The sequence below is a fragment of the Panthera tigris genome, chromosome C1 (assembly GCF_018350195.1).
Source record: "Panthera tigris isolate Pti1 chromosome C1, P.tigris_Pti1_mat1.1, whole genome shotgun sequence".
Lineage (NCBI taxonomy): Eukaryota > Metazoa > Chordata > Mammalia > Carnivora > Felidae > Panthera > Panthera tigris.
In genome coordinates, this window is record NC_056667.1 from 122,629,770 (window position 1) to 122,701,858 (window position 72,089).

Genomic DNA, 72,089 nt, shown 5'->3' on the forward strand with positions numbered 1-72,089 from the left:
AACTCAGGTGAGGCCCTTCCCAGGTATAGGCTCCAAGACTCATCAGGACCTTTGTTGAGGCGTTTTTCTCCACTTGGACTAGTACTTTTGTTCTCTGAGCCCTTCCCTCTCTCCTTCCTCTCAGTCCCTGGGTCCACAAAAAGGCAGGAGCCTTGGGTCCAGGCTTGTTGGAGTAAGCTATTCTCCCCATCTTTAGGGCTTCTACTTGCCCCTGGGCCCGTGTAGTTCCCTAGGGAAAACCTGAACACGGGGGAGCTGGTGCCTTTCTCTTTTGCCTCTTACCTGCGTTGTTGCCGTAAGTAAATGTGGCTGAACTGTTGCTGTCAGTTTGGCTGTTGCCCTAATGGACTACCTTGACAACTGTGGTTCAACAAGGAGCATTGCAAAGTCGCATGAAAAAGGATGTGGATCCTGGAGAGAGTGAAGAATTGGGCCAAATGTATCAAATATTATTCTTTCCTTATTAATTAGCTAGAATATTTCCTTTAAAAGATTTTTAAAATTTTTATTTAACAATTATTCATTTTTGTGAGATAGAGAGAGACAGAGCATGAGTGGGAGACGGGCAGAGAGTGAGGGAGACACAGAATCCGAAGCAGGCTCCAGGCTCTGAGCTGTCAGCACAGAGCCCAACACAAGGCTCAAACTCATGAACCGTGAGATCATGACCAGAGCTGAAGTTGGACGCTTAACTGACTGAGCCACCCAGGCGCCCCCCCCCGCCAAAATGTTTATTTACTTATTTTGAAAGAGAGAGGGCACACATGCTCACAGGGGGAGGGGCAGAGAGATCGGGAGAGAATCCCAAGCAGGCTCCCTGCTGTCAGCACAGAGCCCAACTCACAGCTCAAATCCACAGACTGTGAGATCATGACCTGAGCCGAAATCAGGAGTCAGATGCTTAGCTGGCTGAGTCACCCAAGCGCCCCCAGAATATTTCTATAAAAAGAAACTTACTAGTTTTTCAAAATAGTTGGTTGATACTTAGCATGTTCAAAAGCTAACAAATAAATCTTGTAAGATTTTTTAAAAATTAACTATGGATTTCAAACATTTGTTACTTCAAAATCTATTGCAATTATTAATCTGATTTTGCTTAAATGATTCCATCTTTTGCTAGTGAGAACTTTATGAAGTTACACCTGAACCTTTCTTATATGACCAAGTAGTCTTTGATAGCTTCATTGTTTCTGGTATGACAGGATGCTTCAGACTTCACATCAGGCATTCAACACTTAATTTTATAATATATAGACAGATCCAGGGATGGAGGGTCAACTTAATTTTTAATATATTTGAAGAGAGTTTATTTTCAGTTGGAAGATTAAGTAAGTTTGTGACCAGGACAAATTGTATATAAAATATGCTTTAAAAATTCAAAATTTTAAATGTGGTAGTGAGATTGTTTTCACCATGTTTCAGGAGAGTCAAGCCATGTCTGGTGAGGGCTAACTTCAGAGAGAATAAGGGGGACAATCATCATTGTGTCTTATGTCAGCTTCATCCTCCCTTCAGTACTGAATCGAGGGCCCAGAATGTGACATCTTGCTACCATTGCTAAAACCTAGTATTCATCTTTGGCTTTACCCAAACCTTTTAGATGGCACATACATCTCTCCTGTAGTCAAACGTATTTAATTCATCAAGTACTAACAAGTACTAACTGAGCTCTACCATTGTATAAAAGCAACCAACTGGGGCATGTGGGTGGCTAAGTCAGTTGAGCATCCGACTTCGGCTCAGGTAATGATCTTGCGGTCTGTGAGTTCGAGCCCCACGTCAGGCTCTATGCTGACAGCTCAGAGCCTGGAGCCTGCTTCAGATTCTGTGTCTCCCTCTCTCTCTGCCCCCTCCCCCGCTCATGCTCCGTCTTTCTCTCTGTCAAAAATAAATAAACATTAAAAAAAAAAAAACAACCAACTGGGCTCTGTAAAATACAGAAGAAATATATGAGAAAGGTGAAATATATTCCCTGCTTATACAGTCAGGCTGGAGAGACAAGATACAGGAAGAATTAGATTTTGATCCCAGGTAATATGTTATTATACGTTCAAACAAGTGACACTAATACTTATTGCTATGGGATTTCAGAGGACAGAGATTAATTAGCTTAGGATGGTCTGAGATGGATTTATGGAGGATTGTTCCTTGATCCAAATACTGAAAAATGAGTGTCATTTCCATGGGTTGAAGTAGAAAGGGAGTGGGGAACATGAGCAGTTTATAAAGATGAGAGTAAAAATGGCCTGCAGGACAGTGGGGGTGGCTGGCTGCTTTGCAGCAGAGGGCACAGGCTGGAAAGCTGAGTAGATACATTGCAATACATGGGCCAGAATCAATCTCCTGGCAATTTGAATGCTAGGCTGAAGAGCTCAGATTTCAGAAAAGCATTTGCCCTTCGTCTCAGCTGCCAAGGTCTTTTCTGTTAACCAATAGCTAGCATATTTATTTCAGAAAAAAATCCAAGTGTATGATTAAAGTAGGAAAAAACTATCAGAGTTTGAAGTGGTAATAGAGTTTGCAGAGTAGAGACTTAAGTGAATGGTAAGGAAAATAAGGTAGTAAACTCAAAGAGAAGAGTCTACTCACTTATGTAACAAATATTTATTGAATACAAACGTGCAAATCATGGGCTAGGCACTGAGAATGGAGAAGAGTACCATTCATTAAGAACTTATTAACGGTTTGAATAATTGAAGAAGAATCAACACCTTAATATAGATGACTTAATAATTTATTTCCTAACAGTAGAATTTCAGGCTGTGTACTAGTCCACAGAGGAGGTGTTTTTTGTCATACTTGCCTTTCCTGTCATCTCAGGTGATCCAACATGCTCACGCCTACACTACACCCATGTGTTATGCCACACTTGAAAAGTGAATTGAACTCCTCCAAACTGTTAATCTCATTCTCTACACTCTCGTATTCTTGGCTTTTAAGAGCTCCCAGGAGGACAAGGGAGCAGTAAAGCAAGGGTTCTGAAAAGTTGAAGACAACAACATTAAGCGTAAGCTAGCTGCTCTGGAGCGGGGACCTTATTTAGGAATATTTGTCAGAGAGCATTTATCATGCACTCATTCCATCAGTAAATATTAATTTAGCTCCTTTTATATTTTAGACACTGATCTAGATGCTGGGGATACAGTCGTGAACAAGACTGTAAACCTTCCTGTACCCATGGAGCTGATAATCTGGTGGAAAACAAACGAATAGTGGTAAGTGCTATGAAGAAAAGTATACAGCGAGGCAGGGTGATGAAGAGTGACGGGGGTGGGAGTGGGTGCAGTGATGGGAAGGCAGTAATTTTAGATTGGGTGGATTGGGGAGAAACCTCTCTGAGGAGATGACATGGAACACTTCAGGAATAGTGTTCCAGGAGAAAGAATGGCAGATACAAAGGCTCTAATGCAGGAAGGGCTAAGCATGGCGGAGGTACTGCAAGAAGGCAGTGTGGATGGAATCCTGTGAGCAGGGGGATACATGGCAGGAGAGGGAGGTAGGGGCCAGTGTATCTAGGGTCTTGTAGGTTCTGTAGGAATACTGGATTATTCAGTGTGATAAGAACTGTGGATGGTTTTGAGAATGGGAATGATATGACTTGATTTATATTTTTAGATGATCATTCTAAATACAGTCTGGAGAAAAAGACTGTATAGGGGAACCGTGGATGCAGGTCTGTAGATGCACTGTTGGTAATCGAGGTGAGAAGTGACAGCGGTTTGGACTAGGGTGTGGGGGGAGAGGTTGTGAAAAGTGCCCAGACTTTTGAAGGTGGAGCTGGCAGAACTTGTTGATGTACTTGGGTGTGAGAAAAAAGGTGAATAAAGGCTAACACTCCCCTACCCCAGGGTGAATGGTACGCCCATTTTCTGAGATGGTGAAAGGCCGGGGGAGGAGAAGGTTTGGCACTTATTATTTGCTGAACGATCCAGTAAATCCAACAATCAATGATGGTCCAGAGTGAGGTAAGATGATAAGTGCATGTAGTGGCCGGGAATCATTCTAGATCATCAGAGAATTTCAGGCATTGGGGTATAGAAGCCCTTGAAAAAAGAGAATTTACGAGTGCCGTGGCAGAAAGAAAATTAGCTAGTAGTTAGCACTGGACTGAAGCTCAGAACATTTTCAGGGTTTGAAATAAGGGATGGAAGAGAAAGAATTAGGCATTTCCCCCTAAGGCCTCTAACTTTTACGTTGACCGTGTTCCTCCATTGATCTACTATTTTAGACGCTCAAGAAAGTAAATTTTTTTCTTGATTGTGTAGGAATAAGCTGCCCCTTCAGCTGGAACAGGGAGCTAGAGTATCTCTCCATCCAAGTTTTACAGGCTTTCATCCAAATCTAGCATTGGCATATGTTGCCTAATAAGAAAAGCACAACACTTCCTGAATTGGCTTAACTCCATCTCACACATGAACCTTGCTGTAGCCACATAAGTAAACCATGCTTATAGCAGATGGCGGAGGTGTAGTTTCCATTTGAGCAAACTGTCTTTCACTCTTCTCAGCTGTATGCATTCAAGCAACTGCCAAGAGTAAGTTAATTTTCCTTATTTTATTTTGCACATATGTAATTTTAAAATTCTTTATTTTGAAAACTTTAAATTTCCAGAACATTGCCAAGAATTGTACAATGAACTCTCATATACTCTTCCTCTAGACTAATTGCTGGCATTATGCTATATTTGCCTTACCACCATCTCTTTAGATGTATATATTCATATAACTACACATACACGTGTATTATTATTACTGCTATTTGTGTTGTGGAACCACTTAGTGTAAGTTACAGATACCATAACCCTTTATCTTTTCCTGATGTATTTCCTGATATTCTCTTATATAACCACAGACAATGACCAGGTCCAGTAAATTTAACTTTGATACCCATTACCATCTAATGCACAGTCCATATTCAAATTGTACTTGATGTCCTAGTAATGGCCTTTATAGCTTTTTTTCTTCTGATTCATTGCACTGTATTTAGTTGTCACCTTATGACATATTTGATGTTCTTCTTTTCCTGTCTCTATAGTCATAACTTATGTTGTAAGTCTTTCCCTCTTTATTTAAGTCACTAAGCTATTAACCATTTAAGGGGAGGGGAGGACAAGGCTAGGGGAGGACAAAAAAGTAGAGAAGAAATTTCCCGTTATGTTATTTCTTGAGAAGACAATACTTCCATTCATGACATGACAAGACTATAGCTTCAAAGCTTCAAGTGTGAAATAAGGTATATGTAAGAGCTCAAGGAATTTAGAGAATAAGGGAGGAAAGAGAAAAAGGAAGGAGGAAAAGGAAGAAGGAGAGACAGAGAGGGAAAGAGAGGGAGAGGGAGAGAGGGGGAGAGAGAGAGAGAGAGAGGCAGAAGCACCATAGGGTCAGGGTTAGCCTTCAACTTAGAGAGCCCAACTCTCTGAGGTGGGCTGGGCATTTCTTTACTGGATACTAAAGTAGGAGTGTAACCTGCACCAAAGGTTTTAATTCATGTAATTCTACCTTGGTCCTTAGGTTGAGAGTCATTGTAACACAATCCGAAAACATCACGGTAAGCCAAACAAACTGTTCATCCTGTGCATTCTTCTGATGTTGGTTGGATCTATTTTGGTTTGCAGGTTTGAGACGTCTATATTGACCTCAAAACACATCATTCTACATATGTGTTCCCAGTAGGGGCAATCCTCCAGGGAAAATTTAGTTTACTGTTCAGTAAATCTGTGAGTAACGTATTTCCATTCATTACACCAAGGTATCTCAGCCTCAGCACTATTGACATTTTGGGATAGGACCATTGTTGGCACTACCGCCATTCTTTGTTAAGGGGATATCCTAAGTTTTAAAGGTGTTTAGTACCATTATTTGCCTCTACTCACTAGATACCAGTAGCACCTACCCCATTGTGATAACCATAACATATCTCCAGAGGTTGCCACATGTCCTTTGCAGGGTTAAAATCAGCCCACTGAGAACCACATTAGACGGAACTCCTCAGGGATGGGGCCATTTCTGATTAACTTATTATTGTGTGATAAGCACCATGTTTGCTACAGGATAAGTACGTGGTAAAGAGCAAGCTAGTGAATTAAAGTGCTATATTTGTGCTAATTTGCTCAGTATCCCTATTATGTTTGTACTCCGTTGTCTCCACTACAGACTTTCTCAGGGATTGAACAAGGAAGGGCTGGCTTGGCTCCATGTAATCTTTATGATGAAAATACATTTCAATTAATAATCAAAGTCCTCGTTGGCCCATCAAATGCAGATGAATAAATACAACCCAGTATGCAATTACTGATCTTCCTCAACTGATGATAGAGTTACGGGCTGATAAGCCCATCATAAATTGAGACTATTCTAAGTCGAAAATGCTTTTAATACACCTAGCCTACCAAACATCATAGCTTAGCCTTGCCTATCTTAAATGTGCTTAGAACACTTACCTTAGCCCACAGGAGGACAGTATCATCAAACACAAAGCCTATTTTATAATGAAGTGATGACTGTCTCATGGAACTGATTGACTATTGTACTGAAAGTGAAAATCCGAATGGCTACATGGATCCACGGCGGTTGTAAGTGTATTGCTTGTTTGCCCTCGTGACTGTAAGGCCGGCTGGGAGCTGCAGCCCGCTGCCCAGATCACAAGAGAGGATCCTATCGTGTATCACTAGCCTGGGAAAAGATCCAATTTCAAGTTTCAAAGTACAGTTCCAAGTGAATGCATATCACTTTCACATCACCATAAGAAAAATTAAAAATTGACATATGAAAAATCATTAAGTCCAACCATATTTAGCTGGGGACCATCTGTATATTCAGATCTATTCATTTCATTTATTAAAGGAAAAGATCATTGACAGTTTAAGGGGGGGGCAGGGAAGGTGGTGGGACAAAGACAGCTGACATCTCTCACTGAAAATTCCTGGGTGGAATATACAGAGGGGCGGGTTTTAATGCCCTTGGGGGAATGATCAACTTGGTCTGTTGGGAAAATTGAAGGGTCAATCATCTAAACTACAAGAGACTCCTTTTTAGCTGTAACAGATGCACAGTGTGCAAAAGAACCTTTTGTTTATTTTCATCAGACTGGAAAGGCACGGAGAGATGGGGTGTATGTTAAATCACCGCATTTAAAATACTACCTTAATCTGCGCAGGATGCTAGTAGAGGGGGAGGCTGGGTAGGTAGGGGGCAGGGGTACACAGGAACTCTATATACTTTCTGCTCAGTTTTGCAGTGAACCTAAAACTGCTTTAAAAAAAAAAGTCTATGGGGAAAAAAGAAATGTCTTAACATTTGCTAAGACATTAATGCTAAGTTTAGTGGACTCAAACTACATTTTTCAAATTTTCCTATTTCATGTGTCCTTCTCATACTTAATGACCTCAAAAATCATACGGTTTCAGTGATAACAGCTGCTCCAAGGAGACGATAATGATGCAAACTCCTGGCAGGGGGAGAAGCTGAAGTGAAGGTCATTCTAAGATGAGGCTTTTCTGACAGCTTCGGCTGCCTGGTTTTTTTCACCACCCGCACCTCCCTGATTTTCAAAGTACCTATTTTATACTAATTGAACTGCAGTTTAAAACCCTTGAAAGCACAACACAGAGGATTTTTGGAAGGCGAAGCAACACTTCAGGTATTTTAGATTTTGCAAGATTCAGCTTTTAACATCTGGCCTAACAATATCCACATAAATGATAGCTCACTACTTAAAAAAAGGAGAGAGATCGAAGATTTAAATGCATCTTCTAGGAGGCAAATTAAGGAGATTTTCAGCAGGATTTATACTCCCCCCACCTCCTGCAACACAGTGTTCTGGTTGCCACACCCTATCATTACATTAGTTGGTTCCCCTCCTTTTCCTGGCTTGGAGCAGCACTCTGCTTTGCCACCTGTTAATCCCATTTCATGCTTTGGAGTTGCCCACTTGACCACTGGTTTTATCTTTGATATTTTCTAGCAGCTGTCATAGATAGCACAGGATAGGATTTGACAACACTGTTCTGTATTTCTTGCTCAGTTCCGACGCTTCTACCTGCTCAGCCAGTTTTACCCACTCAACAGATATGCGAATATGCTCCAGGGACTCTCTGAGGCACTGAAATATGCACATTGTGCTGTTGGGAAGATATTTAATACTCTTGGTGGCGATACCACATCCAATTCATCGGCAAGTTCTGTTTCTAAAACCTATCTTAAGGTTGTCCAGTTGTCTACATTTTCATGCCTTCTCATCAAGCCTGAGACACCATTGTCTCAGGACTCCCACAGTGACCTTCTGATCTCTCCATTTCCTCTTAACCCACTCCCTATGTGTGCTTCCTATGGCAGCCAGAGCAATTTCTTTTTTTAACATCACCCAGAATGTTGTTGCTTCCTTGCTTAAAACTGATCAATGGCTTCCCATCACACTAAGAAGGGAATCTTAACTTTTTACTATGAGCCTCAGGACTCTGCACATGGGCTGCCACTTGCCACTCCCATCTCATGTTCGTGTTGAACACCTGGTCTTCTTTATTTTTTGTTTAATGTTTTGATTTTTTTAAAGTTTATTTATTTATGTTGAGAGAGAGAGAATGAGCAGGGTAGGGGCAGAGACAGGAAGGAGAGAGAGAATTCCAAGCAGTCTCCATGAACCATGGAGCCTCGAACCCATGAACCATGATATCAGGACGTGAGCTGAAACCAAGATCGGATGCTTGATTACACCTAGTCTTTCTTAAACCCACCTGCTGATTCCTCCATGGGGTTGCTCTCCCCACAGACTGCAGTTCTCCATTACTGGCTCAGTCTCAGTCTTTAGAACCAAAGTCATCTGCTTAGGGCCTTCCCTGACAGATCTATTGGAAATGAGCCTTTCCTACTTAGTAACATGTCTCCATGTTTACTTCCTTCTGAGCATTTATCACAATCCATATTTGCTTATCTATGTACCTCTCCCTTCTAGAAAATAAACTTCATAATATAAGGGCCCTATTTGTTTTGTTTATTGCTATATCTCTAGGTACCTTGAGGTTAAGGTCATTCTTAGATGGTCCAGTATCTTGAATAGAGGATGGAACACAGTTGGCACTCAATAAATATTTGTAGAGCCGATGGATATTTGCCCCATATTGTCTAGCAATGGTCATTCAAGAGAACATCAATAAATACTTTTTGATCAATTGCCCTATGAGGGCCTATGATAGAAAACAATACCTTGGCAGAATTATGTTTTGAGTTATAGTTCTACATTTTGTTCTCCAGAGTTACTAGGAATTATAACATCATAAACTTATGGTATAAAATATTTAGTGTAAGTGATATATATATTATATATTATACATATATATTATATATTATATGTATATGTATATATGTATATATAATAATAATATATAATATATACACATATACATTAGTACAAACATGTATTGCAACACTTTCTAAAGGATGTCCTATGCATAAAATGGCACACTTAAATATTTAAAAATTATAACATTATGAATAAACTTCACTTACTAACATGTATTTTTTGTGAGCTCCAGAAGCAAAACCAGGTCCTTGAAGTCTTGTCTGAAGCAAAGGTCCCAGAGCCATCTTAGGATTTCTCAGGGATGTAACTCGCCACAGAAGCAACTCCCCTTCAATAGAATCACTTCCTAGGAAACACCCTCTCACTTGGTTAGGGGTAACTTAGTGATGTGGTCATTTTCTGTGCCCCCCACACATTCCTGGGTACAAACCAGGAGAATGAAAGTGGTGATGGAGAACAGTGCTTTTAAGGAATGGGCTCAGTCATTTTAGGTCACTAAGTATAAAAGTCTCCCTGTTTAGACTTAGTATTAGTAAGTTGAATCTTTTTATGAATTAATCTCAAAGGGGAGAGGAACTCTTTCACGATTGCAAAACATAAGCCTGCCTCCATGTGACAGATGACTCTCAAAAGTCAAATGGGGCCTGGACAAATTGAACTCCTACTACATGAACTACCCAGCATGGACAACTTGTAGCAGGACACTATTTTTAGTACCTTTGGTTTATAACCTGAATTCACCCAGGCTTTAAGTGGGTACAAGTTCACAGTATCAGCTAGATCTCTCGTTTCACTGGCTTGAACTCTTATCCGTACACATACATAATGCTGGGCCTCATGCCCTGAAAGATCTCCTATACCCCTCTAGTGATTTCTGGAGTCTAGATGCTCCAAACATGTGCTCACACAAGAGCCTTCTCTCTCTTTTGGATGGTGCTTAATTCATGAGGATGAAACCATAATGAATGGGATTCATGCCTTACAAAAGCAGCTCCAGAGAGAGATTAGTGAGATCAGTGACCATGTGAGGGCAGTGAGACACAGTCCTGTCTATGAACTAGGAAAAGGGCCCTCACTTAAATGCAACCGTGCCTTCATTTTGAACTTCCCAGCCTCCAGAACTGTGAGAAATAAATTTCTGTTATTTATGAGTTACCCAGTTTGTGGTATTTCGTTATAGCAGCCTAGATGGACTAAGGTCGCCTCCCTTTGGGCCACAGTGAATAGTGCTGCTATGAACATGCGTGTACCTGTAAGTGAGCTTTCTCTTACCGGGTGAAACCACTACATTTGGGGCACCACAGAGGGCTTCTACCTCTCAGCATCATTGTTGCACTGCTATGCACCCTCAACAATGACTTTGATGGCATTAAGGTTGTGTGGTTCTCATTTTGTGTGTTGTGTTCTATTCTTTTAGAATGCCGCTTGTTTCTCAATTTCTTACAGAATTTTGAAAGGAAGAGCCCTTTCTCTGTTACTTCTTTCTGCTAGTGTTCAGTGAGGCTGATATGCTAGAAATGAGAATAATATAAGATTTTACTTAACATTGCTCCTTTTCTCTGAGGACCAAGACTTTCTTACAGGGCCACAGACTTGCTTCTGGCTTCTTTCTTTCTTAGGATGAGCCATTTTCAAGAAAAACCTTGGTCTTCATGTGCCTGCCAATGAGTCCCAGATAATTCCAAATGCCTCTTAGACTCCAGCTAGAGCTCCTATTACATATAGATAAAAGGATTCATGGTTAAACCTTCAATAATGGGTACATAATGGTTTGGGTTAACTTGACTATAGCAAATACATGTGGTTGTTTATTTAGATGTTTACTGGTTGTGGTTTTAAAATATGTCCACGAATTTGATACTTCCCTCTATCAAAGGTGGAGCCTAATTCTCACACCCTCTATCCTTTCCACCTCTCCAGTATATGGGCTGGACTTGGTGACCTGTTTCTAATGAGTAGAATATGGTGAAAGTGATGGAGTTGCTCTAGGAGCTAGGTCATAGAAGACACTGTGGTTTCTTCCTTGCTCTCCCTCATACTGCTTGCTCTGGAGGAAGCCAGCAAGCCACCATGTCATGAAGCCACTTAAGTAGTCTGTAGAGAGGTTCACTAAGGGAGGAACTGAGGCCTCCTGTCCTTAGCCATGGGAGTTTCCCATCTTAAAAGCAGAGCCTTCAGCCCTGTTCCAGCCTTCAGGTGATGGCAGCCCAGCCGCCATCTTGATTGCAGCCTCATGAAGAAACCTTGAGCCAGAACCACTAAGCCAAGCCACTCCCAAATTCCTGACCCACAGAAACTGAAAATTTGTTATAAAGCAATATATAATTAGTATATTTATTGAATGAGCTAGACTTTGCAGGATGCAAACAGGTAATAAGAGTATTCTTTCTCGCTTTTTTTACCTAATAAATATGCCTTCTCTGTTTTTTGCTGCTCAGGATGAAATAATAGGCATGTTGTTTAGCTTTTCTGGACATTTTTGGGTATTAAAGAGTCCATTTTTGTCTAATAATCTTGTAATTTGAGCTCGTATACAATTTAAGTTTCATCCCTCTGCCAACTCAGGGATACATTTCAGGCCTGAAAGCATGTGGTTGGGAGGGAAGTGTGGTTGGTTTATTTCCCATCTTTCTCTACTTCCTCTCCCCCACTCCATAGGCTGTGTCTGATGCCTCTGCAGGTAGGGGGTTGGGTAGAGGAATGAAGCCAGGTAAGGAACAGAAAAGGTCTTGACTGGTTTGGTGGCATTATGACATTTGTGACTTCTGGGAATGGCACAGTGGTACACTCATTTGCCTGTACCAACTTGCAAGAGCTAATTGTTCAATTATCAGGGATATTAGGTGGTTGTTAAACCTAGCCATCATTAAAAATTAAATTATTACATAAACTTACAATTGTTTTAAAATAAAAGATAATAAATTCTTATCACTTCCTACTTAACTGCATTTGACTGCAATCTATGTTCCTGAGTTTACTCATGTCTACTGCATCTGCAAGGTGGAAGTACTTTATTGTGTGCTTTTTTTTTTAACGTTTTTATTTATTTTTGAGACAGAGAGAGACAGAGCATGAATGGGGGAGGGGCAGAGAGAGAGGGAGACACAGAATCGGAAGCAGGCTCCAGGCTCTGAGCCATCAGCCCAGAGCCCGATGCGGGGCTCGAACTCACAGACCGTGAGATCGTGACCTGAGCTGAAGTCGGACGCTTAACCGACTGAGCCACCCAGGCGTCCCAAGGTGGAAGTACTTTATAATGGTGTTCTACCTTGCATCTTTTCCCAATGCCACGCAGATGTCATGTGGGTAGCCTGAAGTTGGCTGTGGTGGGAGTCTGGAGCCATGGAATTATACCTTGTAAATCAGAAATGCTACAAGTCTGGATCCTTTTCCTGAAGATCTAGTTGTTAAACCTTTACCAGAACATCTCTGCTATGGTATATTCTAAATGCAGATCTTCATTCTCCTGGAATGCCTCTGGTGGAAAATGTGTTTTCTATAGTTGCCTTTGCGTATGCTGTCTTATCTACTTGACCACTTAGAATTTTCCCCCCAAGTAGTTTTCTGTTAGGAATACCCCATTCCTCTAGGCAGCCCTAGTGTAGAGAGTTATCCAAATTGCTCCTTCCTATGGGGTTCCCTTCTGGCCCAGGAGGAACTCACCTTCTTTTGCCTCATCTGAAAGTACAGGCTGTTCCCATCAGAATTCCCTTTGCTCATCTTGCGGTCAGAGCTGTAAGCCTTCTGCAGGCTGCAGCTGCATCCTGTCACTCTCAGATTTGGACACCAGTCTTTGTGTTCCTTACTCTTGAGATAACATGTGCCACGACGTTTGAATGCTCTCTTGATGTGCCTGCCCCCTTGGTTGGCTTGAAGAGAAGCACACCTCCCAATTCCCTATGGGGATATTCAGATTACATGACAACTCTCTTCAAGTGAATATTTTCCCATATTTTGAATCCTTTCATGGATTCTTAGTCTGCATATACAGCTTGGATACAAATGGTGTGCTAATGGTACAACTGGAGTTGGACACCCCCTTTATAAGTCTCCCACAGACTGTTTTGAGACCTCACCTTAAAAAATGACTCTCTTTGCTACCTATTGTTTATTCTGTGTTTTGGGGCCTCTGCTCAAAGCAGAAGACAAGAATAGTCACATCTAACAACCTGTTACACATGTCTTAGCCTCAATCTGTTTTTCCTTTCAAGTCTTTTCAGTTGGGAGTTGAGGCAACGCAGGCTGTGCAAAGGCCACATGGGCTTCATAGGTTGCATGGGCTGAGAAAGGGTTCCAGGGACTATGAAGCTCAGTCTGAGTTGTTTACTTAGTGCCTAGCAGCAGATGGGAGCTCAGCTGTTGGTGCAAATGATAAGAGAGGAAAGATCCAACGCTGTGCTGGATGAGTGCTATCAGGTATCAAGTATCAGGAACAGAGCACAAGCCAAAGATGGGGGATACGAGAATAAGTTAGAAGCTGAGGTCAAGATCACATTGGGAAGTGGATATGGCTCTCAGAGAACTCATTACCATGCTCTAGCCGGCTGGCATGGGCCACTCAGCTGGCCGGGGCCTGGTCAGCTGGTTGAAGGCACAGGGTGGGCATGGGCAATGCCATTTTAAGTTCCTCGCGATTAGATGGCCTTTAGTTTCTTGTCTAGTACCTTGCCGATTATGTTTTCAACGGGAAGATACAAAAGGAAGTAATATTCAAGTAAGACCCTTTTCAAAATGAGCATCAATCTGGTGGCTAGCATAGAGTGCTAAAGGGATACTAGAGAAGCACATTTAGATTCAGTATTTCCTAGCTTAGCAAATACTTGCCCTAATAACATAGTCAGTTTTGCCTATAACATGAATTTCTTGAAGGCAGGCTCCTCATTGTATGCAATGTCCCCACAGTACTACCACACTGGTAAGTGTCAAGTGAGTAGTCAGTAATTTCTGATTTACTAAAAGTGTTTCTCTCTTATTTAAAATTCTTAGTTTCCATCATATATAAAATAAAAGTCCAAACTCTCTAACCTAGTTTCCAGAGCATGCTGCAACATCAGAACTCATCTGATCTGTCTCATTTCCCACTGTTTCTCTACATACATGCTGTGCTCTGCCCAATCAGTTTTATAACTTGCCTCTGGACACACCTTTTACTGTTGGTCACGTAGGGGACCAGAATATGCCACCCCAAAATATGCTACTTTGGCATAAGGATTATTTTGAGCTGGAGACAAAAGAGAATCAATAGATGTAGAAAGAAGTCTTCCCAAGCCTTCCCTTATCTGACTAAAAGGAGAAATTTGTGAAAAATGAGGACTGTCATTAATAGGAAGTTTCATGGCCATAAAGAAGGTGGAAGGTCAGTGTCAAAATGAACCAACACAAATTTTATTCTGTTAGTTTCTCTCGTATATTTACCTTCCATTGGTTTAGTGCTCTTGAAAGTTTAATAAAACTCTTTCTCTGTTGTTTTGTTATTTCTCTACAAATTATTGTTTTGTTAAGAGCCTATACTAGCCCAAGTTCTAACCACCCCTTTGAGTTACTCTTCATTGAGGTTTCTCCTGAATGATGAGTATTGTACATGTTAATAAACTATTTTTATTTGATCAGTCTGTCTTTTATCAGTCTAATTTTATACCGTCTTAGCAGGAGAACCTAGGAGGATAAAAGGAAAAATAATTTTTCCTCCCTTACACTCAGACTTTTACTCTCTTAGGAAAAAAAAATATCATTCTTCTCCCTGTTCCCTCATTAAATCCTACACATCACTAAAATGAAGCTCAGATTCTACCTGTTCCTAAACCCTTCTCTACTTAGATGTTTTAAGTGATCATGCCTTCAGAACTCTAGTCCATGCCCTCAAAGACATGGCAATGAATGATCATCAATCAAGCACTGACTTGGCATGCCTATTCTATGTACATTTGGAACTTTTAGTCAAATTTGTGTTGATATTTTGCTCATCTAACCTGCCTTTAAACCCTTTAAAATCTAAGACTTGGTTGTATTCAATAAACCCCAGTACCTGAGATACCTCAGAACCTCCCAAGTTTATGACTTTCCCTGAAGCATATGATTTACCCCATAAAATTCAGTAAGTGACACATTCAAAAGCAGTCTTTTCTATACCACAATTTGTTTAATTGCAAACCTCAATCCATTAAACTATGTCTTGGAAGCAAATAAAATCAAATATTTATTGAGCTATATGCCCAGCATGCTGGTAGCTACTTCAGAGAATAGAATGACACATAGACTTTTGTGAGATTGAAAATACAAAGGGACAAAGACCAGAGCATATATAAAAATAGAACTCTGACCCACAACCATTGCAGTAGTCAGTCCAGAAAGCCAACCACAATCTCTGCGACAGCTGGCCCAAAATGGCCAGGATTTGATCAGTAACTCCTAGTCATGTATAATTTTACTAGAGCTTGAATTGAATTGTAGTCTTTGAGGCTGGTGCACAGGAGAGTTAGCTAGTGGCTGCTCTGTACATACACAACTTTGTTTTCGTACTCATATTGTGACATATGTATTTTGTGGGAGAAATTACACTCTACATTTCTGGTGGGTTTTTTTGAAGGTGTCAGGCTTAATACCTGATGAATTCTAAGGGTCTACTTTTGTGAGATCTCAGTGAAGAGTGATCAACTTTGAAGAGTAAAAAAGGAAATTAATAAGTTAACCGTTTAGTCCTGTGAGACTAGAATAAAGGTGGTACCAACTGACAGAAATGTAGACTTGGGAAAATTAGGTATAAAGGTCAAGAGACTGCAGGAAGTTCAAGTTCATTCAACAAATATTACTGCCAACTCTGTCCTAGGTATTGTTCTAGATGATAGGATATATGGAGAATGATATTGACAAAAATCCTTGCTCTTGTGGAACTTATATATGAAAATGTAGACAGTTGGTATTTGGTGTGAGATTTTGAAGTTACTGAGGACTTATCCTTGAGTATATATTATCCAAGATATATACTTGGGGTCCAAAGAAAGCAATGCCTGAAATTAAGATGGTATCACAGCACAGAAATCACACTAGAATCTGTTGTCACAGAGCAATACAGTGGAATCTCCTTCAGAGGGAACTGGGAAAATACATTAATGGACGATTAACCTAGGGTTGGAGACTGCTTGAAGACAGCTGGTCTGGAATTAACCTTATCTTCACTATCACAAGAGTATCACAGCATTGTCCTTTAGCAGATGCTGTGGAAACAGGTGGTAATAATGGTAACCTGCATTTACATACATTTACAAAGTACTATCATTTGCATTATTTAATTAAGAAAAAACCAACTGCCTCCCTATGTTTACAGATGGAGAACTGAGGCCAAATTGAGAGTAGAATCATCCTCAAGATTAGCAAACAAATTGTGGTCAGATTAAGAATTAGAAGTTTTCATGATCCTTAGATACTCAGAGGTATTTATATTATTATTTTTTCGGTCTGTATATTATAAATGTAGCATATAATGAGCTTGACACCCTAAAGAATGTTAAAGAATAAAAAGGGTGCTGATTATATTACTTACTATATGCAACCACATTTCCCCTAAGTAGTAATTTTAAGAACATGGTTAAGATTTTTCCAACTCTCAATGACAGGTTTCTGAATAATTCATTAGAGGTGCTTGATACTGATCATTTATTAGAAACTGGTTGAGCAACACAAAAAATGTCCATTGATATTGTTTCATTAGTCATCTGAATATGTAATTTCAGTGAAACAAAAGATTTAAAAGAATTAAAAAATGTAGTATATTGTCACTACGGCAAGAAAGTTAAATTCTTCCTATTTCTTACTATTGCGCTTGAAGATGTTAAAAACGCACTGGTGGTGGATAACTCCAGTTAAATTACAGAACCCTTTAGTCTTGTTTTTCTTTTCTAAATACAAATTAGGACGTTGGTCAAGCATTTTTTATGGGATAGTCAAAAGATAGTTAAGAAAAAAATCTATACAGCTTACTATTTACATTTGTGGAGTTCCATGAGCCATGAATTGATCTAAGCCCTTCACATTTGTAAACTAATGTAATCCTGGCTTGCATATGTATGTGTGTGTGTGTGTGTGTGTGTATACACACAAGTGTGCAGATATACATAAACAGATGAGGCAGGTGCCATCATTTTCTCATCATATGAGAAAACTGAGAGCCAAGGAGGTGAAGTACTTTCCCCTAGGGACACAGCTTCTACCTCCGAGAACTGGGATCTAGTTTTACACACAAAAGGTTCCAGAAAGCAAAAGTTCTGCCAAGCAACTTTGCTTTTAGGTCCTCTCCAACTCTAGGAAACGGAGCTGCTAGCTTTGGTTCTAGGGCGGGGCCATGTGGAGCCTCGGCCACCTCCCTCGTCCTTTATTCTGCGCCAGCCACCCACGCCCGCTTCCCTCTTCTTCCACCACACCCTGCTTTACTTCTTCTATCTGCGCTCCTCCCCAGCGTCACGGACCGGTCTTCGAGCTCCGCGCCCTTGCAGCCCGTAGTACTCCGCTCCAAGCAGCCAAGTCACCTTAGAGACGCGCCCACGCGCGGTGGGCCGTCGCGCCGCCGTGACGTAACCTCAGCGCCGCCGCCATCGGGCTGGGGGGGCGGGGCGCAGGGGCAGGCTGGCCGGCTGGGGGCGTGGCCGGGGTCCAGCTTCGGGCCTCCGCGGCCATCGCTGCCTGCGCGGTCCCTTCCCCTCGCCCACTCCCGCCCTTCTGGGCCGAGTGGGGCTGGGTGGCGTCCGCAGCCTCGCCCCGAGGGACACCGCGGCTTCAGGTGCTGGGCCTCCAGCGCAGCGCAATGTCAGGCGCCGCGACAGCTCTGTGAGTCCGAGGCCGCGGCGCTGGGCGGCGGCGGGTCCGGGCCGAGGCCGCTCATGGTGCCGCCACGACACCATCGCGGGGCAGGAAGGCCAGGTAGGCAGGCAGGGGAGGGCCGCGAAATCAACCTGCGCCCAAACCGGCACCGAGTGTCCACGAACGGCCCCACCCCCAGCTGTTGGTGGCGGTCGGAGCGCCCTGGCCGAAATGGCACTGGTCTCCGAGGGGCGGCGTGAGGGGAAGGCTGACAGGGGCGTGTGAGCCTGGTGAGGACTCAGGCACTAGTGGGAGCTGCTCGAGCGCCGCCTCCGGGCTTTTTCTCACTCCCTGAGGAGGCGTCACCGGCTTAACTTTTGTTTTTTTTTTTCCCTCAAAGGAAGAGGATTCCCTTTAACAGCTGTTTCCTCACTCGTCTCGTGAATTTGTCTTTCGATCTAAAGAAACTAGATGCGGTGACAGGCAGGGGTGGGTGCGGGAGCGTGGAGTATCCTCCCCTTCTACCACGTGAGGCGTTTGGAAACGTGCCCTCAAGACTCAAAACAAATCACTTCCTCTCAAATAATCAAACTCCCCTGCCAAGAGACAGGGGACCGAGAAGACGCTCAGAAACAGGCGCGAGTCTAGACATTGCCCCCTGTGGTGGATTCCTCTGTAGGGAGAGGCGAATGGAGTTGTGTATTTACGAAACTTGGAGGAGCTATTTACCAGTCGTTAACTATTGTTAAATACTGCCGTTTGTTGAATACTGGCCTTTTTTTTTTTTTTTTCTGTACTGTGTACGTTTCTGAGTATAATTTGAAATATACAGTGAATACCATTAGAGGCTAGAGAATAGTGTCAATTGTATTTAACACACTTAGGTATTTTTCTTTTCATTTGTTCATTTTGAATTTTAAGAGTAAAAAAGATGTGATGAACCTTATTTTGAGTCGTTGATGTTTTCGTAATCATCATTTTATGGTTGTTTTTAGGTGCGCTGAGTTCTTTACCTCCTTTTAGACTCAGATCTGCCAAGTTTCCAGGCATTGCTGTTGAAGATCTCAGAAAGGCCTTCAAAGTAAGGTAAATCCAACTTTTAATTTACCGTGTGACCTTCAAACTGAACCTTAGCTAACCAGTGATGTTTATGTTTCTCTTACGCGAATTTCTCATTTTCTATGGTTATTTTTCGAAACCTTCTCTAATGGGATCTGTATTTTCTACAAAACAGACTGCAGATGGTGTGCGTATTTATCATGAACCGGATGAATTCCCAGAGCAGTGGTTTCACTCAGCGCAGGAGAATGGCTCTTGGGATTGTTATTCTCCTACTTGTTGATGTGATATGGGTCGCATCCTCAGAACTAACTTCGGTATGTAATTCTTGTGTAGGAATGATGTTGCATTCTAGTAATGCTGCTGTCAATCTGCAGTCTCTCTCTAATCATTTCTATCTCTCGAGCTTACTTTAAGCAGTATTTTGGGGGCGCCTGGGTGGCTCAGTCCTTTAAGCATCCAACTTCGTCTCGGGTCATGATCTCACGGTTTGGGAGTTCCAGCCCCGCTTCCGGCTCTGTGCTGACATTTTGGAGCCTGGAGCCTGCTTCAGATTCGGGGTCACCCTCTTTCTCTGCCCCTGCCCTGCTCATGCTCTGTCTCTCTCTCCTTCAAACATAAAATAAACATAAAAATATTTTTTTAAAAAAAGCAGTATTTTGAACGTTGAATTACTTATATTCTTTGATAAGTGAATTCGTGTCAATTCAAGTTGAAACAAAAGATACTCTTTTTTGTATCTTAGACTTTTCATCTGTCTTCTAGAGAGTTATTTAAAAAAAAAAGAGACTATGTGCATGTTTTCTTAATATTTGAATAGGTATCTGCTGTTTTCTTGTAAATTCAGGGTTTTTGCTGTTGTTTATAAATACTATTTTCTAGTGGATAAGTATCTAGGATGCAAAACCATTTGTCACCATTTAGTGGATAGTAAGAATGCTTTTGGACAAATGAGTGAAAGTGATCAGAGTTTTCATTATTGTGCATATGCATGAGCGCATGCACAGTTATACATTCGCCGATTCAAACATTGTAAAATACATGGTACACAGCGCATTCAGTTAAATTTTATTTTGCCTTTATCAGAGTACTCGTGATAGTAATGTGTTATTTTGAGTGCACAAAGTAGTTTTTCTTTCTAATTATATATGTAGTTATTTTTATTTGTTTAGTTAATCTCTATAAAAAGACATGCTTTTTATAAAGAAGCTTCACTTTCAGAAATTACTTTTCAACTTACATGTTGCAGTCTTAAGGCTAATATACAAAAGGAAACTAGCATTTATAAAATGAACTTAAATGTGAAAAAAAGCAGTTTGATATTGCTGGTCATCTCACATCATAGCTAAGTAAATAATTGATATTGACATTGTAGCCAATGAATAAATAAATTTTTAGCTGTTTTGGAAGTAGGCTCTGGAATACAACAGCTATTTATTTTTCACTCTTCTATAACTTTTTTTTTTTTTTAGATTAACATTCTGTAGTTTAACCACAAAGAAATCTCTTTAATGTTGACAGGGAAATAAGCCTATCTTTAAAAATTTATTTTAGTTTTAAATAAATGGTTTTATTTTTATTTATCTGGTAATAAAATTTAGGACAGAAGAGGACCTGATCAAATTATAATTTAAGCAATTCCAATCTGTTGATAAGAGAATATTTTATAATTTTGTTAGCCAAGAGCATATATGATGTGTCTAATTTTTCAGCCAAATATGCTCATTAAACTTGTGAGATATATTGTGTATTTCAACAAGAAAATCAATCTTTGTATTATAAAAACTTTCTAACATCTACAAAGTAGAGAGAATGGTATAATGGATCTTCATATACCTAACAACTATCAAATTTTGCCAGTCTTCTCTTATCAACCTCCCAGACATGTTTTCCTGGACTATTTTAAAGCACATTCTAGCCACTTATCCTTTCACCTATAAATTTTTTCATATTCACCTCAAACTGAAAGGTCCTAATTTTTAAAAATATGATCACTCTGCCATTAACATATCTAACAAAATTATAATTTCTTAAAATCATCTGGTTCCTGATCCATATTCAAATTGCTTTTAATTCACTTTTGTTCCTTAACTGTACTCTCCCACCCCTGCCTTTTTTAAAAATCATGCTATAAATTTGTCGGAAAAGCTGGATCATTTTTCCTATAGGATATATCACATTCTGGGTATCACAACAAGACTGCCATTAGCCTGGGTGACTCAGACAACAAACATTTATTTCTCACATCTGTGGCCTGGAGAGCTCAAGATCAAGGCACTGGCAGATGCAGTGTCTGGTGAGGATATGCTTCCTGGATCTTAGGTGGCAGTGTTCTCACTGTGTCCTCTCAAGGCAGAAAGGGCAGCATTCTGTGGTGTCTTTATAAGGCACTAATTCCATCCATGAGGGTTCTGTCCTTAGTTATCTCCAAAAGCCTCACCTCCAAATACCGTCACATTTAGGGGTTAGGATTTTAACATATGAACTTGGGGAAGACATACATACTCACTTCATAACACACATTCCAAATTTTGCTGATTGTTTCCTTGAGGTGTCATTTAACTTGCTCCTCCTTTTCTCTTACTTCCTGTAAAATGGTACTTAGGTTAAGTCTTGATTTGATTCAGGTTCAGTTTTTCGGGAAAAATACCTTGGTGGAACTGGGTACTTCCCATGATAACACATGAGTCACAAATGGCTGCAAGTCTTACTTTGGGTGATGCCAACTTTGGCACTATAAAATTTCTTACCAACCTTTAGGTAGTAGTCAGTTATCCATATGATTATTCTCTTGATGGACTATTTCATTTAGGGGTTGTAAAATGATGATTTTTCTAAGGGTCATTACTTCTGCATTTCTTAGCTGGAATTCTTTATGGAGAGCTTTCTGTAACTACTATGTGGTTATCCTGAAACATGGTTCATATAGGAAGGGTTGAATAAATCTTGATTCTTTTCTTTTGTTCATTTTAGAGTAATGTTGCTTAGCAACTTCCATTAGTAACCATAGAGTATCATTATACATTCATGGATTTTTGTATATTTACTGTGTTTCAGACAGTTGTAGTTACTCCGTTTTATGCTTAAACTGTCCTATCTTTGACCAGTGGGGGCCCCTTCAAATTGACTCTACTGTCCTTTCAGTATGATCCTATTAATCTTTAACATCCTATTTGTTTTCTGGTGCAAGATGCCCCAGGCTCATCTGGTACTTTTCCTGCTCCATACTTGGATTTGGTCATTTCTTTAAGAACCCATGGTTTCTTTTAGTGCAAGATAATACAGATTACCATCAGGATTCTATAGGTGCTTACTCCTCCTGGGTCATTTTTTCCAGGCCTTTCAGTATACATAACTAGGAATATTTTTTTAGGAAACAAGAAAATCATGAGTTCTAAGTTAAATGAAGGTGACAGGTTTTATATAATTTCCTAACAATATTAAACTTCATGCAATTTTATTCATACACTGTTCTGCTTTATTACCTTCCTTTATGCTGTTTCCTCTGGGCTATTATTCAGTCCCCCACACTCAGCTCAAGAATAGCTTCTCTTAGGAAACTTCCATAATCCTCAAAATGGTCTGTCTCCCTTTGGTAATTCCATGGTACCTGTATACCCCTATTGTGGTACTTAACACATTATGCTGTTCTTTTCATAAATATATGAAAAGAAAGGCTGTCTTATTTTTCCTTAGCCTTTAGCACAAGTACTCTTTCTTGCATAGTAGGTTTTTGATGAATGTTGAACAGAACATTTTTTTTGGAAGTTGTTGCTGTTTTGTTTGGGAATATTCTTTGTATATAAGCAAATACAATATTTAGAAATGAGTATAAAATATTTTCATAATCCTTTTTGATTTTCTGTTTCACTTGAACTTCTAGAGTTAAAAATCATGTAATAGGCTTATTTTATTAGAGATAAGTAATAAGGTTTAAAGTCATTTCATAGTTTCTGTAAATTTTTCCTCTACAGTATGTTTTTACTCAGTACAACAAGCCGTTCTTCAGCACCTTTGCAAAAACATCTATGTTTGTTCTATACCTTTTGGGCTTTATTATTTGGAAGCCATGGAGACAACAGTGTACAAGAGGATTTCGAGGAAAGCATGCTGCTTTTGTAAGTTTTAAATTTTAAGTGCTTGTTGGAGAGGGGATTTATTTTTTCAAAGTGTAAAGTTAGTAGTGTCTCAAAGGACTGTCAAATTTCAAGTTGTTAAAATGAATGAAGATAACATAAGAGAAACCGACTTTTGTCCAAAATTTTAAATTCTTCTTCTAATCAGCCTGGTATCAAAATATCTTATGAGAAATCAAAGGTGCATAATCACTTTCTTGCTGTTACCTCATAACATCCTTTGAGTTGTTAAAAATTATTGAGCTGGCCCAAATCAATTAATGTGGAGATGAAGATGAAAGTGAGGAGTAAGAAGAATATCTGGAGTCTTTGGTCATTTGCACACTGGTTGAATAGCATCTAATTAGTGGTAAAGTTGATTGTAGAAATGAAGTAATTCAAGGTTTTATTTATTGAAATGAGAATAGCATATTTAGACCATGTTTCAGATGTTTGGCTAACCAAATTATATTCTTTCATTGATAATCAGCACATAATGTGCTGATTCATAGAGTTGAGAGAAATAGCAGTTTATATAGTGATGTATCTTCCTTGTAGAAGTAAACACTGAATTTTTGAGAGTGAAGAATATTAAACTGCCTCTTACATTCTCTTCTTTTTCCCATCTTTCCTTTTCTCTTCTTTTAAAATTGTGATAGAATATGCATAACATCAGATTTACCATTTTAGCCCCTTTTCTCCCCCCCCTTTTTTATTGTAGTTAGATATAGATGGCATAAAATTTACAATTTTAACCATTTTTAAATGTATAGTGGCATAGAGACACTTTGGTGGCTCAGCTGGTTGAACGTCCCACTTTGGCTTAGGTCATGATCTCAGTTTGTGGATTCGAGCCCTGCATCAGGCTCATTGCTGTCAGCACGGAGTCTGCTTCAGATTCTCTGTTCCTGCTCTCTCTCTGCCCCTCCCCTCATTCTCTCTCTCTCTCTCTCTCTCCCCCAAAAATAAATTAAAAAATAAAAATAAATGTATAGTGTCATATAATGAACATTTTAAATGCTCGGTGGCATTAAATATATTCTCTTTGCTGTGCAGCCATCACCACTATCCATCTCCAGAACTTCTTCATTATCCCGAACAGAAACTCTATCCATTAAATAATAACTAACTCCCATTCCCCACTCTTTCCAAATACTTTCTTTCTCTTTTATTTTTTTGGTGTGTATTATTTTTTGTGCATTAGACTAGTATTATTTATTGTCTTTTCTAATGAACACGTTCTATTTTTTACTTTGCAAAGGTAATGTACATTATAGAAATGTGTATACATTGTAGTATTACATGTAGGAATATGTTATGTGTATATAATACATGCACATTATTGAAAATTTAGAAAATACAGAGGGACAAAAAGAAGAAAATAAGTAATTCCAACATTCACAGAATAACCCCAGAGTATTTTGGCATATATCCTGCCATTCTTTTTCATGTATTTTCATTTTATATTTTATAAATTGGAATTGTACCATTATGTCCTGTTTTACAACTGGCTTTCTGTTCTTAGTGGTATATCATGAACAATAATGTAGTATTCCTAGAACATTTTTTAATGTTTTTTTTTATAGTAGTGATGAATGTTTATTGTTGAAGACAAATTATGGTAATAAGAAGAACAAGAATAGTCTGTCCATAATCTCACCATTCTAACACCACTATATATATTTGATACTTTCTAGAGCTGTGTATTTATGTGCATATATTTAAAATTATAGTAGAAATAAGTTTAATATCATTGTCTAACCTGATTTTGCCTTTCATGTAACAATATATCATAAATACTTTTCCAGGCCAATAAATAAACATTTGTTATTATCTTTTCTATTTTATTTAACTGTTCCTTGATAATTAGGTTGTTTTCACTTTCTCTTTTGATGTAAATAAATAGGAATATTTTTTATACACATCTGTAGTTATTTACTTAGGATAAATTTTGCAAAGCCTAATTGCTGGATAAAAAACTAATGCCATTTTTCAGGCTTTTGCTTCTTACTACTAAATTACTGTCTGTATTTCATATCACTGTTAGCAATGCATGCGATTGAATCCTTACCAAACCCCAACATTTATTAATTTGACAGGTGAACAGTTATACTTTGTTTAATCTGCCTGCTTTTGGTAGCTTTTTCTTTTATTTGTTGTGTAATAGAATTCTTTTTGAGTTGTCTATACCTTGTTTATTTTTCTACATTGACTCCTTCTTATTGACTTATAAGAATTCTTTTAAGAGCCTGGGCTTTGGTGTTTGAATCTTGTTCTGTCATTTGCTTATTGCTGACCTTGAGCAAGTTATTTAACTTCTTCAGACTTTAAGCAGAGATAATAGGGTAGCTGTGGGTATGAATAAAAGTATGCTTCTGCAGCAGTAGCCCAGAGTTCTCCCAAGTGCAGTCCAGACCCTGAGATCCATTTAGGGGGTTCTTGGTGTTAATACTGTTATCAGTGTAACACTAAGATGTTTTTTGTCTTTTTCACTAACCCACTTGTCCTTTTCCTGCCAATCTGAAATGTTATAATAGTATTGTGAAAAGGTTGTAAGTTTTGTATTTAGACTGGCTTGAATTTTAATCCTGGCTCTGTCACTTAGATGAAATCTCTCAGCTTCAGTTTCTTCATCAGTAAAATGAAATTGATAATACCTACCTTGCATGATTGAATACTTGGCATTAGCTGCTATTTTTATTAATAATTATACTCTTAAAGGTCTGCTCTGGATTCTTGATTCTGTTCCTTTGAGCTGTGAATGACAGCAGCCTTACTTTATAACATGAGTTTAATCATATTTTATGTCCCATTATCTGTAGTTTGCAGATGCTGAAGGGTACTTTGCTGCTTGCACAACAGATACAACTATGAATAGTTCTTTGGTAAGTGCTTTTTTTCTCATCAGAAGTGGAATGGGTGGAATTGAGCCGTGACAGGAAGGACTGAAATAGCTTTATAGCACCACTATATTAAGATATAGATATATCTTAAAACTGGGTGCCTTCCATAAGAATTATAACTTAGTACTTTGTTTCCTGGGACCTAGAAGTAAGCAATTCCACCTTCTAAAGAGAGAGGGGAAGAGTATATTGGTTATGGAGTGAAAATACTAAGGGACAGTCCTTTGTCCTTTGTTTCTTGCTAACTTTGTCACTTTGTGTTCATTATTATTATTATCACTTAGAACCAAATATATTTGCTGGACACTGACAATATATAAGCAGATTATTTATTCCACAAATTTTTATACAAATTATAAGAGCACTTAATATTTGTTAAGCACTTGTTCTAGGCTCTAGAGATATAGCTTATGTTCTAGTGTGTGAGAGTGTGTGTTTTGGGAGGGGGAAAGAGATAATAAGTGAACCAGTAAAGTAATTAACATATTCACTTATTTTAAGCATTTATAATCTAGTTGGAGAGAAAGTATGTAGAAATCTGGGTTTTTGTAGATCATTGTTAAGGCCTTTCTGTAAAATGTATTGGTCCAAATGTGGCATTCTATCTTATAAAAATTTTAATGTTACTCTAAAGTTTAACACCAGTTTATAAAGTACTAGTGTGGTGACTTTATTATTGTTTGCCTTTTTGAACTGTAGTTGTATGCAGAATAGGCTACCAGATGTTCTAAAGAATTTATGAAGCTTAGAGAAAATGTCATTTCTTTTGTCTGGGATCTTTAATATCAGCAAGGTTAATATCAGTTGCCTCTATCAGCATAGAAGAAAGAGTTGAGGTGGCAGACTATTCTTATAACTACTCTTCTACTGATTTTTGCTGTTATCTGTGAGATGGATATGTCAACATTTTCTAGACCAAATGCTGTAATGAAAAGTTTAGTGAATGAAGAGACTATGTCTTTTTTAAGACCCTGTTGCCTCTTCATTTACTGAATATTTTTCATTGGCAGAGTTCTATGCCAAGAGCTAAAGGGAAATTAAATTAAAACATTTTCTGTTAATTTAAGAAACAGCCTAGTTAAAGAGTTGTGCCTTAAATATAGATCATTTAAAGAACATTTGTAAAAACAGAAGAATTCAGAACCATTTAAAAACATAGACCTTTAATGCATGGTTAGATAAACCTGGTAGTTCTGTTGTCTACCACTTGATTATTTTATATCTCGGCTTCTATAAAAGTATTTTTTTAATGTTTATTTATTTATTTTGTGAGTGAGAGGAGTGAGTGGGGTGGGGAGAGGCAGAGAGAGCTAGAGAGAAAGAATCCTGAGCAGGCTCAGCCTGGAGCCCAACTCTGAGTTTGATCCCACAACTGTGAGATTATGCCCTGAGCTGAAATCAAGAATCAGATGCTCAACCACCTGAGCCACCCAGGTGCGCCAAGTTTTTTTAAATACCATTTTATGAGGTTGTTATGAGGACTAATGGGAAATATATGATATTTACACATTATATACTTGATTATCTCTTTATTGTCTGCCTTCCCCTTTAACCTACATGATCATTGATGACAGAGACTTTGTCTTCTTTCACTTTTATAGCCCCGTGATCTATAACAGTTTCTGACATAGTAGAAATTTAGCATGTATTTGTTAAAAGAATACATGAAAAGGAATAGGAGATAATCTGTTAGCTTGAGAAAGGGGTCTGTTTTTATAACATTTAAAGGCTAAATATCGTAATGTACCAATGCTGTTCCAATATACTTTGGAAAATTCTCTGTAAATATGGTGGTGAACAGCTGTGTTTTGAGCGGTATATATGACTATATACTCTCATCTTAAATTTTAGACAATATATCAACTATTATATTTGCTGTTTATATTTGTTCCTGTTTTTCTTGCATTCTAGAGTGAACCTTTGTATGTTCCTGTGAAATTTCATGATATTCCAAGTGAAAAACCTGAGAACACAAACATTGATACTGAAAAAAGTAAGCAAAATTTAGAATTTTATAACTTAGAAATGGGAAGAAATTTTAGTTTCATTTAAACCATCCCCAAACTTAGTGATTTTGTGGGTTGACTAGGATCACCTGGCATTTCTTCTTTTCCATGTGGTGTTGGCTTGGCCTGTAGTCTTCCAGAAGTTTTGTCTAGAAGGTTTTATTAATTCAACTAGAAATAATTTAAAAATATCAGAAATCTGTATGGTTTTGTTATATATATATTTTCAAATGGACAGTGTCCTCTTCAGCCATGCCACTAAACACCCCTAATAGCAAATTATAAGAGTTTCTTGTATCTGTGAATGGTGCAAAGAATGTCAGCTTCAGTGTAAGACAGTGTTTATCCATAATACTCTCTTGCAAAGAGTGAACCTCTAGAGGAGTGTTCCGCATGCTTGACCAGGAAAATAGTTCTCGTAAATTGGGTATCTATGAGGAAAAATCCAAGAAAAGTTATACAATAAATACTAAAATAATAACCATACTATAATCCTGGCCAGGCAATATATGTACATAATTGCAGAACCCTTGTTTGAATATTTGGTCTCATTTTAAAGCCTTTAAAACATTTTTATAGATGAAAACCGTTTTCCTGTTAATTCTTTGAGTAGAGCTGCTCCAGGTAATAATATAACTGGTTTTCTTTGCTGTCCAAGTCTGATCATATATGGATTAAAGAATACACATTTATCAGTTAATTAAAATTTATGGGTTTTGTTGGATGTGAGGGGAGACATTTAATGATTTTGTATTATACTTTTCCTTTTAAGCTCCCAAAAAGTCTCGTGTAAGGTTCAGTAATATCATGGAGATTCGACAGCTTCCATCAAGCCATGCATTGGAAGCCAAGCTGTCTCGCATGTCACATCCTACTGTGAAAGAACAAGAATCCTTACTCAAAACTGTAGGGAAACTTACTGCAACTCAAGTAGCAAAAATTAGCTTTTTTTTTTGCTTTGTGGTAGGTCTTCTCTTTATTATATGTTTAGAACTTGAATTTTAAGACAGTGTACATACCAACAGAGTGCTATTTAAGTGTAATACTGTTAGTTTGCTTAATCGTGACTTTAAACTCAGCTATCTGGCATCATTGGGGAATTTGAGTATCAGAGTCAATAATTGCTTGCCATACCTCAGAGAATTCGGTAATTACTATAACATTATAGCTACTTCTGTATATATTTGGAATTTGACATTGCTTCAGGGTCAGAATAATTAATAGTTATTTTATACTATGATGTATACAAGGGCTAATAAATACCCAGATAAGAGTTTACTGTATGCATTGATTTTGTCAAAAAAGTGGTTTGGTGGTTGTATAATAAATTCATGTAAATGTGGTCAAATATTTTAGCAACTACTCATAGTAAACATTTCTACAGAATTTTTTGTAGTATTGTTGATAGCTTCTTTATTATATTAATATAGAAACTGAAAAATGTGCTTAAGATTTCATGATAGAACAATTGTGTAGCAAATACTCTTTTTGAATAAGCTGGGATTACTTGTCTGAGTTAGTGAAAACTCTGGAGTTTAGAATTTAATAATGAATTTCATTGCTCTTTGCTGTGTATGTCATTGGAAGCAGCCTAATCCAAGGTTCTTTAGTATGAGCCTATAAGATTTAAGTTTATATTGAACTTTTTTAAACACTAGATAATGCATGCTAATGTCAATATCATTAGCCTGATTATAAGATTTTTTTACTTCCCAGTTTTGCCTCATTGAATAGCCCACTTTTTTCTATCCTCTTCCTGGATAACATCTAGTTGAGTGTTACTTTGATTAATATATTCAGCAGTGCAAATCAGAAAATCTTTGTGAGTGATGATAATTACATATATACTAAAAAGCTCATACATTTGGATTATGCTGTTAATACGGATTTCCAAATGTTTGCTTATTTTAAAAGAATGTAAGGCAAGAGTAAGATTTATTAATTATATGTTACCTAATTTTCAAATGAGACTTGAGGTGGAGAATAATAAAAGTGTCTATATAGTAAAAGTTAAACCTGGGTGGCTCAGTTGGTTAAATGTCCAACTCTTGATTTTGCCTCAGGTCACTATCTCACACTTCATGAGACTGGGCCTCACACTGGGCTCTGTGCTGACATCATGGAGCCTGCTTGGGATTCTCTCTCTCTGCCTCTCTGCCCCTCCCTTGCTCATGGTCTCTCTCAGAATAAATATATAAACTTTAAAAAAAAAGAGGGAAAGATAAGAGCCAGATTAAATGGGTAGTGTGTGTGTGTGTGTGTGTGTGTGTGTGTGTGTGTGTGTGTGTGTGTGTGTCTGTTTGGGGGGGGAGCTGGTTGTGGAATAGGATGATTATATCAGGAACTTCAATTTAAAGGAAGAAAGCTACTTCAAATGAGCACACTGTTTATCCCTAGGCAAATTGGTAAAAGGAAAGGCAAATAGGAAAACCTCATGAATTACACAACTTATTGCCTATTAAAAAGAAATACTGTATTTCCCTTCTTTGGATAAAGCAATTTTCCAACTCACGACTCTGAGAGAATGTATTACATAGATTAAATACATTACATAGGTACTATTCCATGTAGCAGATTTATATACAGATAGATATGTGCATATAAAAAGCCTTTTAAAAATGGTGATGAAATATATGTGCTATACATTTGCTATTTTAACCTTTTTTTTTTATTTTAACCATTTTTAAGTGTATATAGCTTTAGTGGCATTAAGTACGTTCACATCGTTGTACAACCACCACCATCTATCAACAGAACATTTTTCATTGTGTAAAACTGAAATTCTATGTCCATTAAATAAGTCCCCTTTATTATCTTCCCCAGCCTCTGACAACCACCATTCTACTTTCTGTCACTATGAATTTGACCACTCTTAAATACCTTGTATGAATGGAATCATATACTGTTTTTCCTTTTATGACTGGTGGACTTTTTTAGATTTCCAAAATGAATGTCTTTTTATCTATCAGTCTACCTAGTTGGTAGCTACCTTGATCCATCCCCATAGGCATCATCTCGTTGAGTAGATTTCTCATCATGCTGTATTTATCTGTACATATTTTAATATTGGAGAATTTCCCCAAATTCAAATTTGATTTAGATAAACTTTAATAGAATGCTAGAAGTGTTTGGATAAAGCAAATTTTAAAGTTGATACTCAGTTTTACCCTCATTAAAAAAAAAACTTGAATACTAATTTTAATGAGCTATTGTTAATTTCTTAAGGGAAGTTGAATAGCAACGATCTTAGATCTAATTGTAAATGCCCTCTTTTTTGAGCTTGTGATTTTTCAATAGAAAGCAACTTTTAAAAGCTCTTATGATAAAATATTTAGGGGGAGAAAAAAAAAGGAGGGTCCTATAAACTGTGACAGATGTAAGCATGTCATTCAATTGGGTTCACTTTGTTTTCTTTGTCTTTAGTGGTTTCTGGCAAATTTGTCATATCAAGAAGCACTTTCGGACACACAGGTTGCTATAGTTAATATCTTGTCCTCAACCTCTGGTAAGAAATTTGTCTTCAAAATTTACATTATAACTTGAAACCTTTTTCTGTTATATGTGTATGTACATATACACACATTTTTATCTTACTACAAATTACATTCATTCTAATAATGCACATTAGTGTGTTGTAACTACATAAATGTTTGTAGTTTTATGCTGTGGCCTTGTACTGTTTACATTCCTTCGACTATGTTATGGCATTTTTTATATAACAACATATTAAAGTTTGATGGGCTGTTTTTTTTGTATTGTAGTTGTCATTCCTTTCACATATTCTTTCTGAAGATCTTTTTCTGGACCCTTTGGCTAAATGTAATTGCTTTTTTCAGAACCATAATTTACCCAATGAAAGATGTTTTATTTTAAAAATTGAATCACCTTCCAAATCTGGGAGAGAAAAAGTATTTTTGAAGCTGTAAAAATAACTTGAGCACACATGCTTGATTATGATGAGGTCATAATGTTACTCTGAATGCTCAATTTAACTCTTATTAGTTTAAAATAAGTAGGGTTATACTTAATCTGTATTGTTGAAATAAACATGATTTAGTTTAAAGGCTGCTTTCCACAGTATTAAAGCTGATGTATCTTTTTTCCCTGCAGGACTTTTTACCTTAATTCTTGCTGCAGTGTTTCCAAGTAACAGTGGAGATAGATTTACTCTTTCTAAACTACTAGCTGTAATTTTAAGGTAAGAATGTAACATAATAGCTAGTTAATTCTGCTTAAAAATATAATGTTTAAAATTTTTCTGTTAGTGACATAGGATAGTTTATATTATACTATGGCAAAGCAAGATGAGGATGAAAGAAGGGTTTATGTGGATATCATGCTATGCAGCCTTGGATCAGGTCCTTCTTTAGTTTTCTAAATGGTCCTGGGGAGAGTAACTGGAGGGAGGGACCCCAAAGCAGCTTTGGTTCCCATTCAAGTGAGGACAGACAGTATACTACTGTGTATTGTACTGATGTTTACATTTAACTTAATGTGGCACCTTAATCCTCATCACCTCCTAAGTTCCTGTTTCCTTCTCCTAAAACAAGTTCCTCTTTCTGTTTTGGTTTTGGGTTTTATATCTCCTACTTCTAATAATCAAACGTGCAGTCTTCTCTGATTATTTCATCCTCACATGATCTTTCAGTTTTCTGTATAAACCATCTGGCAGTTTTGAATTAGTGTGTAACATCAGTATTGTCAATAACTGTATTTAAATCTTTTATGTAACTTTGTGTATGTTTGTCTTGTCTTTTCTATGGGTTATAAACCTTTAAAGGCCAGAGCCTTGTTTGCTGCTTATTTGTGCCGCCTGCAGTGTAGCGTAGGGCTTTGCTTACTGACAGTACTCAACAAAGATGTATTGGTTTGATAAAGCTGTTGTCTTTATGAGAAAAAATCAGAAATCAGAGAAGAAAGTTGAATGATTTAATGAAGAGAGTAGTGTTTCTTAGCTGTCAGAGCTGGGTTTGAGTCAGAGCTTTGTTCTTTTTTCCTGTCAGTTTCCTTAAGCTCTCTGAGATAGTTTCCTAGGTGAGAACATGATGATCGTATTAGCCTCGTTTGAAAGTTTGGAGCCAGTGTATATAAAAAGCAATTATCACAGGGACTGAGGTACTTGGTAGTCACATACGTGGTAGCTCTTATTACGGTGTGTTTTTCTCTTTTAGCCATAACCATGGTAGTTTTCAGGGGTAGGCCGGTTGACCCAACTAATTTATTATTTAGAGGTTATGCCCACTAGAAGTTTATTATATTGCATGCATGATTAGCTAATGTTTTAGCTAAACCTATTCTTGTGTTAGGGGAATACAATATATTTGTATTGGGGAAGTAAATGAAGTTTAATTCGGTTGAATTTTTTGTCAATTTATAATTAATTTAATCGTTCAAATATTTAAGTATGGTTTTATTGTTAATTTAGGTTTTACCAATAGGCAGCATTTGTGCTACCGTTAGGTTTGTATGGGTATACTGTATGCATATCTTCAAAAACAAGTTTGGAAGAGGCTGAAAAGTTAGTTACTTCTTAACCAAAAGCAGTAGGTAGCATAGGAGGTAAGAATACTTACCTAGAAGCAGGCTACCGATAGATTCAGTCCTATCTGTGTGATTTTGGTCAAGTTACTTCATATGTTTGTGTGTGAGTTTTCTCATGTGTAAAATGGTAATGGTAACAACAGTAATACCTTTATTATAAAGTAATTTGTACATTTTGCAAGAATTAAATGATTTAAATACAAGTATAGCATTTACACTGTCCTGTTATCATTGTTAAGTATTATTAATTAAATCACTAAGTTCTTTGACAGTTTAAGTTTTGCTCAGTTTTGAGCATAGTCTTGATTACTTGTAAATAATTTTTATCTTCATTACTAGCCCTTTTAAGGAATGTATTATTTTGCTTATTAGTAATGCTCTTACTCTCACAGCATTGGAGGTGTTGTGCTGGTTAATTTGTCAGGGTCTGAAAAATCTGCTGGAAGAGATACAATAGGTAAGTAAGTACTTGACTCTGCATTCTTTCTGTTACAGTATACAAGACAGTTTGTACATATCAGTGTTTATGTCCTTGTGTGCATGTATGTGCATGTGCACACACACACACAGAGGGTGGGCACTAATGGGGCCTTTTTTTTTTTTAACGTTTTTTTGGAAATCATGTAAAAAAATTAAAAAATAGTTAATAGAATTCTCATATAGCCATCACTCAGATTCTCCGCTGTGTACATAGCTTCAGTATAGTTATAAAAATCAGGAATTAACATTGATTATAATTTAGTTAATTTGTATATCCTTTTCATATTTTACCATGTTTCCCATGAATGTTCTTTTTCTGGTCCAGCATCACTTGTTGCACTTAGTTGTCATGTCTCCTTAGTTTCCTTTAATCTAGAACTGTACCTCAGTCTTTTTTTTTTTTTTTCTTTTATAACCTTAACACTTTGAAAAGGATACTGTCCAGTTGTTTTGTGGTATGTTCCTCACTCTTGGTTTGTCTGATACTTCCTTATGGTTAAATTTATGTTGTGTATTTTTGATTAGAATGCCATGGAAGTGATATTGGAAGTGTCCTGATCGGTAAATCATATTAGAAGGCACATGGTGTTGTCCCATTAGTAGTGACTAATTTTAAGGTAGTGCCTGCCAGGATGCTCCAGTGTCAAGTTACTAACTTTTTTCTTTGCAACTAATAAGCATCTTGTAGGGAGATACTTTGAGACTACGCACATACCATGTTTCTATTATACTTGCACCCACTAATTTTGTGGTTCACTCATGATTCTTGCCTGAAACATTTAGTGCTATGGTGAACACTCAGTTTCGATCTATTGTTTAGACTGAACAAAAACAAAGATAGTAGAACCCAGTTTTATGGCTTCCTTCTGGATGCTTTGTTTAGATATTTGAAATTCATTGAATGGAACACTGCTTTCTAAACTATCCCTGGTTATTGCCCAGGCATAGTTCATGCCTTGAACTGCTTATGTCTTTCTCACCCTTGAACTGATAGCTATGCCTTGAACTATATCATTTCTCACCCAGAGCAGCTTTGTATATGTAAAACGATATATGTATTTGTTGTGTATGCGTGAGGTTTTATTGATAGACTTTTTTTGCTTTCTTAAAAAAGTTAAATTTTTAAAAAATAGATTCAATAAAACATTGGAATTTGGGATAATTAATTGAAGTATTAAATGTGGTCACTTGGCAGACAGCACATTAATTTAGCTGTTTTTAAAACTTAGTTAAATGTCTTTGAGAATGAGTTAATATTAAAGAGAATCAGCATTTATTATGCCCGTACTATACGCCATGTATTAGATATTTTAGAAAACATTAAAAAGTATGTTTGTACTTTTCAAGTTCTTGACTTTAATCATTACCTAGACTTACAAAATAAAAACACTAGAGAATAAAATAATATTACATTTAACCATGTAAATATTAAATTGTCTAAAATAGAAGACCAGGAGGATGGAAATTCAGTGGAGTAGGAGGAGGATGCTTTGTGGCAGACGTGGGACTTGAACAGGGCCTTGAAGATGGTAGTACAATATATACTAAAGATGATACATGACAGTGGGGAGGACTGTATAAGCAATGGCTTAACCATATTACACCAGACAGTGTCAGGTGTCAAACTGAAGTAGCATTTCAAAATTAAAAAAACAAATAGTTACTTCCATGGTTTTAACATTATGTGTGTTTGTATAGATCATTGGATGTTTGCACATGTGTTTGTTCACTCTTTAAACTGCTTCCTGAACTCCTGGAGGACATGGAGGGGGTGGGCTATACTTTATCTTTTCATATTTGTGTACTTCTTGAAATAGTATCTGACACCGTATTAGATTTTAAATAAGTGTGTGTTGAATGAATTAATGAAAAATGCGTGAACTCATTATGTTGATTTTTACAGGTTCCATTTGGTCTCTTGTTGGAGCCATGCTCTATGCTGTCTATATTGTTATGATTAAGAGAAAAGTAGACAGAGAAGATAAGTTGGATATTCCAATGTTCTTTGGTAAGAATATGTTTAACCTGTGAGGCTATTTACTCTGAATGATTAGCTTAGGGTTTTGTTTTAGAGGGAATAAGGAAGCCTTTCTCTTTTCCTCCATATGATTCTTTAAAACCATCAGATTTTAAGGCTCATGAAGTCCAGTCTCAGTGTTTTTCTCATACCTTGCCCTGCATAACTGTGTACCTCTGACAGAAGGCCAGTTTCCTCAGTGTGAAGTAAAGAAAGAAATTCTTCCTAATGCCTTTTTTGCATTCATGTTTCAGCCTTTGAATCAGATATTTTCCTCATTGATAGGAAAGAATTATGCTATTACAAGCATGTGAGAGAATACCTGTTGTATTACACATTTTACCATTTTTGACTTTTTAGAAGCAAAGAATACTATTCTAGTCTATGTACTTTTCATTAAAACTCATGGGACACTTAAAGGCTTTCCATCTGCTCTTTAAGATATAGGCTTTTTTATGACATAGATTTTTCAAATTACCAAAATGTAGTTTCTGGCATCAGTTCTTAATTTTTGTAAATAAAATACTGAATATGAGAACTTATAAGTTCTCATTTGCCTGATATCAGCTGAGTAAAATAGTTGTGTTATCTGTCAGATATCTGTAGATATCTTCTAAAAGATATCTGAATATCAGTAGATTAAAAAAAGCCTGGATGAAAGTTCAAAGTACAGCTTATGGGGAATTAGGAGACCAGGAATATGGTTGTTATAATTTCATTTATTTCATACTCATCTGAGAAATAAGGAGATTGGACAGATGAGTAGCTTTCAAAATGATTTACAGAGGATCCTGGGATGGGTGGGAGGAGGTGGAGTTGCATGTATGGTTCTGGTTCTTAGAGCCCTTTGTTGCTTCAGCTGGAACAGCTCTGTTTTCTTGGGCTTTTGCATTATAATTTGATTTGTAGAAAATATTTTTCTGGTAAGAAATGTTTGAATATCTTCACGTAAAGTTTAACAGAAACAAAACATTTGGAAAGCTACCAGACCAGGTGATCACTCAAGTTTAAGTATGGAATTCAATAAATATGCCTTAAATATGAAGGTAACTTTAATAATGTCTTATTTTAGGGTCATAGAAAATTCCACCTGGAATGGAATGAAATGCTAATATTTTCTGAGTGTGTGTTTTTTTTAAGATTGGCAATTTTCAGGAAAAATTGCTTAATTTATTCTTATTACATACAGACAAAAAAATCATATGTGATTTTTATATATCATATATGACATGATCTATAACACAATATTGATTTGATCTGGGCTTTATAATAGGCAGGACCAGAAAGAAGTTAGGATTGGATTGTGGAGGGTTCTTTAGGGATGGAGATGTGAGCAGAGCATAACAGGGAACAGTGAGTGGATCTGTGCGATTGTGCTGGAAAGCCCACTTTAGGGAAGAACAGGAGGGTATACAGGCCAGATTCTGGAGGGTGGAAGCAATTGGGACCTTTGTTTTTAGGTTCAGAGGTTGGTAATACATGTGGGATTCCATAGACTTGATAGTCCAGGGACGGCAAAGTAGATTCGGTTTTTGATGATGCCAAATTTCGGTGTTTTGATTACGACAACTTCTTAATGTTGTGTAAGCTTTTCAGATCATGAGTCCCTTCTGTATGTGTGTCATTTTGTTTGTTTTTATTTTTATCACTAGATGTCTTAAATTGGGTATTCTAAAAGCAGGATATGAGACAGGAATTTCTTATGGGTGATTATTGAGGGGATGCTCTGCAGGGAAACCTGACAAGGGAGTAAGAAAAGCAGGATAGAGTAGGGGAAAGAACTGTTATGGTCTCAGTATAATTGAGGTTTGGCCCAGTTCATGGCATGTTGGGGCAGGAGATGGAGGGGGAAAGGAGCCGGTAATGTCTAGGTACTCCTCACAGACGTCCTCACAGACAGTAGGATTTCAGCCATGAGAGGAGCCTTGTGCATCCTCTATGGGTTAGTTGTGGGATACAGACGGTGTGGGGTGATCACTTCTTGGGAAAATTTGGCTTGTTTGCTCTCCGAGACCATTCTTCAGAGGAGGCAGGTAACTGTGAATCTTTAGGAGCAGATAGAGACTAGGTGCTCCAGTCCTGTAAAGATTTAACTAGGCATCCGAAATACTAGCCTATTATTTAGCAACAAATATGAAATATATATTTACTATAACTTAACTTTGAAGAAAACTCTATAGTTATCTAATGAATCTCATAGTGGATCTGCAATGTTAAACTGTATAGAAAGTGCGATAAAAATTACTATAAAATTGTAATTTTTTTCTTTACAGTCTTTGTATTCATAGGGACTCATAAACTTGCATTTCTATAATAACAATAATAGCTCACCTTTTACTAACTTTTTACTTTATGCTAGTACTATGCTGTATTTTGTAAGTGTTAATCTAATTCTCCCACTAACCTATTTAGATATGATTTTACACTCATGGATTGGAAAACTGAGGCTTCAAAGAGGTTCTGCATCTTGCACAAAGTTTACACTACTAGTGAATGGTGGAGCTGGGATTGGAACCCAGAGCAATTAGACTGCAGAGCACATACAGTCAACCACTAAATGTTACAGCCTTCCTTTATGAGTAGTCAGTCTGTCCTTAGTTCATATGTTGAGTAGCTATTTATGTAGGTATGTTCTCTCACCAACTAGTTTATAGGCTCCTGGAAGGCAAGAACCAAGAATGTATTGTTTTGGAAACTTCCTTCATTATTCCGAGCATGCCACAGGTGTTTTATACATAAATATGAGTTGAATCAGGGAGCAGCCATCAACTTCCTCATAATTTAGGCTGAATATCCATATACACACCATATACCAATTGTTTCTTTAAGTTTGAAGACACTAAATTATTGGTAGCTAAGGTTAGCAACCTTTCTTTCTGAATTAAGTAGTTTATTCCATAGGAATTGCTCCATGCAGTGAATAGTTGAACCTTGAAGATTCAGTGATCACCAGCTGCTAGTGTAGTTTTTTCTGGTGTTGAGTTGTCCATAGATATGAACCAAAGAAACACAAGTTCCAGTTAAGAAAACCAGTTAGAACTCTTTGTGTAAAATCTAATGTTCTCTAATTATAGAGTTATAAGTTTGAAAATTTTAAATAAATCACAATTACTAACTTTTGTCTCTTTTATACATATTTAGGTTTTGTAGGTCTGTTTAATCTGCTGCTCTTATGGCCAGGTTTCTTTTTACTTCATTATACTGGATTTGAGGACTTTGAGTTTCCCAATAAAGTAGTATTAATGTGCATTATCATTAATGGCCTTATTGGAACGGTTCTCTCAGAGTTCCTGTGGTTGTGGTATGTACTATTTATTACACTATCATTTATTAGTTACCAGTTTATGGACTTTGGGATAGATTAAGTATTTTATATTTCTTCTGTCTTTTGATGGTTCCTCCTGTGCACCTTCCCACCCCGTACACTTCACAATTTAATAAAGTAACTCTACTAGAGCAAGAACTTTGTCTTTTAACTTCTGTGCACCCATTGTGTAGAGTATTACCTTGCACATAGAATGAGCTCAACAAATATTTGTTGAATAATTTCTGATGAACATAAATGATCTACATTTGTAAAAATGTTTTAAAGGTAGAATGTTATATAAATGAAAGGTGCCATTACCTAATGGACATCTAAACTTACGAGGTTTATATTCTAAATATGAATAACATGAGTTCTGAGTGAGAATCTAGGGAGCTTTGCTTATTTAGGAGACTTTGGAATGTCTGGTTGTTCATAGATGCTTTTTGTTTTTTTATTCTTAGGGCTTTTCGTGTAAGTGAGCCACATGTGTAACCCTAAACCTCAATTAACTTGGAATGATAATATGCTTTGAAATGTTATAATACCAAGTATGTTGATATGTCATAATGATCCTAAAATAGTTTGAAGACAATATTATGTGTGGTGTTTAAGAAATCTTTCAGATATAGAGCTTGATACTTAGTCCTGTTTCCATCTAATAGGAACTGAAAAAAAAAACAACAACAACAACACAAATTGTACCTAAACTCCTAAAAGGAATTTTTTATTATATGCTAGTTAAGACTACTAACTAGTTTTCCCTTGCAAAAGACTACAACAAAAGTAGCCTTTTCCATGGATTTCCTTAATACTTTGCCTGTACTTTCCCCCTTCCTCAATTAAGGAAATTTCTCTGTTTTCTTGATAGTCTCCCACACTCCCTTTCATTTGTAGTACTGAAAGATTAACTTTCATTTGTAGTAATTTATGTATTTAAATTCCTTTGCTGATCTAAAACTCTTTGATATCAGAATCCATTTACTCATTCATTCTTCCATCTTTCATTGCATGTATTTTAGGTGCGCATCAAAGAGAGTTATGTATTTTATTTCCTAGATTATATATCATATATTCCCTTTCATCCTATTCTTTTCTATCAATTTTGGTATTTCTTTTGTCTCATTTCTCTTGCCTCTCTCTACTCTTGGGTCTGGACAGGTAGAATTACTTACTCTGGTAGAGTTTTGATTGAACTCAGTTGAGTCGTGAAGAATTGTTGATCTTCAGCCATTTTTTACTGCAATTTAAATAATTATGTGTACTTAACTATATTTCAATACAAGTTCATGTTTTCTAGTTCTTTAAGTTTAGTTTAAGTTAGAAAATTTCAAAGCAAATGAATATATTTCAAAGCAATAATTAGATTTTTCTTTGGGTGTTGGCTAGAGAAAGCGTTTAGTATGATGCTTATTACATTAAGACTCATAGTAAACATGGACTGTGCCACCTGTAAGTATTAAAATGCTCATTCTTTATTGAGAGCTTTATTTTTAATAAACATATACAATAGAGTTTTATTATGTTTAGCAGAATTTGATGTAGGTTCTGGAGGATGATCAAGCATGACATGTAATTTCTCTATGTGAGTTTTTTAGTTGCTCCCTTGGAGAAACTTTACATTTAAATAAATAATAACATGTTTTGAAATTTTTTTAATATAACTTTTTTAGAATGAAAAGAGTAATTCATGCAAAGGTATACAAAAGGGTGTACAATGAAAAGGAAATCCTATTATCTCTTTTTCACTCCAAATCTCCATTCCTTTCTTTCATAGACAATCACTGTTAACTTCTAAGCCTTCTACAAATTTTTCTGTACATGCAGAAGGGTGTGTCAGTCTCCTAATTACCACCCCCCACTCCAACAAATTGTTTTATTTTTAAGACACAAATGGGAGCATACTATAGATAGTGTTCTGTACTTTGGTTTTTTTTCACAGATTATCTTACAAATCTTCACATATCAGCACTTGGGTTCAGTTCATTTTTTAAAGCCTGTGTATAGTTCTAATACATTATGTTTCAATCCATTATGTAACATAATAAGTAGAATATAATGTATGTTACTGGTTCCTTATTGAGAGCCATTTTAAGTTTCCATTCCTTTACTTTGTAAATAAAATAGCGTTGAATATTCTCCTATATGTCTTTGGGTATATATGTAAGCATTCTATAGGATAAATATCTGTAAGTAGAAAAGACTGAGTCAATTATAGGGACTTTAGATTTTGATAGAGAATTGCAATGTCATTCTCCACAGAGGAAACACAACTTATATTCCCAGCTATGTATATATGAGTATTGATATATGAATATATGAGTATTGTTGAATAGTTAAACTATACAAAGTCATATATTATGATAAAAGCTATATTTATCCTTACCTAGAATGGATTTTTCAGGATCTCAAGAAGGTTTATTTTTCAGATACACTCTAATACTTGAGTGTTTAGAGTACTAATGATAACAACTCAGTAGCAGGAAACCAGTCAGTGAAGAAACAAACATATCCCTTATACTCTGGGTGTTCTTGGCAACAAAACAAGTATAAGAAACATGTCTCTCTATATATTACCTTTTTTTAAATTATAAGAAAATAGACATTTCTCAGAAGTCATAATTTGCATGTATAATGATTCCCTTCTTTGGGAGAAGCAGGGTTATTGTATGTTTAACTGTAAATGGAACAGTAAACTTCAGTGTACATAATCAAGGGCTGAGTAGTAAACTACAGATTTAAAAGTATGGTTGTGAACTTTTTTTTGTAAATTAAAGATGTGTTCTTGTCCCTCATTGTTTATTTTTTAAAAATTGAGGTGTACTGTAAAGCGCATATACTGTACCATTTGTATTAGATGTTGAATGGTAGCACCTAGTTCTCTGTCTCAGCATTTCCCAGAGTGTGCCCCTGAAATGATAAAAGATGATAAAAGGATTCAACCATCAGCCAAATTAGGAAAAGGCAGTATAAGTCAAATAGTTTTCTTTTTCTATATTTATTTTGAGAGAGAGAGCATGCACATGCAAGCACAGGTGGTGGAGGGGCAGTGGAAGACAGAGAGAATCCTAAGCAGGCTCCGTGCTCTGTGCTAAGCTTGATCTCATGACAGTGAGATCATGACATCAGCTGAAATCAAGATTCAGATGTTTAACCAACTTAGCCACCCAGGCACCCCAAATAGTTTCCTTTTTAATACTTCATCTCAGACTCTTTATGATAGTACTTTGTGTTACAAATCTCTAAGTACATATGCTGCATTAAAAAAGAAAAAATTGACCTCCTGAACTGTCTTTTCACAGAGCAGCTAGCTCGTAAGTAGTGGGAACCACTAGTACTTGAGTTCTCTTTCCTGCATTAAGAACTAATGGTATAGCCTCTAGTGAATATGTTGAGTGACACTTTATCAAGATAGCCTCTTCTATTGCAGGATAGCATTATTAATACTAATATATACTGAGCTAGAATTTACTAACCTAGAATTTCCATGGGTCTGTAAGTCACAATTACATGCATTACAGTTTTATCTTGGCTTGTAATTTCTTTTTTTTTCTTTTTTTCTTTTTTAAAGTAACCTCTGCCTGCAATGTGGGGCTCAAACTCATGACCCTGAGATCAAGAATCTCATGTTCTACTGACTGAGCCAGCCAGGCGCTCTGTTTTCTTTTCATACAAATTATTAGTCTGTATAAATGGCTTATCTATTTGGTATAATGCTTTCTTTCATTTTTTTTTCTTTCAACTAAACAAAATCATGTGCAGATTGCTATTTCAAAATTTGATACCAACATTGGTAGTTCAAGGGGAAAATAAAGTGAAGAGCTTAAGTTTGGTTAGGACATTTGCTAGAAAAATGGAAAGCAATAAGGAAGTACATTAAAAAATAACCAGTCCTTTTCAATGCTGAGCCAAACCAAAAGAACAACACAGGTCAGAAGACTATTTTAGTTTTCATGAGGGTGAGATATTTTTGGTTTGGTGAAAGACTCACGTGTTGGCTTATCACTTTCTTAGAAGTCTGTGGTGTGAAGTGTTGTCCTGCAGTTTAATAAAGCTGTTTCCTTTGTTAGCTAAGTATCGTCATTACAAAACTATGAGAACTCTTTCAGCAATTTTATTAAAAATGTTAATGAAATAGAAGCTATGCATCCAAATTGAATAATATCTGTAAGCAGATCTGGAAAATGCCATAAAGTACTTTGAAAGTTTTATTCTTACGTATTTGGATTTTTAGTATTTGAAGGTAAACTTTAAGAATCTTTCTAGTTGCTTTATTGTGTCTGAGTCTGTCCTAAGCTTTTGTTTTTGCTCCTGATCTCTCATGTCCATATTTCGTTTGGTTGTTTTACTTTTCTAATATGGAAACATGTATTTTCTTCTTTTTCCTTTTTAGGGGCTGCTTTCTTACCTCATCGTTGATAGGCACACTTGCACTAAGCCTTACAATACCTCTGTCCATAATAGCTGACATGTGTATGCGAAAGGTAAGACACACTATTTATTAGATATTTTAGATGTAGTTTTAAAACAGAGACAGTGAAAGTTAGGGCACATGATTAAATGTCCCAAGGTGCTTTACTACATAGAGATATATAAAAAGTACCAAAGAAATGGATAATCTCTTGCATCTTTAGCTTTTCAATTTTTTTTTTTCTTAATTTCTTAGTGAAGAACAAACAGTATCTTTATATGTAGTTCTCCAGTTTTAGAGCTGATTATTGCATGTTTTCTTTGGTAAGTCAGTGGTATAGAATAGAAAATGGGATATATCTTATTATATAATTAGTGGTGTTTTGATTTCTAAGATAAATTCCAAAGTTTCTTTAATAGTGTGATACTATTATCAGTCTGAGCAACAGGAATAATGTTTCTCAGCAAATGCTCATTTCTGTCTGGTTCAGGAGGGGCAAGTGCTCTGTTCCTCTTCTGTGATGTCCTGGTCTGGATGCAGGGACTTTTATGATGAACATTGGCAATGATAACATCACAGAAAAGAGAATACCTTGTAACAGCCCGAAGGGAGGAGTTTCTTTAGTGCTTTTGGGGGTAAGGGGGAGAAAGGCATGCCATATATATTCAACTAAAAGATGTAGTGTAGTCATTTATCAGTTCAGTGTTTGTAAAACTTTGAACTCCAGGTATTAAGTAACAAAATTGCGTGTGTGTGTGTGTGTGTGTGTGGTTTGGTTTAATACAATTTGAAGAGGGAATACTTGAAAGCCCTAAGGCTTATAATGTGTAGAAATTATAATCAAAGTTTTAAAGATATTTTTTTTTAGAACTTTGTGCAGTTTTTAGGATAAAGGCAAAATACTCTCAGTGATATGTATTTTCTTTATTTAAAAAACGGTTCTGTTGCTGATACTTTGTTTCATGGCTCAGTAAATTCTTGCTTATTTGTCATGGTTATTAACAGAGTTTCACCTTAATTTAGGTTATCTTCTATATCATGCATTTTCAAAGAGCAAGAATATTGTAACATATACATAACACTGAAGTTATATACATCATTAGATTCTTTATAGGTTTAAATAATATCCAGGTCCTTCCACATCTCAGGATCTTGAATATCAACCAAAATTGCTCTAGTGAAACTAGGGGAGTGCTGTATAAGAGGATTTTGGTAGACTACTATGTAAATGAGCTTTTCTGTACTGATATTTTGAAAATATCAGCTTTTGCTGATTTGAAAAATAAAAATTGAAGGTTAATTTTAGGATTTTTAAAACACTGTCACAGGGGATCTAATTTTATTTAATGAGTATGTAATTTATGGATTCAGATATTTTAAGATGAGGGCAAAACATAAGGAAAATGAAGATAAATGATTGATTGATTAGAAAAACATAACCAGTCTTTTCTCGATTGTCTTCACATCTCGAATTGGACAGCCAGTTAAATGAGTTGGCTGGGCCTCCAGTGAGAATCAAGGGTAGGAAGATACTTTCTAGAAAAAGTGGCAGGGTGTCCCAGAACTGTAATAGAAACAGGAGAACTCTACTTTCATGTTGTTTTTTTTTTTAATTCTAATAAGCAACTATTTATATATAGTTTCTGAAATTTCAGCATTTATCAATATTTTTTATTGTGCTTAAAATAAATTATTTAAACCTATTTATAATTGATATTTTGTATGATAGGAAGCATCTCTGCTAGTATTCACATTTATATCCAGATATGGTCAGGTTTAGACAGTAATGTAGACAATTTTTTGTCATTGTCTTCATTTTATTTTATTTATTTTTAATTTTTTAATGTTGTTATTTATTTTTGAGAGAGAGAGAGGGCAAGCAGGGGAGGAGCAGAGAGAGAGGGAAACACAGAATCCTAAGCAGGCTTCAGGCTCTGAGCTGTCAGCACAGAGCCCAACGTGGGGCTTGAACTCACAAACCACGAGATCATGACCTGAGCCGAAGTTGGACACTCAACTGACTTGAGTCACCCGGGCACCCCTCAGTGTCTTCATTTTAAAATGCTGTCTTCATAGCTTGTTGGAAATAAAATCACAACTTTTTTATTATGTGGCAACACATAAATAACTGCATTGTTACAGGTGAACTTTGCTTTTAAAGGTCAAGTAGGGTTCTACCCACCTTTACAAAGTTTACTTTTACTCAGTTGTAAAATAGGGTTTTAGCTGAATATTCATGAAATCACTCTTATCTACTATATCTATATCTTTAACTTTCATTAGTCATAAGTTTTCATACTTTTTCTGGTCTTGGGTCATTTAAATACGTCGTGGTTTTCTAGATTATTAATATTCTGGCAAATATTCCAAGAATATGTTTTGCCAAAAATTTGATAGCATTGTGAAGGCTTTTTAGTATCTCTTACTGACTGCTCTTTCCTGGGTATTCTTAGGCTCACAGCCTGTGTGTGTATCTGCAAGCAGGACATGCATATTAAAAGTTGTCAGTGATTATTCTTGCATTATGCATTGTGAGTCCCTCATAAAAAATATTCTCACAAAACCTCTTTGCTCTAATGGTGCTGTGAACTGGAGTATTATATGTTTCCCACCAGAGGGAGTCTTGCTTATGATTCTAAACTGCACTTTTTTTTTTTTTAATACTTACAGAGAACAAGCACAGTTTTTCTTATTTTAAAGATAGGAGTTACTATTTTCATCAGTATGTTGAAAGCAAATCACACCACTGGGTTGCAGCTGAGTCTCAATCAGTGCAGCCTTCTTTGACAATTGGTTTTGATTCTTAGTTGAATCTAGATGGTAGAGGTAAACTAATGAAGGGAAAAATTTTTCTTCACTTTATGGCATCTCATTATCTTCAATTTTCTTGACAACCCTGATAAAATGATGGATTGGAGGCTCAACCTTGATGATATCTGATGGGCTTTTCACCCCTGAGGCCCTGCTTGCTGCTGTCTTCTCTGGCTCACGTTTCTTAGTAAAAGTGTTCTTGTTTGTTGTCTTTAGTGTACTTAAGCCATGATTTCGTTTTGGAATTTTTTTCATTTGTTACTACATAATCAAATTATTTTAAGAGTAAGCAGGAGAATTTGTTGCAAATTTTTAAAAAAAATTTTTTAATGTTTATTTATTTTGAGAGAGAGACTGAGAGTGAGCAGCAGAGGGACAGAGAGAGAGGGAGACATAGAATCCAAAACAGGCTACAGGCTCTGAGCTGTTAGCACAGAGCTCAACGTGGGGCTCGAACCCACGAACTGTGAGATGATGACCTGAGCAGAAGTCGGACGCTTAACTGACAGAGCCACCCAGGTGCCCCTGTTGCAAACTGTTAATTAAAGGTTTGCACAAGTTGCACTTAAGGGTTTTTGGTGCTGTCTTTGGGAAGGAATGGTAACATAGCACAATGTATCACAACATATTATAGCATAGTTTTTTAAAATGTGAGTTTTTGGAGCACCTGGCTGGCTCGGTTGAGTGTCTAACTCTTGATTTCAGCTCAGGTCATGATCCCAGTGTCATGGGATTGATCCCCCATGTCAGGTTCCACACTGAACCTGGATTCTCTTTCTCCCTGTGCCACTCAACCCTGCTTGTGCGCGCGCTCTCTCTCTCTCTCTCTCTCTCTCTCTCTCTCTCTCCCTCTATCTGTAAAATAAAAAAGTAAAAATAAAAATGTGAGTTTTTGAAGGTGACTTCAAAACTGAAGGGAGGATCTACTTGAGGATTGGCAGTAATCAGTACAGGAAAAAAATGGGCAATGTGTTGTGGAAGACCAAGCTAAATGGTTCGTAATTCTGCTCTCAGATGTGCTATGCCTAATACAGGAAAAGCATGCCTTCTGGCTTTCCTAGGCCATTTTCCAAGCAAGACATGTTTTTGTTGGTAATTTAAGCAAGTGGAATCATATGCTGAAGTTCTGAATCCTCATATTTAATAATATACTTAATATATTATTAATGCTAAGTATTATCTTCTTGGTGTTTTGACTTATTCCTGCAGATTTTCATAAATGGAAAACTTATTTTAAAGAATAAAGTTGTCTTAATGATAATGGTGGATTGTTTTTATTTTTCTATCTTTTATTTTTAGGTGCAGTTTTCTTGGTTATTTTTTGCAGGCGCGATCCCTGTATTTTTTTCATTTTTTATTGTAACTCTCCTCTGCCATTATAATAATTGGGATCCTGTGATGGTGGGAATCAGAAGAATTTTTGCCTTTATATGCAGAAAACATCGTATTCAGAGGTATATTTGGTTCCAGTATAAGTTTTTGAAAATATAATCCTTGCTAATTAAACTGGAAATCGTATCATGCTGGACTAATTTGTAGACACTTTGTGAAGAATTACTGAAAGATTATAATTTTATATGTACTATGCCACATAAAATTAAAATAAGTTGTTTAGATCCTTTGTGTGGTAAGATAGTTTCTTCACAACTACTTTAAAAAATATTTTGATTTATAGGTAAAACCAAAGTGCTTACTGTTTTGCTGTGATGAATTTAAATGTAGAAAACTTTCATTGGTGTGAACAAAATTTAAATAAAATATGATAACACTGCTCCAAATATCTTTCTTTTTTAAGAGAGAAAGATTTTTACATCCTACTATAAAAAGAACTTGGGGCATGTTGTTGGGAAGTCTTGCCTTAGTCTTAGTGTTGACCTCACAGCTTCAGCCAGTAGAATAGATAATTTTTAAGGGCTCCTTTCCATTCAAAAGCTTTCCTTAACTATTGCCTTAAAAACATTTTTTTTAAGGGTTCCAGAAGACAGTGAACAGTGCGAGAGTCTCATTCCTATGCACGGTGTTTCTCAGGAAGACGGAGCTAGTTAGCTGTTGTCTGTAGTCCAGGTTTGTATGTTAGCTAGTATTCGTGCTGAATAAGGTTCTTTATTCCTGTAATCTCAAATACTGTCTAGAGGGTAAGGGAGTCAAGCTCTGGACCCATACTGCCTGGGTTCCAATTCTAGCTTCTCTGTGCACTAGCTGTGTGACCTTATACAAGGTTCTTCACCTGTCTGTGCCTCAGTTTTCTTATTTGTGAAGTGGGGTTGTGGTAGTCCCTCCTCTCTCATAAGATTACTGGGAATATTAAATACTTGGTAAGATTTAAAGTGTGCAATAGTGCCTGACTCAAATTAAGTGATCCCAAGTTCAACTATTACTTTTATTCACGCTAAGGATCATAATTTTATTTAATAATACATGTTAGAAAGATGTTTTTCCTCTAGTATAAAAGTAAGAAAAAGTATATTAATTTGGTGTATATCCAGTCTTTTCTCTGTATGTCTGTGTGTGTTGTCTACAACTGGCATAGTGTATATCCTGATTCTCTGACTATGCTTTTTCAATTAATGTTTCAAGAACATTTCCCCATTTTTAAAAAATTGTAAGAAATACTATCTTTTATATTTCTGACAAGACAGATGAGTACGTGGTATTTTTATCTTTCACTGCATCAATGCTTGAAATACATCTAACATATATTTTTGGCAGCTATAAAAGTAGTTATATACTTATTTAGAATGAGAAATCACAGTAAATTACTGAAATTCTGCAGATTCAGGTCCCTTTCTTCTTAAGATAACCTGAGGCAGTTTATATTGAAATGTTTCCTGACTCAGCTGGGCTTCCCCTCCTCACTTAGAACATTTAACAACTCCTGTCAACTCCTTGCACTCAAATTGGCCTTTGAAAGTTAAGTGTCATCATCTTTGTGGCAGATTCACCTCTAACCTAGGGCTCAGTGTCTTGGTCTTGTGTTTTCCTTTGGTCATTTTGTATTCCAGCTTTTACTGTTACGATGGTCACCCATGCACATAGTTGAGAGAGTTCGAGTTCTAGTTCTACGAGATTGCTCGTACAGAGCAGCTGCCGCCTGCCCTGCCCACCTGCTTCTGCTCACCCGCTCTAAGAAGTCAACGTTAAACTCAGTTGTTTTGACCCCCCTCTTCCCCCCCTCCCCCCACCCCACCTCACACACTGTCTTCAAGTACCACACTTATACTTCTGTTTCTTGATTTCTCTGTTTTAGGCATCTTCAGTTGATGTTCCCACTTTGGTAGATGAGGATAGATTACATTCAAGTTTCATCCTCCTCTCTCCCCACCCCACTTGCCTGCTTTTCCACCACCTCCTCATCCCAGTGTACTTATTGTATAATTATGGATAGATTTGTAAGCAGTGTTTGCATGGTCATGGTGATGTAAATGTTACTTTTACCTGAGTCATGGTGGATTGTGCTTGGCATTTCCACAGTCCAGAGACCCTTTGTTACACTTTTAGAGAATACACCTCACATTTTCTCTGGGGATAGAGAAGGGGCACTTGACCAGCTGTAAAAAGTAAGGCAGGACATTTGAATGTCTAACTGCTTTTTCTATAAACCATGCCAGTCTTTCTGTTTTAGCTGTTTCTTCACCTCTCCTTTTAGAGATACCTGCTTCGCTGTTGTTTTCTAGTCTCTGCTCTTCCCTTTGTCCATGTGACTTTTTCCTTAAGAAAAATCCCTTTATTTTCTTTTTACTGAGGTTTTGGCAGCAAAGTAGAACCAAATATGTTTACTTACCATCTTTAAATTTTAAAAAGTACATATAGTTGTTTTTTAAAGCTTTGTAGTGCTGTAACGTATGCACTCTTTCCCTACTGTGTGTGCATTATTCCCATGGTCACACTCATGCCCCCCACCCCCACCCCAGGCAAGGACTCAGTAAATTTGGGAGTGAGAACTGGATAAGAGGAGATAGTGAAGACGGACCTCAGCAGAGTGTAAGGGAAAGGTGTGGCAGGAGTCTTTGTTGCATCGGGGTAATGGTGGGTATGCCATGAGTCAAACTGTCACCACATGATCTGTAAGCAGTGTTGGCCTTAGACACTGCTGTGGAACTCACTCCCATGCGCTTTTAGTGCTCACCTCCAGTTCCAGTATCCAGTTGTTAAGTGTAATAAACTGTGTTTGTTATATATTTCAATGTTAAGATAATTTGCTTTTTACAGTATAAACTGTAAAAATTAAAGCTATGACAGTTAAAATCTAATGATGATTTTGTGTTTGTTTGTTTTTATTTTTAGCTTGATAATGGAACATTATGCAGCGAAGAGACAATCCCTGGCAAGTTTTTGTAGAAAATGTTTCAGTGCCTAGTCTGAAAAATAACAGTTTCAGTTCTTTGGAACTCTAAAATATATTTTCCTCATACCTGTTTTCTTCATTTCATAATGAAGTACTTTGCTATGTAGCTGTGTACATATCACCACAGTTATAGGAAGTTCCAGTCCACAGTCCCGCTAAAAGACCAACCTGCCTTACACATCTCAAGGAATTCAGCTGATGAAATAATTTGAACTAATCAAGGAATAAAATTCTGATGTTCTGGAGACTTTATTTTCACATTATTTGTTAAACACTGGGCTATATTATGAAAATGTTTTCAAGAAATCATTTAAGTATATAGATCAGTGTTTCTTACAGATAAAATGATTAAGTAAGCTGCCTATAATAGGTATGGATTATACTTTTAAGTTTCGTAGAATATTGCAAATTAACAACACAGAAAAATGTTTAATTTTATGCAAGTGTGTCCATGCAAATTTAGTGGGACTTTAAAGAGAATCAATCTTTGAGAAAAATCTGGTTCACTCACACTACATATGCTGTATTACCCTTTCATAGCATTAGGTGCCTTGTATTTTAAATCTGTGACAAACTATGACAAATTTTTAAAGGGGAAGTATTATTGTAAAATGAAGAATTATGTATTTCTAAAGGCTGTATTGCTGTAAATTTAATTGATAAAGCTCTGCTTAATTTAGAGTTTTGAAGAAATATTCTGTCTTCAATTAAGACATTTTCATAATGGAATGATTTAAATTGAAGTGATGAAGAGTATTATTGAAATAAAATGTTTATATATATGTACTTGCGTGCTACAGATCTATGAATTGGTTTCTGATTTTTTTTTTCATATATGTGCCAGATTACTCTAGAACTGGATGTCTCTTAAATAATTCTAGTTTTCCGAAATAAATGTTTAATGGTTAAACATTTTACCTTGTTTGTTAAGAAGGTAAAAAAAAAAATACTTTAAAAATTCCATTTGAATTTTTCCACTACCAAGCTTAAGTTAAATATAAAATACTCCTAATTACAACTCTTAAATTTGAGTTTTATATGTACTTACTTTGCAACTGCCCCTGTTCACTGCAGACGTCAGTGAATGAACAGGTGTCTCAGGATTCATCTAGACTTTTGATGAATCACCCATTTCCTTTTCAAGTTTTGTGAAAATAGTTCATTTCTCTTCAAAATTTCCTAACAGATCTGATTTTTAAAATTCTCTTTGCAGTGTTTGGCTTCAGTTTGTGTTATTCACACTTTTAAAGTTGTTTTGGTGTTACCATAAGTCTAAAATGGAGTTTAACCATCTTTTTGCTTGTCCTGAGATCTTTTATATTAGCTTAAAAGATTGTTTATGACATTAAATTTAAAAAACAAATGGTTGTTCTCCTATTTAGTGCCACCAATAATTCTTGTACAGCTAAAAGTAGTATTGATTTTGTTACTGTGACCCAGGGTAAAGGCATTGTAAAGAATATGGACCTATAATGAATTTTTGAAAAAATATTTATTTAGTTTTGGGAGAGTGCAAGTGGGGGAGGGCGGGGAGAGGGGGACAGAGGATCCTAAGTGGGCTTTGTGCTGACAGGCTGACAAGCAGCGAGTCTGATGTAGGCTCGAACTCATGAACTGCGAGATCGTGTCCTGAGATGGCCGAAGGTGGACACTCAACCAACTGAGCCACCCAGGTGCCCCTGCCTATTTTTTTTAAGTAGGCTCCATGCCCAACATGGGGCTTGAACTCATGACCCTGACATCAAGAGTTGGATGCTTTACCGACCAAGCCAGCCAGGCTAAGGAATTTTTTCTTAAAAAGAAATTAATGAAGTAACATTTCAATTGCTCAAGCTTCAGTTGAGGTTTATTATCTAGATACCTTTACTTTCTGTTTTTTTCTGTTTTGTCACCAATACCTTCAACAAATTACAGGGTAAAATCGTTGAAACAGTGAAGGCAGAATTCAAAATTTAAATTATTCTGTAAAAATGGTAGGAAATGAGGTTGAACTTAGAATTTTTTGGGTTTTCTTATGCTCTGTGTTCACATGTCTTACAGATCATGCGTTGTCACTCAAGGACTCAGTAATAAGCCTTAGTTAGCATGCTGGTTAGACTTCCACTAGGCTACTATGTTTTGTTTTTTGTTTTGTTTTGTTTTTTGTAATTTAAGAACAACCTCTTTAGAAGGAAGCATCATTAAATCAGTTAACTGAAAGTACGAATTATTGCTGCTTCACTCATCTACCTATTACCTTTTCTCTCAGGTGTTGTCTGAATGATTTTTTTGTTTGAATACTGCAGCCACAAAGAGTGAGCAGTTGGGGACTTCCTTTCTGCACCTTTGTAGTCAAGGGTTCATCTGCTCAAAAAATAAAGTTGTGGATTACTTCCATTCTGTGATTTCCCAGACATGTAGGTCCAAGGCCCTCAGATTGCAGCAGCCTAATTGCAGGCCTCTGCAAATGTTGGCAGGGTTACATTCTAGTAACTGCTCCTGTTCTCCCTCTGTTAGAGCAGTACTGGTCCACAGTTCTATTTTTCTGAATCCAGAGACCACATGGAGCAGGGGCGCCTGGATGGCTCAGTCGGTTGAATGTTTGACTCTAGATTTCAGCTCAAGTTGTTATCTCAAGGTTTGTGGGATTGAGCCCCTCGTCCACGGCTCTGCACTGAGTGTGGAACCTCCTTGGGATTCATTCCCTCTCTCCCTCTCCTCTCTCTCTCTCTCTCTCTCTCTCTCTCTCTCTCTCTCTCTCTCTCTCTGTCTTTCTCTCTCCCCCCCCCCGCCCCTTCCCTGCTCACACGCTCTCTCTCTAAAATAAGAAAAATTAAAGTAAAAGACAAAATAGGGATTTCTGATTCCTTCTTTCAGTCTTGGACTTTTCTTCCTATATGTAATTTAAATCTCTTAAATGTTTCAAATTATGACCTTATGTTTGATGAACATCAGACTCTGAATTGAAACAAAACTGAAAAATGAAGCAGCCATACAAGTGCTTCGATGAATGCTTGTTGGAGCTCATAGAAGCCATTAGCTGTAGGTGATACACCTATACTTGAAATAAATTTTGAATTTTTAAGAAGTTGATATATTGGCTTCTATCAGCCTGGCTTAGTTAATTCCTTACATTAAACTGATTTTCCTCTGGTAGCTGATGAATAAAGTTTATTGTTTCTATAGAAGTGAACTCACAAGGTTAAATGTTAATGTTCTCAAAGGAATACTGCCTTGTTGCAGGAAGAATGCTAATATCCCATTATGGTCGTTCATGCAGAGCTGATTTGCGGTTGCAAGGTATTACTTCTCTGGAAGCTAAGGGTTTTCGGATGTCAGTGTGGTAAGGTATGTAAGCACTAATCTTCAGTGTGCTGGTTGAAGAAACAAAGTATCTGGAAAGAAGAATAAAGTAGGAATTAATTAGAAAATATTTTTTTCCAGAATCATATTAGCAAATAAATGAAATGTTATTTTTATTTTAAGCAATTCTAGTTGTTATAATTCTTCATTTCTCCCTACTTTCCTTTTGAAATATTCTTTATTACTGAATAATATTTTAGGAAGAATTCACAGAAATAATTAGTATTTGTGACATCTGCAGATTTAATTTCTATTTTGTAATGGTGATGTGACTAATACGAGATTTTCAGTTTACAGAATTTGAAGTTAGGGTTCTATTTTAATATGTCATGTACCAAAAGTTTCATTTAGATAAATTGAGATATACTTTTTGCATAGACTTGCAATTTTTAGACACCCCCCCCATTTCCTTATTTTAATATTATCAGCTTTATCGGTGTACACAAATTTTGTTTTGTAGTTCATGTACTGTATTTACACAGGTAATCTCCCTTTAAATCTTTAAATAAACTGGGGACACAGATGAGTTCATTATAAATTAGAAGCAAATAATGACTTGGGAATTCACTGTTACATTGACATGAAGCTTTTCTGTTTTGCTGTCAGACATAATGATTGCATGATAATTGAAATGTTTATTTTAACTTTAAGTCTTATTTAGATTACCTTATTTTCATTCTGATTTTTGGTTATCTAGAAAAATTGTGGTTTATCTGTTTTAAAAACTAAGCACCACTTTAATGTCATTGCATTTAAAACAATGTTTTCTGGTAAAATTGTTCATGTGCAACATATGTTATTAGAATCTCAACAATGAAATCATTGACATATATTTAAGGAAAAGTTACGTGGGGAAACTAGTACTCTGGTTAGGCATATTTGCTGAAATGCTAAAAATATCTAATGAGAACATTTTGAGTTTTCAGTAAGATGAATGTGAATTTGAGTTGGGAATTTGCAGTGGGGAAGTACTCACATGAAGACATTCCCTTCATGATATTTCAAAGTTGGAAAAGAAATATTTCAAAATTGGAACTTTTAAAGAAACTTTTAACAAGGAATATCATGAACTTTTTAGTTTTTAATTTTACGTATTGTTTCATTCTTAGGAGTTAACTTTTATTAACTTTAACTTAGATCCTATATACGAAGCCTTCAGTATTTCTTTACTTGGTCTCTCTCTCTCTCTCTCTCTCTCTTATTTTTTTTAAGTGTTTATTTATTTTGAGAGAGAGAGAGAGAGAGAGAGTACACTAGCAGGGGAGTGGCAGAGAGAGAGAGAGAGAGAGAGAGAGAGAGAGGAAGAGAGAGAATCCCAAGCAGGCTCCACACTGTCAGTACAGAGCCCGATGGGGGCTCCATCTCACAAATTGTGAGATCCTGACCTGAACCAAGATCAAGAGTTGGACACTTAACCAACTGAGCCATCCAGTCACCCCTTTACTTGGCTTTTCTATAATTAGTTTTAATGAGAGCAAGTAATTAAATAAGATCAGTCAGGCAAGAGTACTTATTAATTTCAGCGGGTCCTTGAAAGGCAGGCAGATTTGTTTCAAGAGTCTTACTTTTTGACACAAGGTCAAAACAGTTCTTTAGAATCTTACTACCAGTATTTGCTTATTTGAAATAGCTTTCACATTTTTTTCTTAGGAAAAAAATCAGTGTCAGTTAAACCATGTAACATCAAAATAGAATTTTGTTGAAGGCTATCCTTGTCTTACTCTGGTATAAAGTATAGTAATACATTTTGTGTGTGGTAGCTTAGTGTAAGATTATACTTGAATATACATTCTCCAAGGAAAGCTTATAAGACACAACATGCTAGAGAGCCGTGGCTCTCACTGCACGTGCATCAGCATCACCTGCAGGGCTTGCTGGATGCCCCCCCCCCCCGCCCCACCAGGGCCCATTCAGTAGGTCTGGGAGAAGGCCTGGGAATTTGCATTTCTAACAAGTTTCCAAGGAATGCCCTGGTACTGGTCCCAAGACCACACTTTGTAGATACCCTGAGGAAAGGGCATTAACTCTGAAGTTGGATTCTCCCTGTTCCTATTAGCAATCTAATTTGGGGGCAATTATTTAATCTGAAATATGATAGTGAAGTCAGAAGTGCCCAGCCCCATGTGCCTGGGTGCTTGATAAATGCTGACTTCCTTGATTAGTGCCCCATCACTCTTCTCAAGTGAACACTGAGGAGTGACATCAATGCCCTCTAAGTTCCTCCCCAGGTCCCAAATCCTGCGATTCTAAAAGTTCTCTAGTTCAAGCAAGAATGCCAAACAACGTAAGTGTGTGGTGCTTGAGGGAGTAGTAATAGCAGTAATACTGCTTAGACCATAGTTCTGTTTTGCTTTTGTTAGGGCTTAGCAAGTGGACTCTAAAAAGCTTTCAGTCAGATTTATAAAGCAACATTGCAGAAGTTAAATTCCAGCACAGTCTGCATCCAAGACTGTTTTATGGAGCCTGAGTATATCAGATAAATGTGCTAACTTTTCTAAGTGACCGGCCTTATTAGAGTCTCACTACATTGCCTCCTCTAACACATGTTTAAAATATGTAGTTTTCATTACTTGCTTGGCTTCTAGATGGCATTAAATAAGCTGCGAAACAAATCCAAGCTAAAATTGTGAGCACATGATTTTTATAGCACGAAATTATTCAATGTTTTATTTAAAAGTAGTCACTAGTGTATTCAGTATTGTGAATTTATAATCTTAAAAATTGGGATGCTAATAATACCAGGGTAAGGTACTGTTAGATTTTTGCATCTTATAATTCCATCTTGTTAAAATAATCACAGCCAGGGTCCTTTTGCTTTCTCCCCACCATCTTAATCTGCTATACCATAAATATGGAGATGAGTACATGTAATAAAAAGCTTGTGTAACTAATTGGTTGGGGTTTGGAGACATCAGTGGAACTTGAATAAAGCATTTGCATCCGTCCAGAATGGTCTCCTTAAACAACTGACTGCTGGGCGTCTGCAGGATGAGCCCCAAGGGCGGCATGGGTTGGGAGGTTTTCCCCACACAGTGGATACTGCAGCTGCATTTGAAATACCTACTTTTGAAAACCTGAGTGAAAGAGGCTAGACAATGTAGACATGGCATTGAAAATGCTAATGCCTTTTATTATATGACATGAAATATGAGATAATGGCAAAAAGATGTCAAGATACAATGTAAGGTCAAGTTCAACTAGTATACTCTAAAGTGGGTCTTAATATTCAGATTAGTGTTAATATTCAGATACTTGTGTGAAGCCAGGTATGTGTACTTATTTAGTTTTCTTTATAGTAATTCTGGCAAATTCTTGTGCAGATTTGTTTTACATCCGTGATACTTCCCATACTAAAATTTTATAGTATATTCTTAATCCCCTTAGGCAGGTAAATTAAAGCTGAAGTTATTGAGTGTCAGCATACTGTGATTTATATTTTTATATAAGGCAAGAGTGCATCATTCTGATAAAGTGGCAGCGTTTTAATTTTATATGATAGGTCTGTATTAAGTAATCGGGAGCAGTGTTCAAATACTCCCTGGGAAGTAGTAGTATAGAAGTAATTTTCTATAAAAGTCAGCTTCAATTACCAGACCCGGAAGGCCAGATGTAATGAAAGAGTACTTTAGAAAGATGAAATGTTTATGATAAATTAAGGACATACTTTTTTAGGTATGTTTTTCTTGGTGTGGATAATTTAATGCAGATTTTTACCTGAAATTTGTTATTATAAACTTGATAATTTTATTCATCTATTTAATAATATTTTAAGATCCTGGAGTATTTTTAAATTTAAACATAATTATAAAATCAAATCTAATTATTATGTTACTAATTCTGGTATAATTTTGGGCCAAAACTATCCTGGTTTTGAAGGCCATTTGAAACACTGCTTATTTTTATGCTATATTATTTGGGGAAGATTATAGACTACAAATAGTCTAATGTAAAATATGAATGATTTCTTTTAATTCATTTTTTTGTAAAATCATTTACACCTATAGTATCTATTTTCTATTTCAGTAAAAATACATAAAAAGTTCAGGTCTGTCTTGTGCAAACAAGCATTTGATTTCTAAAGCTTCCTTTTATTAAAACATTTCCACTCCATCATTCTTTCATACCTGAATCTCTAAATGTGTCTCAGGTATTTGATCAAGCAGATCTCCCTGTGGAACTCGGTTCAGCGTGGAGAGACCAAACATGAAGCAGAGTGAGTGGCATCTTACGGTGAGGTCTAAAGCCAACATAAAAGGTGAAATTTTTTAATCAAATCACTTTTAGGAAGGTTCCCTGTAGGAGAGATCTACATTCCATCCCATGAATAAGCCCTTCCAGTGAGTTTTTTTTCCATAGTTAGAACAGCTATTTTATTGAGTATAACAGAGTCAGGGTTCCACCAATAAAACAAAAACTACCCTTGAGTATTTTAAACAGAATTTAAAACAGAATTGATAGCTCAGGTATTAAAGGCGCTGAGAGGACAAGCAAAAGACCCAGGTAACTCAGAAATTAGCAAGAGCAGGATTCCAGGCTGGCCCTAGGCTGATAAGGCAAAGCCTGAGGCCAGGGCTGCCCAGAGGAAGCCCAATCACAGCAAAACCACAGCAAAGAGCAGGGGCCTTACAGGTGATGCCACTGAAGGCAAAGGAGGCAAAGAAATGCTCTGGCTTCTCTTTTCTTTATGCCATTCACACCCATGGGCAGGATGTGACTGGAAGCCAGCAACCAAAAGAGCTGGGAAATGGAGCCTTTGGGTGTGCATGCCTCAGCATTGGAGAGGAGATCATTCATAGGTGCAAGCATTGAGTGGCTAGCTTGGATTTGGAGGCCAGATTTTATGGAAAACACTTATTGTTAAACAACAGAATAATAGCACGTGAAGATGGCACAGTACAGGAAATACCTGGGAGCCTCTGCTGGCTTTATCCATCTCAAGTCCACTCCATGAAGAGGAGTTGAGGGAAGATGCCTGCCCTGGCATCTTTCATTTCTCATACCCTTCCCTTTTCCTCCACTTACTTCCCACTTCCTGCCTTTCCCTTTTCCCTTTCTCTTCACACTGGGCTAAAGGAAAGGCGAGTAACAGGTTTGCTTTTTTAAAAAACAAATATGAAAATAGCACATGAAAAAATTTTGTAGTGCCTGAGAGGAAGAACTAAAGCATTCAGGACTGTGTATTCATGAAAGTGTTGGGAAAGAAGAAGAATAATTTCTTAATTTATTAGAAGACTTATGAAAGACAAAAATAGAATCTTAGAATCTTAGGGAGATAGTGTTCTAAGTCTTAGGGGGCACCTGGATGGCTCAGTCAGTTAAGTGTCCAAACTCTTGATTTGGGCTCAGGTCAGGATCTCACAGTCCGTGGGTTGGAGCCCCATGTTGGGCTCTGCTGACAGCATGGAGCCTGCTTGAGGGTCTCTCTTCCTCTCTCTGCCCTTCCCTCACTGGTGGACACATCCTCTCTCAAAAGTAAACATTGAAAAAAATCTTGCTCTCAGTGCTTAAAACTTCTGTTTTCTGGGGAGCCTGGGTGGCACTCAGTTGGTTGAGCATCTGAACCTTGATTTTGGCTCAGGTCATGATCTCATGATGCTTCATGGGATCAAGCCCTGGAGTCAGGCTCTTTGCTGACATCACGGAACCCTACTTGGGATTCTCTTACTCCTCTACCCGCCCCTGCCCCCTTCTCTTTCTCAAAAATAAATAAATAAACAAAAAATAAATAAAACTTCTGTCTTCATCTACCTAATTATTTTGAAATGTCAATCATTTGTCAACCCTAACCTTCAGAGATAAAAATTTAAAACTAGTTCACTAATCATGCGATCATTGTTTTACAACTGCAAGAGTCTCTAGAGAATATCTAGGGACAGAATGTGGATGATGATGTGTTCTGATTTGCTGAGGGCAGTCCCAGTTTATAACTGCTGTATTGGTATAGTTACTAACAGTGTCTGCCATCACTGAAGTGTCATAGTTTATTATGTGACCACCATAATATACCCTATATTTCCTGACAACTAAGCTGCTGACAAAGTTCACATTTTCTGACTCCCAATCTAGTGTTTTTTGTTTGTTTGTTTGTTTGTTTAATATTAGACTTATGTGCTGACATAATGGTGCTGGCCAAGAATTAATCTTGGATCTTTTTTTACAAAAAAATTTTTTAATGTTTATTCATTTTTGAGAGACAGTGAGAGACAGAGCGCAAGTAGGGGTGGGGCAGAGAGAGAGGGAGACACAGAGTCCCAAGCAGGCTCCAGCTCTGAGCTGTCAGCACAGAGCCCAATGCAGGGCTCAAACTCAGGAACTGTGAGATCATGACCTTAGCCACAACCAAGAGGCAGACACTTAACTGACTGAGTCACCTAGGTGCCCTTAATCTTGGGTCTTTTGATGAGGAGTTGAGTCACACCTCAAATCTGTTTTCCTCCTGGAGTGGGTTGCTAAGGTGCTTTGTGGAGTGAAGAACCAGATTATCCAGCTTGCTGTATTGGCCTGAGTTTTCCTTCCTAAGGAAGGCCATAAACCAGTTGTTATTATCAGGAAACAAAAGTTAAGCAAATTATTTTTTATTCATTACTTTTCCAGCTTTACTGAAGTATAATTGAGAAAATAAACGTTAATATATGTAAAAGGTATACATGTACATGGTGAAAAGATTTCCACCATCAAGTGAATTAACAATCCAACACCTGACATAGGTACTTTGTGTGTGTGTGTGCACTTAAGATCTATTCTCTCAGCAAATTTTGATTATACAATAAAATATTATCAACTATAGTCACTATGCTATACATTAGATCGTTGAAACTTAATCATCTTATAACTGAAAGTTTGTAGTGTTTTAGCAACCTCCCCCCATTTTCCTGGTCCCTCAGCCCTTGGCCATTACCATTCTACTCTCTGTTTCCAGGAGTTGGACCTTTGGGGTTTTTTTTGTTTTTTTCTGTTTTGTTTTTGTTTGTTTTAATATTCCACATGTAAGTGGTAGCCTGCAGTATTTGTGTTCTGTCTGGCTTATTTCACTAGCATAATGCCCTGAAGCTTCATCTATGTTGTCACAAATGGCAGGATTTCCTTTTGAAAAACGTCTGAATATTCCGTCATATGTATAAACCACAGCTTCTTTATCAATTCGTATGTTGACAGACATTTACGTTGTTTCCACACCTAGGCTATTGTGAATAGAGCTGCAGTGGACATGGGAGTACCTCTCTGAGCTAGTGATTTCTTTTCCTTAGGATCATATACCCAGAAGTGGGATTGCTGGACGACATGGTAGTTCTGTTTTTTTCATGTCTTTAAAATTTTTTTTTTAATGTTTATATTTTATTTTTGAAAGAGAGAGACACACACAGTGCAAGTGGGGGAGGGGCAGAGAGAGAGAGAGGGAGACACAGAATCCTTAGCAGGCTCCAGACTCTGAGCTGTCAACACAAACCTGGACTTGGGGCTCAAACTCACAAACTGAGATCCTGACCTGAGTTTAACCAATGGAGCCTCCCAGGCACCTGTATTTTTTCATTTCTTAAGAAGTCTTCTTACTGTTCTCCACAGTGGCTGTGTGAGTTTACACTCCAGCCAACAGTGTACAAGGGTTCTGAAAGAGCAGACGTAGGCTGGCTGACTCCATCTTGTTCTGTATCCTCCATCTTGAGTGACTATGTCCCCGACATGGCCGCAGAAAGAAGTTCCGGCTCAAACCTCAGACCACGCCTCTTCCCTTTGAGTAACTTCCCGCTCACCCGTTCAACATGAGTTGGGGCCTAGGCATAGATCTGTGGTCAAGGAGCCATCCTGAGGATGTAGAACAGGTGGAGGAAAGCCTTGAGTTTCCTTGTTTCACCTGGGGGTGGGCTGGGATGAGTCACTGGGGAAAGGAGAGCTCAGATGAAGGTGGAGAGATGGCAAGAGAACCCTACAATCCAGCACTTACTCTCTCTGCACCCCTGAGAAAGAGGCTGGGTGACCTGAGGGCCAGACTCTTCTGATTTGGGGGAGCAGGCCCAAGACCACTGACACTCTGAGAGCAGGAGCTCAAGGACAGGAGGGGGATGGGCTTTCCTCTTTGTAATCACTCTACTTTAAACCTTTCAAACCACGCCCGGCAACCTGCGTGACAGGACGCTGATCCTTCCCCAGCCAATCGGCTGAGGCCACGACCCTTCCCCAGCCAATCGGCTAAGGCCATGATCCCTATAAAACCTTTGTGCTCCTGAAACCTGCTCTCTCTCTTTCTCTCTCTGGTATCTTACTGCTGCTTCGGTGCAGGTAGGGGATTGAGCTCGAGCTAGCTCAAATAAAGGCTCTTTGCTTTTGCATCTGACTAGGCTCCCTGGTGGTCTTTGGGGATCACGAATTCTGGGCATAACAGTTCTCTTTTCCCCACATGCTCACCAGCTTTTCTTCTCTCCTGTCTTTTTGAGAATAACCACTCTAACAGGTATGGCTGCTCACCTGACTGTCAGGAGCCCTGTGGTGGTGGGGGGAGGGTGCTCTGTCTCAGCCTTTCCTACTCATTTCAGGGTCGGGAATTTCTCAGTCACCCAATGTGTCAGGGGCACTCAATTAATTAGTTTCTGGATCTCTTTGGGAGGGAACTGGGAATTGATCCTAGTGTAGCTATTTGATGTATGGTGGGAGAAGGGAAAGTCAGGAGTCTCCTATCTAGCCACCTTGGTGATGTCCTCTCTATGGTATTCTTAAGGGGCAACTATCTCCTCCTCTGAACACACAGCCTTTCCTCTTGTCTGAGCACCTCTATGTGAACCTTGCTGGACACCACAAATACTTGCATTTGCATTAAGGAGACACAACTAGAATCGCATCTAGCCACATGGACCCAAATCACCCCAAGAGCTAAGAGAAACAAAATTATACAATGCATACTGCTTTCATAAAGGTTAAGGAAAAAGTCCTAACAGGTACCTTAACACACTGTAGCTTCCAACAGAAAATAAGAGGTAACCATGATTTTGTCAAATGACCAAACTACGGCAACATAGCAACATCTCGGAAGTGTCTTGCATTCCAGAATGAGCTGAGACCTAATCAAAATGACAAGTCCTAAAAAAAACCAGTATGACTTTGGTAGGTGCATTTGCAAATCACTTTAATGAGGGAGCAGTAATTACTTCCCAGGCCAGTAAACATTTCTGGTGTTACTCCCAAATAATGCAGACATGTAAGGCTATGTAGGGAATGATAAATTGAGCATAGGCAAAAAGCCTTATAAGGAATGTAGTCAGTGAACACTGTGAAGGATGTGATCAGGCGTTTTAATAAACATCAATTATGGAAGTTCTCTAAATGTGATGAAAACCAAAAGAAAGCTGGCCATGACCAACAGCATCCGTCTCTGCTGAGCTAAACCCAGTCCGAAAAAATTCAAGAAGTTCAACCAAGAGTCCATTGAAGCATTTCAGCAACCAAAATAAGGATGTAACTGTGCTACCTTTTCTTTTGGGTGTGCTTATTTCGGAACTGTTAACCCTACTTTCGTGGACAGTGTTGAGAAACCATTCCATCTTGGATGTACTTGTGTGATTCTGAATTTTCATCTCGGATCATTTTTTTTTCTTGACATTTATTTTAGATGGATTATTTGAGCATACCTGCATGAAACTATTTCTCACTTCAAGTCCTGCTGAATGTTAGTGTCCCACAAGATTAACTTAATAGATGTTCCAAAAAAAATTTTTTTAAAGGCTGATACCACGTTTGAATAAATTAGGAAAACTGTTTGGGTGTTCCTGCTTCACTGCAAGACCATGTGAACTATTTACTACCCTGAATGAACAATGACCCCCTAGAGGGGATGGGGGCCAACTTGCAGGGTTTTTTTTAAACTTATCTGATCACCGATCCCCCCTCCCCCACGTAAGCTCTTGCTTTTTTTGTTAAATCTCTATCCATATATGTGGAGACACTTCTATTCCACGGAATATGGTTTGGAAAATGCTAATATTGAAGATGGCAAATGGCTGACAAAAAGTCAGGAATCCTTATGTATTTTTGCTGGCTTTGAGTTTTTGGTGGAAGAAATGTTTCCCTTCCTGAAATAATGAAGCAGCTGAATAGATGACATGTTTTCTCAACACAGGCAGCTGATTTGACGTGCTCTGGCAAACAACTTTGTGTCCCTAATAAATACAAAGTGTTTTTAGCTTCAGCTTATATTAAAACATCACACAGCATGAGATTGATAAGCAGTAAAAAATTATGTCTCCTATCGTTTTAAAATTAGGTTCAGAAAAACCTAAAGAAGTGTTGCAATTACTGCTAAAATGTTTCAGAGGGTGTGGGGTTGGCAGGAGCTGGAGAGGCCGTGGAGATGAGGCAGGTGCTCCCCATCAAGAGTAAGGACCCCATTTGCTATGAGGATTTGCAGCAGTAGCATTTTGTGATGGGTTTGGTAAGTGCATTTGTTTTGAAATTGGAATCCTATTTTGTTGAGTTTTAATTATAGGCAGGCAAGTACATTTTCCTTAATATAAGAATATACATTAGCTAATTTGGACCATAATCATCAAAAATCCCCCTTAGTGTATGGAACAAAACAGGAGAAATGATAACTGTGATACATTGTTTTTTGGGGGGAAAGTTTTGCTTCAAGACCTGTTGGGTTTAGCAAGAGAGAAAGGGATGAAGGTCAAGGCCTGGTTATTTCTGCACATGACTACAACACACACACACACACACACACACACACACACACACACACACACACCCCACAGAGCTTCACTAAACCCTGAGCTGTATTTTATTCAGCAGGAACCTTTGCTATTAGAATTCTACTTGCATCTTAATTTTGCTTCCCCCATGAGTATGTTAAGCGTTTTCTAAAGTATACCTTTAAAAACATCATAAATATATTAAACAGCCATTGTCTAATTGAAAGTGCTAATTTAATTCAACAAATACTTTCGTGGATAGCACTGTTTGCAAAGCTTCAGTGAATACATGGATGAATAAAATAGTCTTTCATCTCAAGGAGTTTATGATCTTTTAGGGAAAGATAAGAAAAGTAAAAAAAAAGAAAAAAATCGTTACAATTGTTGCTATTATGGACAGTTGAAAGGAAGGGTTATTTAGCCCATCGAGGAATGAGAAAAGGCTTTATATGAAAAGTGGCCTTTGAGATGGACTTTGAAGGTTTAAAGGATATGGCAAGTTTCTGCACCAGGGAATATGGTTTGCAAAAACGGTGATTTTTATAGTGCGTGCGCGTGTGTGTGTATCCACGAAAATTCTAATTCTTTAGGGTACTTGTTACAAATGTAGGTTCCAGAGATTCCAGGAAGTCCACAGGGGGGCCCAGGAGTCCACATTTCAGGCAAGCAGCCAGGTGAAATGTATGTCCAGGATCCACAGACCTCATTTTAAAGAAAGCCTGGATTGAATGATGAGTGGGGAGTGGGCAAGTGCAGTGAGTGAGGGAATGGCTGGTTGTTTGTGGCTGCCAGGCTCCAGTGCAATGTGGTCACACTGTTAAAAGTGGCCAATGAAGAAGCCAACAGAGCGAATGAAAGAGGAAAACAGGTAGAAGAACTAGAATTGCTGAAGAAAGGGGGAGGGATACGGCACAAGCAGCCAGGACACAGCAGCCAAAGCAGCCAATCTTTTTTTTTACGAGGTGAAGTGTCAAGGGTCTTTGTTCTTTAACTGAGAAGTAGGGGGCAAGTTTATCTGACACAGGAAGGAGCTGAGAGCTTGAGCAGAGAAAAGGTAATAGGTAACTCTGTATTTAATGTTTTGAGGACCTGCCCACTGGCAGGCAGGAAACGCAGCCCTTTTAGCAACTGTTGAGAAAAAAAAAAAAAAAGAGTTGATGCAAACCTACCTCAGGAATTTGTTTTGCATCGGGTCAGCAGGGGGCGCTATGGTAGCACATATGCTGATAATCGGGCCCCACTTCCTAGACATGGCGCTGCCCGCTCCTGTTTAATGGGATTAACCCGACCCACAGTGTAGTATTGGGGGAGCTTCATTTATTACATTTATAGCTGTGAACCTTCATAGAAGGAACTTTTAGGTTTTCTCTTTAATTATTAAGGCATCTAGGTTTTTCTTGAACTGTCAGTTCCTATAGTCAAAAAGAAATTAATTCCAAAGTTTAAGGGGATTATTACCCATTTATTGACCTCACTTGAGGCACAGAGCCTCAGAAATTAGGAGAGCAGAAAAGACTGAGGAACGAGCGAAATGCAGCTCGTCCTAGAAGAGGAACCACCGGTGACAGGATGTGCGCAGTGTCTGTGATGTTCGATGCTGTCCGGTTGTCTTCCAGAGAGGCTGTACCAGTTTCATTTTGCACCAACGATGCCTGAAGGTCTTAACACCTCGGAAAACCCACCAGCTAAGTAAGCTTTTAAATATTTGCCACTCTGACCGAAAATATAGCCTTTTGAGATAGTTTTAACTTGCATTTTTCTCTTATGAGAGGATGAGCCCCCTTCTCATATTTAAACCTTATTTTTACGTATTTTCGTGTTCTTTTCCCAAAGGGTTACTGGTCTTTTACTTAATTGATCTTTAAAGGAGCTCTTTTGATGAAGTCAATGGAAAGATTTAGTTAACAATAGAATAAATAAATGGTGCTTTTCCACAGAGGAGTAATGGCTTTCCAAGCATTCCCCTGCCTCCCTGCTCCCTTGACCTGCTAATCACGTGACTTGTCACGTGCCTAAAACTACTGTTTTTCAATCACCTTAGGGTAGTCTCCTCTGTGGAATAGTTTGCCTCAAGAATGTCAAATATCTTTCATTTTATAGTTCACTTCAATGTGGAGAAAAGCCAAGAGTTAAATAGTGACGAATCAGGTGAATGTGGTGGTTGGCACATTTTCACTGGTCTAAAATTATCAAATGGCAGGTGGGGCTCTCAGATCCCTAGTGATTCCAATGGAGCATTTTTAGAGAATGTCCTCGACGTGCTGGACTGTGTGATAAATGTCAAGAGTCAACTGGCTCTCAAGTGAGGGTGATCATAAGCCTGATCATTGATAGCCCCATCCCTACTGGGCATTCTTCCTTGGTAGTTAGATTATCTTTGTTTTTTGACAGCTTGAGATAATTCGTATACCACACAAATACTCAACTACTTAGGGTATATACTTCAACAGTTTTTTGTGCATTCAGAGTTGTGCAATGGGTACCTCAGCCACTTTCTCATCACTCCCAATTTCCATCACTTCCAATTTCCATCACTCCCAATTTCCATCACTCCCAATTTCCCTTTGTTGTTACCTCCATGCCCCCAACCTACCAAGCCCTAAGCAACCACTCATCTACTTACTGTCTCTATGTTTGCCTGGTTCAAGATACTTGGTATAAATGGAATCATATAACATATGGTAGTTTGTGACTGGCTTCTTTCATTTAATGTGATGTTTTCAAGGTTCATCCATGTTATAGTGTATATCTATACTTCATTCCTTTCTACGGCCAAATAATATTCCATGGTACAGATATGCCACATTTTGTTTACCATTAATCAGTTGACAGACATTTGAGTTGTTATAAGCTATGGTGCTACAAATATTTGTGTGCAAGTTTTGGTGTGGATATATATTTTCATTGCTCTGGAGAGAATTAGTTGAGTCAAATGGTCACTCTTTTTTTAATGTTTTGAGACCTGCCTGACCGTTTTCTACAGTGGCTATCCCATTTTACATTTTGACCATAAATGTACAAATATTCCAATTTCTCTACATCCTCACCAACACTTGCTTTATTCTATTTTTAATGTTTCTTTTCCATTATATCCATCCTAGTAGGTTGAAGTGGTATCTCATTGAGGCTTTTTGGTTTTTGTTTTTAGGGTCTATGCTTTAATACTTTTTTAAAAATTGTACTATTTAATTGTAAAGATGCTAATGTTAAGCATCTTTTCTTGTGTTTGTTGGCAATTTGTAGATCTTTTTTGGAGAAATGTTGTCACAGATTCTTCACTCAAGTTTTAACTGGGTTGTGTTTTTGTTTGTTGAATTGTAACAGTTCTGTATATTCTGGATATTAGTTGCTTGTATTTGGTATCAGATCTAAAAATTCACTGCCAAATCTGAGATTGTGAGGATTACCCATGTGATCTAAGAGTCTCATAGTTTGAATCTTACATTTAGGTCATTCTTGTTCCATTTCTAGTTAATTTTTTTAAAAGAAATTTGGGGTTTATTTGGTTCCTCAGAATTATTTATTTACTTATTATTATAATCTATTATTATAATCATTTATAATCTCTACACCCAACATGGGGCTTGAACTCATGACCCCAAGATCAAGAGTTGCATGTTCTACTAACTGAGCCAGCCAGTCATCCCTCAGGTTAATTTCTTATATGTTATTAAGTTAAGGTACATTGTTTTAAAAAATTACATATTATACATCGGGGTGTCTGGGTAGCTCAGTTGCTTAAGTATCCGACTTCAGTTCAGGTCATGATCTCACAGTTTTTGAGTTTGAGTCCTGTGTGGGGCTCTCTGCTGTCAGCACAAAGCCTGCTTAGGATCATCTGTCTCCCTCTTTCTCTGTCCCTCTCCAATTCTCGCATGTATGCTTGCTCTTTCTAACTCTCTCTCTCAAAAATAAATAAATATTAAAAAATTACATTTTAAAGAAGTAAGCAACCCCTAGGAGAGGCAATTTGGTAATCTCTATTGCAAATGTATATCCTTCTCAGTTCCACTTCTAGGAATGTATCCTACAGAAATAGGCTAAGGATTTTCTGGTTATTCATTGCAATGCAAAGCATTTCAAATAAGCCAAATGTCTACCAATATAAGCTGTTAAATAAATTGTGGGACAAGTGGACTACTATGAGGCCATGAAAAGAATGAAACTCTCTATGTACTCATTTGAAACTCAAGTTTCCCCCCAAATCATTGTTCAATGAAAAAAAAGATTAGAACCTACTATTTTTTGTGTGCTAAAAAATGGGACAATAAGTATCTATATGCACATTCTTTTTTTAAAAAAAAAAGATATTTTAAAATGTTTATTTATTTTTGAGAGAGAGAAAGAGTGCAAGCCAGGGAGGGGGAGAGAGAGAGAGAGAGAGGGGAACAGAGGATCTAAAGCAGACTCCATGCTGATAGCAGCAAGACCCATGTGGGGCTCAAATCCACAAACTGTGGGATCATGGCCTGAGCTGAAGTCAGCCATTCAACCAACTGAGCCACCCAGGTGCCCCTCTATATGCATATTTCTTACATATCTGTAAAGAGGCTTTGCAAGGATTCCTAAGAAATGAAGAATTGTAGATCCCTGAAGGGAGGGGTGAACACTGGGTGTATAAGGTGAGTGTGGGTGAGTTCTCCTGTCTATATTTGACCTACTGTTCTTAAAAGATGGAAACTGCAGAAATATGTGTTAAACTTTTAAAAGGACCTTCTGAAGAAAACAAGGGGGAGAGGATGGGGTAAGAAAGCCACATTCTCCTGGGTATTGCACATATTTTTTTTTTTCCCAGTTGAAACACAAGTATTTCCTGGCTTTCTCGTGACTACTAACATACTAAACACAGGCATACCATTGCCGACTGATGTTAGAGCTGTGGTCAGTGGCCATGGAACAGAACAGCAAACCGGTCCCCCGGATGCTGAACTAATGGCCCTGACCTCATTTACAGGGTAATGAGCCAACATCACACAGGAAGGTTTACACATCAAGAAGTCTGAAGGGAAAGCCTGTTCTAGAACCTCTCTGACTGAAAGAATACAAACCTGTACAGATATGTGGTTTTACTCTTTTGCCATAAGGATTTTGGCACTAAATTGTGGGCTGTAGGTGTCCTTGAAAAGAATAACACTCCCTAGCACACTCATGTCTGTCCCTTGGCCTGTAGAAATCAGAAACAGGTGAAAACCTCATCACAGATGACCCACCCAGGTTGACTCTAATGGCAATTTTGCAGAGCTTGCTGTTGTCTTTAACTGTCTCAAAAGTGTCTCTTGGCAATTTTTTTCCCTCAGCCCTTTGAAAAACAGTCGTGTTTATAGCTTGTTTTTGCTGAAAGAATGTTCTTCTCTTCAACATAAGATTCTCCAATGAAAATACATTTCCCCTTTCTGACTCCTGCGGTTAGCCTGGCAATAGGAGCAAAAGTGGTCTCAGACATGTGAACTTGAGGCAGGAAATCTAAAACCACGCAGTGGTCATCATGTGCCCTGAACCTTTACACCGCATGCTAGACCAGCAGGCCCGTGCTCCCATGCAGTTCTGGCGGATACTACAAACAGGACTGGCATTCTGGGAACAAATGTCAGACGTTCTAAAGATGGAGGCTCACAGTGTGAGGAAGGAGGTGAGTCAAATACCTTCTGTTTTCATATTCTTTTTAGTATGAACCAAAAATATCGTCTCCCTAAGTGGGAAACCATGAAGAATGACAGGCCTCAGAAGTGGGCAGGAAGGTGGGATGGGGAGAAGAAAATATCAGTATAATAAAGTCAAACTTGAGAAAGAAAAAGAAGTGAGGCAGAAAGAAAGGAATTGATCTTAGAAATATAATAGGGACACCTGGTGGCTCAGTCAGTTGAGCTTCTGACTTTGGCTCAGGTCATGGTCTGACGGTTCCTGTGTTCGAGTCCCACATTGGGCTCACTGCTATCAGCGCAAAACCCGCTTTGGATCCTCTGTCCCCCTCTTTCTCTGCCCCTCCCCTGATTGCTCTCAAAAATAAATAAGACATTAAAAATATATAATAAAAAGAAATATATTATAAATATTAAATGTCACAGAGTCCTTTTTAAAATCTGAGCAAAGGTACAAATCAAAACAAAACTCCAGAATGAAACAGAGTCACCAGAAAAACTCTCAACAAAGTAATGGATTCTTTAAAAGACCCAGGATGCGTCAGTCCAATTTTAACCAGAAGGTGAAAGGAAAACCATCTGGCTAAGCCTGAAGATGCTGACCTCGGCACTGCAGAAGCATCGGACACCCTCCACTCGCCCCACGGCAGCAGTGAGGACGATGAAACTAATAGGCAATGTTGAAGCCTTGCCTTGCTGCTGCTAGGAATCCCTTTTCTCCTCAAACAGTGCAGAAGCTGTGAGAGGAAAGAACCACCATGCGCCAGCAGCAGTGAGAAGCTCCATTTTCAAAGCTGGGAGTGAGAGCCCTCCTGTGTTGCTTCTGTCCTGTGGTTGGTGCAAGATGCCACATGCATTATATGTAGAAGCAGATTTTCCACTTTATTGTTCTAAAAGGCCCCACCATTAAAAAAATAAATAACAAATAATAAATAATAAAAAAAAAAAAAGCCCCACCATTAAACTTTCACACTAGAGACAGTTTAACCAAATGCGTCCCTTCCTCTGTTTTGGAAAACGTGGAGACAACTTAAAAACATTTCTTCAACCCTGCATCTCCAGCCACGTAAGTGGAGCTACTTCTTCCGTGGCAGAATTAAGCTTTCCTCTTCATTTTTGCAGAAGGCTTAAAAGTGAGATTAAAGGGACTGTAGTTTAACCTTCTACTCATTGCTGGACCCTCTTACCTTTAATAAGAAACCATCAGCTTCTTTGTAAAGTCTCTAGGGATGTGAGTCCCCCTCTGCCAAAGAGAAGTCCAATTCATTGTTGGATAGCTCTCTGGTTTAATGGGCTTCCTTGCATTTTGCTGATCCTTCCTTAATAGCTTGGTGTTGCCCCACTGAA

General features: G+C 37.6%; 1 protein-coding gene across 3 annotated transcripts; it reads left to right on the top strand.

Annotated features, from left to right (window-relative positions):
• Positions 1-17,955: 17,955 nt before the first annotated feature.
• SLC35F5 (solute carrier family 35 member F5) lies at positions 17,956-59,772 on the top strand. 3 transcript variants are annotated; one of them, XR_006220658.1, is made up of 18 exons: positions 17,956-18,210; positions 19,086-19,176; positions 19,325-19,466; positions 23,124-23,267; positions 26,087-26,149; positions 28,079-28,160; positions 28,946-29,136; positions 31,597-31,678; positions 32,284-32,371; positions 34,107-34,171; positions 36,098-36,202; positions 39,353-39,512; positions 43,909-43,999; positions 48,037-48,191; positions 48,708-48,801; positions 51,022-51,061; positions 54,305-54,409; positions 58,572-59,772. XR_006220658.1 is itself a non-coding variant. In XM_042994286.1 (16 exons), the coding sequence occupies exons 1-15, from the start codon at positions 18,171-18,173 to the stop codon at positions 48,781-48,783; spliced, it is 1,575 nt and encodes a 524-aa protein (XP_042850220.1). In that variant the 5' UTR covers positions 17,957-18,170; the 3' UTR covers positions 48,784-48,801; positions 51,022-51,350. The 3 variants fall into 3 exon arrangements, 1 of the variants encoding a protein (XP_042850220.1); XR_006220659.1 differs by having other exon boundaries at positions 54,305-54,361; positions 58,572-58,660; XM_042994286.1 differs by lacking the exons at positions 54,305-54,409; positions 58,572-59,772 and having other exon boundaries at positions 17,957-18,210; positions 51,022-51,350.
• Positions 59,773-72,089: the final 12,317 nt, after the last annotated feature.

Bases quoted from the DNA above. Each gene is read 5' to 3' on its own strand.
- SLC35F5 (XM_042994286.1), top strand. From the start codon at position 18,171: ATGGTGCCGCCACGACACCATCGCGGGGCAGGAAGGCCAG. The intron at 19,177-19,324 runs GTAAATCCAACT...TCTACAAAACAG, and splicing joins AGAAAGGCCTTCAAAGTAAG to ACTGCAGATGGTGTGCGTAT. The intron at 44,000-48,036 runs GTAAGACACACT...TTTTATTTTTAG, and splicing joins CTGACATGTGTATGCGAAAG to GTGCAGTTTTCTTGGTTATT.